Source organism: Glycine max, chromosome 19, assembly GCF_000004515.6.
Source record: "Glycine max cultivar Williams 82 chromosome 19, Glycine_max_v4.0, whole genome shotgun sequence".
In the NCBI taxonomy this organism is placed as follows: domain Eukaryota; kingdom Viridiplantae; phylum Streptophyta; class Magnoliopsida; order Fabales; family Fabaceae; genus Glycine; species Glycine max.
Genome location: NC_038255.2, coordinates 22,066,239 through 22,138,327, shown reverse-complemented (window position 1 = coordinate 22,138,327; position 72,089 = coordinate 22,066,239). Strand labels below are relative to the sequence as shown.

Here is a 72,089-nt window from a genome sequence, read left to right as displayed (position 1 = left end):
GCTTGTATTCTTGAATCATTGTCTTGAATTTAAACTTGAAAAGCCCATTTGCATCATTTGCATCAAATCATCATGATCATCATCAAAACACCAAAGTCATTTGCTTTTACAAAGATATCATTATCCTTCTTTTTTATGAATAAGGTGGTATCTACTTTCCCTCGAGTGAAATTCTTTTCTAATAGGAATTTACTTAATCTTTCATACCAAGCCCTAGGTGCTTATTTTAAGCCATAAAGTGCCTTCTTTAATCTATAGACATGGTCTAATTTTTGTGAGTCTTCAAACCCAGGAGGTTGTTCCACATATACCTCCTCTTGAATCAGACCATTTAAGAAAGCACTCTTGACATCCATTTGATATAGTTTAAAATTCATAATAGATGCATATGCTAATAGCATCCTAATGGCTTCTAATCTAGCTACAGGTGAAAAATTTTCTTCATAGTCTATACCTTCTTCTTGGTTATATCCTTTTGCTACAAGTCTAGCTTTATTTCTAATTACTATACCATTTTCATGCAATTTATTTCTAAATACCCACTTAGTTCCTATGATTGGATAATCTAAAGGTTTTTCAACTAATTCCTATACATCATTTCTTTCAAATTGATTTAATTCTTCTTGCATAGCCACTATCCAATGGTCATCTATAATAGTTTCCTTAAAGTTTTTAGGTTCTATTAATGAAACAAATTCCATATTATTGCATAAATCTTTGAGAGGGTGTCTAGTTGTTACCCCTTTTGAGATATCACCGATGATGTTGTCAAGAGAATGATTTCTTGAAGTTTTCCATTCTTTGGGAAGATTATCATTTTCTTGTGCTGTGTCGACTTGATCATCCTTGTTTTACATCATGTCTCTTTCTTTTTAAATTTCTTTCTTCATGTTGTGTATCTTCCAAAGAATCTGCAATATCATCAAGAAACACCTCTCTCGGGGAGGTAATATTAGTTTCATCAAAAGTAACATCTATTGATTCCTCAATTGTCATGGTTCTTTTGTTGTATATTCTAAATGCTTTACTATGTAAGGAATACCCCCAAGGAAGATACCCTCATCTTCCTTAGCATCAAACTTTCCTAGTCTCTCTTTACCATTGTTTAGAACAAAACATTTACATCCAAAAACATGTAAATGAGAAATGTTTGGTTTTCTATTGTTAAAAAGTTCATATGGGGTTTTCTTAAGAATGGGTCTGATTAAGGCTTTGTTCATAATATAACATGCGGTGTTAACCGCTTCTGCCTAAAAGTATTTTGGAAGTGGTGTGTCATTTAAAAGAGTTCTAGTAATTTCTTCTAGGGCTCTATTTTTCCTTTCTACTACTCCAGTTTGTTGGGGTGTCCTAGGTGCAGAAAAGTTGCGTTCTATGCCATATTCATCACAAAACATTTCAAAATGATTGTTTTCAAATTCACCTCCATGATCACTTCTTATGGAGATAATTTTGAGATTCTTTTTGTTTTGAATGACTTTGGCAAGTCTTCTAAATGCATGAAATGCATCATTTTTATGAGTAAGAAATATAGTCCAAGTATATCTAGAATAGTCATTAACAATTACTAATGCATACTAACTTCCACCAAAACTCATGACTCTAGATGGTCCAAACAAATCCATGTGCAATAATTGTAATGGTTGAGTGGTAGAAACAATATTTTTAGATTTAAAAGACACTTTTGTTTGTTTACCTTTTTGGCAGGCATCACATAACTTATCTTTTTCAAATTTTAATTTTGGTAAACCAATAACTAGATCTTTTGAAATTAATCTATTTAGATGATCCATGTTAATATGAGCAATTCTCTTATGCCATAACCATGGATCACAATCTTTACTTAAAAGGCATCTATCATTTTCAGATTTTTGTTTTAAATCAATCATGTAAACATTATTTTCTCTAAAACCTATATGCTCAATATCTTTGTCATGCTCATGCTTGATAACACCTTTTTCAGAATCAAAAGATACTTTATATCCTCTATCACATAATTGACTAACACTTAATAGACTATGCTTCAAACCTTCAACAAGCAACACATTTTCAATAGGAGTAGAAGAATTCATACCTATTTTACCGATTCCAATAATTTTGCCTTTGTTGTTGTCACCATATGTAACGTGTCCACTTTTCTTAGGAGAAATGGTTGTAAATTTGGATACATCTCCCATCATATGCTTGGAACATCTACTATCGATATACCACTTCTTCCTTACAAAATTTTCTTTGTTGTTTTCATGAGATTTTCTCATGAGAAACAAGTTGGCTTGGTCTTCATCATAATCTTGAAATGATTTCAGATTTGACATGTTCTTGAAAATACTTTTGAAAAACAAAGAATTTAAAGAGGCCATGAATCTTGAAGTTGTTAAACTTTCTCTAAGATACCTGCTCTGATACCACTTGTTGGATCAAGTGGCCTCAGAATAATTAAGAAGGGGGAGTTGAATTAATTATTCCAAAACCTTTACTAATTAAAAATTTACTCTTCTTAGGATTTTACTATGTTGTTAAGAAAATAAAGAATAGAAAAGAAACTTAACCAAAAGTAAAAGGGGAAATTAAAGTGCACAACGGAAACTGAAAGAGTAGGGAAGAAGAAGATAAACACACAAGAGTTTTATACTGGTTCGGCAACAACCCGTGCCTACATCCAGTCCCCAAGCGACCTGCGGTCCTTGAGATTTCTTTTCAACCTTGTAAAAATTCTTTTACAAGCAAATATCCACAAGGGATGTACCCTCCCTTGTTCTCTTTGAACAACCTAGTGGATGTACCCTCCACTAGAACTGATCCACAAGAGATGTACCATCTCTTGTTCTCAGTCAACAACCCAAGTAGATGTACCATCTACTTGTACCACAAAGGATGTACCCTCGAATGTGTTAAGACAAAGTTCTCAGGTGGTTAGTCCTTTGAAACTTTGTGAAGGGGGAAACAAAAGAATTCTCAGGCGGTTAGTCCTTTGAAATCTTTTGTTTATGGGAAAGGGAAGAATCAAAAGAATTCTCAAACTGTGTCGTTTTGAATTCTTTGACAAGGGAGAACGGAGACACAAAAGAATTCAGGCGGTTAGTCCTTCGTTCTTTTGGAAAAGGGAGAAGAGAGATACAAAAAGAATTCAGGCGGTTAGTCCTTGGCGAATTATTTTTGGCAAAGGGAGAAGAGAATGAAAAAGATGAATAGCACAAGTTTTTGATCAAAGAACATTTCTTGAAAGAAAAATTTTTTAACAAAAACTTTTAGAAAGATAAAGAGAAATGAAACCAGAAAGTTTTGTTGAAAGAAATGAAAGAAGATGTTGAAAGATAGAATGATTGAAATAGATTATTGATATGAATGTAATTGTTGTTCTTTTGTTTCATGCCAAGGTCACATATTTATAGTTTCTTGATGAATCAAGTCAAAACTTGTAACTCTTGGCAATTTCTTTAAAAACAAATCACTTAAAAACATATGGCTTTTGAAAGAATCTTCAGAAATAAGTCACTTGAAGAAATGTGACTTTTGGAAATGAATTTTTTGAAATCAGTCACTGGTAATCGATTATCATAAAGGTGTAATCGGTTACACATCAACAGATGTGACTCCTCATTTTGAATTTTGAAAATCTTAACGTTTTAAAACCACTGGTAATCGATTACTATAATCTGGTAATCGATTACCAAAGAGTTTTACTCTTTGGTAATGATTTTGTGAAAACTTCTTGTGCTACTCAATGTTTTGAAAAACTTTTTAATACTTATCTTGATTAAGTCTTCTCTTGATTCTTGAATCTTTGAGTCTTGGATCTTGATCTTGATTATTCTTGAATCTTGAATCTTGATTCTTCATTCTTGAAATCAAATTTTCTTTTGATCCTTGAAGTGTTCTTGACTCAATCTTGAATGTCATCATCTTTGTTATCATGAAGTGATCTTGACTTTTGAGCTTTTTGTCATCATCTTTGTTATCATCAAAACTCCTTGAATCAATCTTGATTCATCATGAAGCTTGCTTCTATAATAGTATGAGTTCTTGTGTTGTCCCAGTGATTTTGGTCCCTAAAAAGGATGGGACATGGCTGTAGAAGCAAGCTTCATGATGATGAATCAAGATTGAGTCATGGAGTTTTGATGATGCCAAAGAATCAAGAGTCAAGCAAATTCCAAAGATTCAAGAATGAAGCTCCAAGAATCAAGATCAAGATTCAAGACTCAAGATTCAATAATCAAGAGAGGACTCAATTAAGATAAGTATTAAAAAGTTTTTTCAAAAACTGAGTAGCACATGAATTTTTCTCAAAACCTTTTACCAAAGAGTTTTTACTCTCTGGTAATCGATTACTAGATTATTGTAATCGATTACCAGTAGCAAAATGGTTTTCAAAAAGCTTAAAAACTGAATTTATAACGTTCCAATTAATTTCAAAATGCTGTAATCGATTACAAGTATTTGGTAATCGATTACCAGTGTGTTTGAATGTTGAAATTCAAATTCAAATGTGAAGAGTCACATCCTTTCACATAAAAGCTTTGTGTAATCGATTACACTTATTTGGTAATCAACTACCAGTGACTGTTTCTGAATAAATCAAAAGATGTAACTCTTCAAAAGGTTTTTGACTTTTTCAAATTGGTTTTAAGTTTTTCTAACAGTTATAACTCTTCTAAATGGTGCTCTTGGCCAAACCTGAAGAGTCTATAAATGCTAGGCTTTGATTTGCTTTCCAATACACTTTTTACACTTATTCATACAATCTTTTACAAGCCTTGAATCTCTTTGAACTTCTTCTTCTTCTTTGTACCAAAAGCTTTCCGAAGTTTTCTGGTTTTCTAAACCTTGAAAACTTGTGCTATTCATTTTTTCATTCTCTTCTCCCTTTGCCAAAAAGAATTCGCCAAGGACTAACCGCCTGAATTCTTTTTGTGTCTCTCTTCTCCCTTTTCCAAAAGAACAAAGGACTAACCGCCTGAATTTTTTTGTGTCTCCCTTCTCCCTTGTCAAAGAATTCAAAATGACACAGTCTGATAATTCTTTTGATTCTTCCCTTTCCCTAATACAAAAGTGTTCAAAGGACTAACCGCCTGAGAATTCTTTTGTTTCCCCATTCACAAAGTATCAAAGGTTTAACAGTCTGAGATCTTTGTCTTAACACATTGGAGGGTACATCCTTTGTGGTACAAGTAGAGGGTACATCTACTTGGGTTTGACTGAGAACAAGAGAGGGTACATCTCTTGTGGATCAGTTCTAGTGTAGGGTACATCCACTAGGGTTTCAAAGAGAACAAGGGAGGGTATATCCCTTGTGGATCTTTGCTTGTAAAACTCTTGGGTGTTTGTCTCCTTCTTCCCTACTCTTTTACTTTCCGCTGTGCATTTTAATTTCCGCTTATACTTTCTGTTAAGTTTCTCTTCTACTCCTTATTCTCTTAACAACTTAGTAAAAGCCTTAGAAGAGTAATTTTTTAATTAGTAAAGGTTTAGGAATAATTAATTCAACCCCCCCCCCCCCGTTCTTAATTATTCTTAGGCCACTCGATCCAACAATGGCGCACGTGTTCCGATTGTAGAGTCCTTAATAACATCACCATTAAATATAGGCATCCTATACCCAGGCTTGATGAATTTCATGGTGCATGTTACTTCTCTAAAATCGATTTAAAAAGTGGATACAATCAAATTAGGATTAGAGAAGGGGATGCATGGAAAACTGCTTTTAGAACAAAATATGGTTTATATGAATGGTTGGGTATGCCTTTTGGCCTAACTAACGCTCCTAGCACTTTCATGAGATTAATGAACCATATCTTGAGAGAGTTCATAGGAAAGTTCATTGTGGTGTACTTTGATGATATTATTATCTATAGCACTTCACTTGATTTGCATATTGATCATTTAAAATTTGTCCTGTGTGTGCCTAGAGAAGAACAATTGTATGCCAATCTTGAAAAATGCATCTTTTGTACTAACCATGTTGTGTTTCTTGGATTTGTTGTAAGTTCAAAAGGAGTGCAATTTGGTGAGGAGAAGGTTAGGGCTATTCAAGAATGGCCTACACCTAAGTCTGTGACTGAGGTGAGGAGTTTTCCTGGCTTAGCAAGTTTTTATAGATGATTTGTGAAGGATTTTAGCACGTTGGCAGCACCACTCAATGAAGTGCTCAAGAAAAATGTTGGTTTCAAATGGGAAGAGAAACAAGAAGAAGCTTTCAATGTTCTTAAGCATAAGCTAACTAATGCCCCCATACTTGCGTTGCCAAACTTTCAAAAAATCTTTTGAAATTGAGTGTGATGCTTCAAATATTGGGATTAGGGCTGTTTTGATGCAAGAAGGTCATCCAATTGCTTATTTTAGTGAAAAGTTAAGTTGTCCTACCCTTAACTATTCAACTTATGATAAGGAGTTGTATGCCTTAGTACGGGCTTTGAAAACATGGCAACACTACCTTTATCCCAAGGAATTTTTCATTCATAGTGACCATGAGTCCCTCAAATATATCAAGGGGCAAGGAAAGCTTAACAAAAGTGATGGAAGCTTGCTTGTGGAGCTTCTATGGAGGCTGGATCTTTGAGCTTCAATGAGGTCCTTTAATGGTGGTTTTCCACCATGGAGATGCAGCAGAAGACAAAGGAGAAGAGGTGAGAGGAGGCGCCATCCACTAGGGAATAAGCCATGGAAGAAGGAGCTTCACCACCAAGATGAGTCTTGGATAAGAAGCTTGGAGAGGATGCTTCAATGGAGGAAAAGAAAGAGGGAGAAAAAGAGAGAGGGGGGAGCACGAAATTGAAGGAAGAAAAAAAAAGGGAGAGAAGTTGAACTTTGAGTTATGTCTCACAAGACTCTCATTCATCAAAGTTAAAACAAGTGTTACACATGCTTCTATTTATAGACTAGGTAGCTTCCTTGAGAAACTTTCTTAAGAAAACTTCCTTGAGAAGCTTCTTTGAGAAAACTTCCTTGAGAAGCTAGAGCTTAGCTACACACACCCTTATAAAAACTAAGCTCACCTCCTTGAGAAGCTTCCTTGAGAAGCTAGAGCTTAGCTACACACACCCATCTAAAAGCTAAGCTCACCTCCTTGACAAAATACATGAAAATACAAAAAAAGTCCCTACTACAAAGACTACTCAAAATGCCCTGAAATACAAGGCTAAAACCCTATACTACTAGAATGGCCAAAATACAAGGCCCAAAAGAAGGAAAAACCTATTCTAATATTTACAAAGAAGAGAGGACCCAACCTTGGTCCATGGGCTCAGAAATCTACCCTAGGATTCATGAGAACCCCAAGGCCTTCTTTAGTAGCTCTAGCCCAAGCCTCTTGGAGTCTTCTATCCAATACCCTTGGGGGTAGGATTGCATCATCCCCTCCACCTTGGAAAGGATTTGACCTCAAATCCCGAGGTTTTTCATACTCTGGGCTCCTTCCCTCGACACCTGTAAAAAGAATAAAAACATATGTATTAGTGGTGTTGGGTATGTTAGAGTTGGGTAAGGTTTGAAAACTCCTTTCATGGACATCTTTCCATGAGGGAACATGGTTCCTCACCAACTCAATGAGTGGTGCTACAAGTATAGAAAAATATGGGACAAACCTTTTGTAAAAGTTTGTTAAGTCATGGCAGCCCCAGATTTCCCTTATATTTGGTGGAGTGGGCCAATCAGGAATGACCTTTATTCTCTTAGGGTCCGTGGGAACCCCTTGATCACTATTTAAAAAATTAAGGAATGTAATGCAATAAAGCGTACCTTTTTCTGTATTTTAATGTTGATTATTCCTACAAAAAAATACGACAAACCTAAGGTGTCCCATATGAGCACCTAAGTTTGTATTAAAACCAAAAATAAGAACAAACCTACCTAATGAGTCCCTATGTACATGAATCATGAAGACGTTGGGTGCATGAATGATTTTACAAAAGAGGGTTGCAACACTCAAAAAATTCATCATATCACTTATTGTAGGGATTTGGTGCCTAATAATACCTATTTTGGGCACCAACAAAGCACAAGGATTTAAGCTCTTACGAACCAAACCCTCATCCAACAACTTCTTTACTTGAGGAATAACCTCAAGCCCAAGAGGTGTGGCAATGCTAACAAGTGTCTTTTTACAAAGGAGAAGATGTGGAGGTTGTCTAAGAGGGGAAGTTTCTTTAATATTTGTCTTTATTTCAAAATGACTTTCCTTCTTAACTAACCTCTTGGAGGAGACACTTACCTCCTTACACTCCTCATTAACCATTACAGGTTGTCCTTCTTCTTGGGGGTAGATTTCTTCACTAGACTCTTCCCCTTTTGCTTCTTCACTTTCACTAGAGGAAGGTGATGTAGTAGCCTCATCTTGGCTACTATAAATGTCTTTGCTCCTCATAATCATGGTTTTTGTGGTGGGGCATTGAGAAGTAATGTGTCCTCTTCCAAGACATTTAAAGCACTTTATAGAGCTAGTATTCTCTTGCATACTAGCCTTAGGGGCTTGCTTTTCTATTGTCTTCCCCTTATCATCTTTGGGCTTAGAAGGTGTCACCCCTAAGATGCCTTGACCTTGGTCTTTCTTTGGATAAGAGTGAGAGCCATAAGATTTTGATGTAGACTTCTTTTTAAGTTGTTGCTCTACCCTTATTTCCCAAACTAAGTTAGCCTCTACATTGTCCTTCCCATGGAAGTATGGGAGGTTAATGTTAGCCTCTTGAGGCTTTCTTTCCTTTTCTCTTCTATGGGAGTGAGGTCTAAGATGTGACCTATGCCTTCCTTCATAATAGTCACGAAGTTCTTCATAGGCTCTTGCAAGAGTTATGACTACTATAGGAGGCATGTTTTTCTCTTTTCATTTCTTTCATTATTTTTCTTCTTTCTTCCTCTCTTATTTTCTTTCTTTCATCTTGACTTATTTCTTCCACTTTTTTTTTCCTTTTTCTTTTCTCTCTTGTTTTTCTTTCCATAACTTGAGGGAACTCAACTCATCTAAGATTCTAGCTAAAGGGTCTTTATGACTAGTACCCTCGCCATTAACACTAGATGAATGATGACTCATGTTGGTTCCTAAGTTGTGGTTCTTTCTTGTTTGAGGTTTGAAAACAAAAGGTAAAAGAAACTATGGTTGAAACTAGCCAAAATAAACACTAAAAAAGGTGTGAAAGATAAGGGAAAAAACTAATTGGTAAAATGCAAGCTATCTAGGTGGTTTGACAATGGAAGGTAAAGGAAATAAGCTATGAAAGTAAGCAAGAAAAGTAAACTAGGTGAATCCTAAGAGTGTTTGGATGACTACATTCAAGGTTCCCAACAAAACACTCACTATCCTAAGGAAAAATTGCCTAAAATTATTACACACAAATGGAAGTTTGGTAACCTATTGGAGGCTCCCAACACACTTCCAATGAAAGGCCTTTTTGTTACAAAACTTGAAAGCAATGAAGGTAAGTAAATTTAAAATTACAAAATTACAAAACGGTCCTCAATTTTGGTGGTTGTTCTCTTTTTGGTGATTCACTCAATTTGGAGTGCTTCTTAGTCCAATAGCTCTTAAGGTGGTTGGCCCCTTTCTTCTTGACTCAAATTCTTCAAGGGATGGCACCAATCCTCCTTCCAATTCCCTATATGGCAACCCACAAACAAGGAAACAAAGAGACAAGCAATAACCAAAGACCAAAAAAAATGAAATGAAAGATAAACCAATGGAATTTTAACAAGACAATTTTTCAAGGATTACTCAACAATTAAAGCAATGAAAAGGACATAGAAGCAAGCTAGGACTCAAAGAGAAACTTAGAATGGCTCTAGAATAGAGTAAAAAAAACTATAAAAAAAAATGACTCAACAAACCTCTAGCTTTGCCACTTGTTTTCACAGTAATTTTCAATTGAAATGTCGGAACTAAGACTGGTATAACATAGGCACCAATTATAGAATAAATTTTGAGCCAAAACAACAAGCACACTTCCCTTTCACTTTTTTTTCCTGGATACTGATTTTTCTGCCAACTTGTGTGATTTTTATTATTTTTTCCTTTTATCCAAATCACTTGGTTCTTTTTTTATAACTTTTTCCAGATGTCTAGCAAATTCATTAAAAATTCAGCTCAAAATTCGAAGTAACCAATTCTCAGTAATTTTTACAAGTTTGTATGTCCAAGCTGCCAGCACCAGCGATTTTTTTTTAAGCATGGTATATTGATTGCCTTGGGCTTACTTTCAACCTTCCTATGTATGTTGAACTCACTAGGATTGTTTACCACAGTTTTAGGAGTTCAATATTCACTTAGGATCAACATTTCAGCCAGCAATTCAATCACCAAAACTCAAATTCACAATAGACACAATCAAAAGGAAACCTAAAAGTTCAAGAAAAGATTCTCAATCAAAGACTCTCTAAGAATTTTGCATGAACATGTTAAGGACTAATTAACATGAAATATTTGACTCAAATCAAATAATAAGCTAAATTAATTTCATACACTCATGAACAAATGAGTTAGACAAAGAAACAAGAAAAAAAAATTCAGCACAACATAAGAAATCTTATGTGACAAGTTTCATGACTTCTATGACAAAACTGCAATAGGTGAACAAGTCACTCTAGATTTTTACGATTTTCTTCTACTTTAATATTTTTGTAAGAATTTTATGGTTTAGGTTTCAGCCACAAAAAATAACAAGACAAAACTCAAAGGAACCTAAACTCAACACAATTCATGGTTCAAGAACAAGAACAAGAAATTTGAACCATAGAAAATCAAATCTAGCTTCTATAGCAAGTTTAATTGGTGGAAACTCTAAAGAATCATGTTAAAAACATTTATCACAAGACATGTGAGGAGATACATGGAGAAAAAAATGAAGAAACAACAATGGAAGAGAAGGAAAAGCAAAAAAATTAATGGAGGTTTAAGGAGCACCTACTTGAAGTTCTTGTGCTCTGATTACCACTTGATGGAATCTTGCTTGTGTAGCTTCTATGGAGGCTGGATCTTTGAGCTTCAATGAGGTCCTTTAATGGTGATTTTCCACCATGGAGATGCAGCGGAAGACAAAGGAGAAGAGGTGAGAGGAGGCGCCATCCACTAGGAAATAAGCCATGGAAGAAGGAGCTTCACCACCAAGATGAGCCTTGGATAAGAAGCTTGGAGAGGATGCTTCAATGGAGGAAAAGAAAGAGGGAGAGAAAGAGAGAGGGGGGAGCACGAAATTGAAGGAAGAAAAAAAAGGGAGAGAAGTTGAACTTTTAGTTGTGTCTCACAAGACTCTCATTCATCAAAGTTACAACAAGTGTTACACATGCTTCTATTTATAGACTAGGTAGCTTCCTTGAGAAGCTTTCTTAAGAAAACTTCATTGAGAAGCTTTCTTAAGAAAACTTCCTTGAGAAGTTTCTTTGAGAAAACTTTCTTGAGAAGCTAGAGCTTATCTACACACACCCTTCTAAAAACTAAGCTCACCTCCTTAAGAAGCTAGAGCTTAGCTACACACACCCATCTAAAAACTAAGCTCACCTCCTTGACAAAATACATGAAAATACAAAAAAAAGTCTCTACAACAAAGACTACTCAAAATGCCTTGAAATAGAAGGCTAAAACCCTATAGTACTAGAATGGCCAAAATACAAGGCCCAAAAGAAGGAAAAACCTATTCTAATATTTACAAAGAAGAGTGGATCCAACCTTGACCCATGGGCTCAAAAATCTACCCTAAGGTTCATGAGAACCCTAGGGCCTTCTTTAGTAGCTCTAGCCCAAGCCTCTTGGAGTCTTCTATCCAATATCCTTGGGGGGTAGGATTGCATCAAAAAGGCATGCGAAGTGGGTGGAATTCCTAGAGCAATTCCCTAATGTTATCAAACATAAAAAGGGAAAAGGTAATATTGTAGCCGATGCTCTTTCTCGGCATCATGCATTACTTTCTATGCTTGAAACAAAATTGATTGGTCTTGAATGTTTGAAAAGAATGTATGAAAATGATGAAACTTTTGGAGAAATTTTTAAAAATTGTGAAAAATTTTCAGAAAATGGTTTCTTTAGACATGAAGGCTTTCTTTTCAAAGAAAACAAATTGTGTGTGCCTAAATGTTCTACAAGAAACTTGCTTGTTTGTGAAGCACATGATGGAGGTTTAATGGGGCATTTTGGGGTCCAAAAGACTCTAGAAACATTGCAAGAACATTTTATTGGCCTCATATGAAAAAGGATGTGAAGAAATTTTGTGAACATTGCATTGTATGTAAAAAGGCAAAGTCAAAGGTAAAGCCTCATGGATTGTATACTCCATTACCAATTCCGGAGTATCCTTGGATTGATTTATCCATGGATTTTGTTTTGGGGCTGCCAAAAACAATCAGTGGTAGAGATTCCATTTTTGTGGTCATTGATAGGTTTCCTAAAATGGCTCATTTTATTCCATGTAAAAAAGTTGATGATGCTTCCCATGTGGCTGATTTGTTTTTCAAGGAGATTGTGAGACTCCATGCTTTGCCAAGGAGCATTGTTAGTGATAGGGACTCTAAGTTCCTAAGCCATTTTTGGAGGACTTTGTGGGGCAAGTTGGGCACTAAATTGTTATTTTCAACCACTTGTCACCCACAAACCGATGGGCAAACGGAAGTTGTTAATAGGACATTGGGAACTTTGCTTAGGATAGTTTTGAGGAAGAACTTAAAAACTTGGGAAGCTTGTTTACCCCATGTTGAGTTTGCTTACAATAGAGTTGTTCATAGCACTACTAATTGTTCTCCTTTTGAAGTTGTTTATGGTTTTAACCCACTAACTCCTCTTGATCTTTTGCCTATGCCTAATGTTTCTGTTTTTAAGCATAAAGAAGGTCAAGCAAAGGCGGACTATGTGAAGAAGCTTCATGAGGGAGTCAAAGATCAAATTAAGAGGAAAAATAAAAGCTATGCTAAACAAGCCAACAAAGGGAGAAAGAAGGTTGTCTTTGAACCCGGAGATTGGGTTTAGGTGCACATGAGAAAAGAAAGGTTTCTGGAACAAAGGAAATCAAAGCTTCAACCAAGGGGAGATGGACCATTTCAAGTGCTTGAAAGAATCAATGACAATGCTTACAAAGTTGAGCTACCCGGTGAGTATAATGTTAGTTCCACCTTCAATGTCTCTGACTTAACTCTTTTTTATGCAGATGGAGAATTCAATTTGAGGACAAATCCTTCTCAAGAGGGAGAGAATAATGAGAACATGACCAAGAGCAAGGGCAAGGATCCACTTGATGGACTTGGAGGACCTATGACATGGGCTAGAGCAAGGAAAGCCAAGGAAGCTCTTCAACAAGTGATGTCCATACTATTTGAATACAAGCCCAAGTTTCAAGGAGAAAAGTCCAAGGTTGTGAGTTGTATCATGGCCCAAATGGCACCACTTTGTCTGAATTTTATAGTGTAGTTTGTCTAAATAATGGCCCAATCCTTGTAAAGTTGCCTGACCAAAAATATGTTTTGGGTTAATCAACTAAAAGGGATTTAGTCAGGTTTAGTTCAAGTTGTAATAAGGGTCCAATTGGTAACCTAGGCATCAGCCTTTTGGGAGATCAAATGGTGGCTGACTTGATGGCTATTGCGGGTGACTTTTGGTTGCCACAATTTCAGTTACACTCAGCCATTAAGTTCTTTTAATTCCTTAGGTTAATGGCATTAAGTTCTTTTAATTCTAGGTTAGTGGATCATTACTAAAATCTGATGTAAAGCTTCTATATAAGCTGAACCATTTTATCAATAAACATAAGTTGAGTTTTATTCAGAAAATTAGAGTTTATCTCTTTTATCTTAGTGAGAGTGATTCTCCTAAGTTCTTGAGTGATTCAAGAACACCCTAGCTATATCAAAGGACATTCACAACCTTTTTGTGTTGCTCTCGCTGGAAAGAGTGATTATTTCCTTCTTTTCATCTTCAACCTTGTTCTATCAAACCACAATTCCAAAAAATCCACTTCTGCCCAGAATTATTCCGTGGCCATAACTCCCATTTTACGCGCTCAAATTAAGTGATTCTTGAGCCTAAATTGAATTTAAAAATGAGATCTTTCACCTCATTTTGGAATCACCTCATTTGGAGCCCTGTAGCTTGAGTTATTGCCATATCTATATTTTTGTCCAGTCACCACTTAACCTACGTTTTTTTTTTCATTTCATTCTTCCATTTTATGCCAAGAACCACCTTATTAAGGCCCACGAAATTAGCCACCGCCCAACCCTTAAATCTTGCCAATTTTCCATCCTTTCCTTAATCAATTTCTGCATTTTCCATCAAGGTTTAATCCTAGACGATCCTAAGTTAGCCTTTGTGCAATGAAGGTTCATATCAGTGATCAAGTCCTCGTACCTATTATTGTTCAAGACACAACTCCAGTAATAGAAGACAATGTTCAAACTATTGACATTGTTCCAAAACAAGACAACAATGAGGTTCTCCCTCAAATACCTTTAGAGCAACGTCAAGAAGTGCATTAAGGAGATCCATTAGAGAGAGGAGAAGTGCAATCTCAAATGATTATATTATACTTCTCGAAGAACATGAGGATGACGTTGGTTTGACAGAGGATGATCCAGTCAACTTTTGTCAAGCTATGCGCAGTTCTAACTCTCAAAAATGGATTGACACCATGAAGGATGAGATGAAGTCTATGAAAGACAATGAAGTTTGGGATCTAGTTGAATTACATGAAGGTGTGAAACCTATTGGTTGTAAATGGATATTTAAAAGCAAGAAGGATTCAAAGGGTAATATCGAGAGATATAAGGCTGCAGTGGAACCTATTAGAACTTTTAGATTACAATTAAAAACTACATCTTATTTGAATTTATTTGAGACTTTTGTTGTACCTTCTTTTAGACGAAATTTGATTTCTATTTCTAGTTTGGACAAATTTGGATTTTCTTGTTCATTTAGAAATAATAAAGTTATTCTCTACCTAAATTCAAATATGGTTGGTTCTGGTTCTTTAATTGATAATCTTTACATGCTTGATGTTGTTAGTTCCTATAATGAAATACTGCAAATAAGTTCATGTGGTACAAAATGAAAGTTGAATGAGAATTCAACCACCTTATGGCATAAGCGTTTAGGCCATATCTCTAAACAGAGAATTCAAAGACTTGTGTTGGATGAAATTCTTGACCCTTTGAATTTATCGGATTTTGAGGTCTATGTTGAATGCATAAAGGAAAAACCAACAAACATAAGGAAATTAGGTGCCGAAAGAGTTAAAGAAATCTTAGAACTAGTGCATACAAACATTTGTGGTCCCTTAATTTTATTAAATTAGTTAATTAAATCTTATTTAAAAGATGAGGAAGTACAAACTAAGATACCAGACTTGTGCTAATTAACATAATTTTGTGCTACTCTATTTTGAAACTGCTAGTGTTTTAACTTTTTACTTTTGTTTTAAAACTTGTGGTTGCTTTAGAATTTTAATATGTAATTGTGTATTTTTTTGGCTTAATTATCAATTTGGTTCCTAATTTTTAAAAAAAGATTCAATTTGATTTCTAAATTTTTAAAAGATTCAATTTGGTAATTTCCATCCAATTAAACTAACATCATTAGGATCATGGTTATCAAACTTTCGAGTTAACTCGCTAACTCTTACGAGTTTACGAGTCCACTTGTCCTTTGTGAGTTGACTCTTGAGTAAACTCTTTTTTTAGTAGACTTTGGGCAAACTCTATAAACTCTAAATAAACTCGGTAGACTCTCGAGTTTATCACCGAGTCAACGAGTTAACAAGTTAAAAAAATTAGACCAAAATGTAAGTCATTTTTTTAGTTTTTTGTCTTTATAATTCATCATACCTTTATTTAGTATATTATTCTCAAATAAAAAATTCTCAACTTTAATAATATCAAACCCTTATTCTCTAATAACATCAAACTCTCGATGAGAATGATCTACCACTACTATAACTTCTGCAAGTTATTATCTAGTAGTTATGTATTATAACTAGACTTGGTTATTTAAATATTCTGAACATTATGATTTACTATTTTACTTTATTATATTGTTAAAATGTTTAATTAGTATGTTATTTATAGATACTTTGTTATTATTTTTATATGAAGTAGACTCTTACGAGTCTACGAGTTGAGTCACGAGTCGAGTCGGAACTCTCACGAGTCTGCGTAAACTCTCGAGTTTGATAACCTTGATTAGGATTGAGAATTACAAACAGTTTTTATCGGTCATTAGATTTATTATTATTTTAAAAAATAAAACATCACTAAATCTGAGAATTTATCTACGAATTTTTTATTTATTGGTCCATGTTCCTCCTCTTCGTCATCTCCATCCCTATCACGTTGCACTTCCTTTGATCTCTCTCTCTTACTCTTTTCTCTTCTCATCTCATAACTAAGCATAATGAATCGTGTTTCTTTCACTTTCACTGCTAAGGAAATTCCTGTCTTGGAGAGCATTGTCGGCAAAATAAATGGTTTTCTATTGTATTATTGTATATGTATATGTCTCTCTCCAAGGTTGATTTGAATGTTGTTGACTGATTTTAATGTTTATTTTTATGCAGGATTATTAGTGATAATCTCTATTTTTATGTATGTTATTGTGATGAAGGAAAGTCAAGACGAAACAATTAAGGGGTGTTCGATTTGGTTATTTTCTATTTTCATTTTCACTGAAAATATAAAATGTTGATAGAAATGTGTTTGGTTGAATTTTTGTTTTCATTTTCAGTGAATATTTTCTAAAACGAACCAAAAACTGGAAACAATAAAATCTCGTTTTCAGTTGAAACCAGGAACCTCATTTTGGGTAAAATGAAAACGCGGTGGCAAGAAATATAATTTTAAGCAAATCTAAAAATATATTTCCTTCTGAAAAACGTATTTTTAGTGTTTTTATTTCTTGAAAGCAGAAAACAAAAAGTCAAACCAAACATATTTTCAAAATTCTAATCTTTAGAAAATGAAAATAGTTTTCAGAAAATGAAAACAGAAAATAAAAATAAAAATGGAATACACCCTTAGAGGCTCAATGAACAAACCTGATAGCGTGCTACGTGTCAGAGGATCTGTTCCTTGACAATTAGGACAATTCTTACGTCACTGGATTCCTTTCCTCCCCCCGCGGCCCTAAACACTACCGTCACTACTGCTGTTTCCAGCGTGGCTACATGTGGTTAAGTAAAAAAGAAAATTCTCGAGAAATACTCAGATCGAGTGAAGTTTTATTTATTTTTAAATAATAATAAATATAATGACAATTAAAAATTACCACTATTCGTAAAAAAAAAAAAACCGCTGAAATTCACAATTCTAACACGATTAGTTTAATTGGACGTAAATAACCAACATGATTTATTTTAAAAAAATAAAAATCAAATTAAATTTTTAAAAAATTTAAGAACCAAATTAAATCTTTTAAAATAATAAGAGAAATGAGGATAATTTAGTCTTCTAAATTTGTATAATTTAAATATATTTTAATTTGTAATCCAAAAATTTAAAACACCCAAAATTTTGAAACGTAGGGAACGATTTTTCTTTTTTCATTTTCTAGCTCCTTTCAACACAAGCACACCTACTCAAATTTTATTTTAATTTTTTATCAGTAAATATTAGTTATTAATTTATTCATTTTTGTTAGCAAAAATGAACTTAAAATCTCTCATCTCCTTTTCTCCCTTCACCAAGTCAATCTTATATTTGGTTGCATACTCAAATTGCCAACACCGAAGGAATTGTTTGAAAAATTTGGAAAGCATACCCGTGTTAGCTTGTTATCTCATGCTCGACTTTCTCGACTAGAAGCACGGCATCCAATATTATAATTAAAATCTATTACATTTAATCTAAAATTCTATGATTAAGTAGAGGAGATCTGGTGCTTTGAAAGTTGCACTTGCCGACGACCCAAAGAGAATGCTGTAACTATCCAAAACAAACAAACCTACAGACAAGGGAAAAGAAACACATCAGTCTTACCCATATAAAATACTACCTCTGGTCTTTACTATGATTTAAATTAAAAATAAGTTGGAGTCGAATCTAAAATCTCCTGTATTATTTTCACAAAAATCTCCTTCATGAAAGTCGGCTTTAAAATAACATGACTGTAAGAGAAACATCTGTATAATGTTTGTTAGTTTAGTTAATTGAACCTTATAACAAGGATAGGAGGTAGTGTAAAAGATAAAAGAGAAAAATATTTATTAACAACGAGTAATGATAAATATTTGAGCCAATGGGTTGACATTTTCATGAATCAGGGTAGTAATATTTGAGAGGAAGATGGATAGTATGATAAGTTTAAACATACAGGGAGGCCATAAAGGGGAACTGTTGATGGGTTCCCGTTGAGAGTACCAAAAAGCATTTTGTACATTCCAGCTGCTGCAGCATCTCCAAGTCTTTGAACCAAGACATCTATGCATACCTGTGTCAGCATGTTGTAAATCAAGTGTTGCCTCCAAAAAAATATAGGCCATTGAGTAACTCAATTTCAATTGTTAGTTCATTTTATGTACCTACTAGGAAATATCCAATAAATATAAAAGAGTTAAATATGTTTTTTTATTTCCAATAAATATCTAATTTTTTTGTTTTTGTTTGTTTCCTAATAATTTTTTTTGCATTAAATCCCTAATAAAACAACAATTTTATTTTTGATCCTTGACACTTTATTTTAGTCCCTAATAAATTAACGAATTTTGTGCTTGTTCTCTTATAATTTTTTTTTCATTTGTAATTAGTCAGGACAAACAAAATTCGCTAATTTACCAGGAAACAAACACAAAATTCACTAATTTATCAGAGACAAACAAAATATCAAGGATCAAAGACAAATGTTTTATTAAGAACTCAACATAAAAAAAAATTATCAGAAAATAAACGTTAAAATTGAGTATTTATTAGGAATAAAAATATATTTAAGCAAATATAAAAGGTCTAATAATGTCACTATCAGAAGAGTAGCACATGATTGCGCTTCTACAAGCCCAAGACACTACCCACGACGATTAAAGGAGGAAAGGAAACAGAAGATGGTCGTACTTTGGCTTTATACTTCTCATCCTCTGAAACAACAGTAAACAAAAGTTCTCTTCCAGGCCTTGTCACAACATATGTAACAACCTGCAATGTTGTCAAACATGATCATGAATACAAAAAAGTGTGACAATAGTTAATTTAATAAACAAGTTTCTGTTTTATATCATGAGTAGCAGATCACAGTCATGAATTTCTCCAAAAGATGAATGCAATATGTAATATATTGTTGAGAGAAAGGAAAGAAATGCATATAATGAATGTAAGAAGTGCAAAAATACAAATTCCTAATTACTTTATTTAAATGGTACAATGAACCTACATATTTATAAAATAATACACGTTTCTAACATTTTCAGGTCACATGCGTCAAGGAACTCTCGTTCAGTTAAAACATCCGTCAGTTAATCATTTGCATTAATAAAAGGATTAAATATGTTTTTCACATTTGTAATATATTCATTTTCACTTTACTATCTAAAAAATATTTTTTTACTTATTTTATTACTTTATATTTTCAAACTTTTATTTTTGATCCCAGTATTAGTCTAACACATCATTTAATGAATCGAGACTAACGACATATTTCAAAAGCAAAAGATTGAAAACGTCAGGTAATAAAAAAAAATAAAAATATATTTTAGATAATAAACTGAAAAAAAATATATATATTACAAGTATGAAAAATATATTTAAAAATTAATAAAACTAATGCGAATGTCTCTGGACAGGATCTTTTTCTGAAGTGACAATATACCTCATCAATATATTTGGTCCTCATGGCAAATGGGATTGGAGGCAATTATATCATACAATGAACCTATACATATTCTAAATCTACTTTCACAATACAGATTTCTAGATATGTTGTTAATTACTGAAATCTATTAAAGGAACCAATATTTGCAAGTCATAATAACCTTTCTCAGCGTCTCACAAATGGCAACCACCACCCATTTTGGCCAAACAGCTAGAGCGACTAAATTTAAGAGGCCAACGAAAGGTGCTGAGCATATAGCTGTAGTCACCCCAGCAACAGTAAGAATGCGTCCCTGTACTAGTAAAGAAAAATATATACATGGTTAACATTAGTAACATGCATCATCATTAATACTAACATCAAAGAATAAAACCTACGACGAATCTTTTTTCATCATTATTGTTAATAATACTATTACCTTTTCAAAATGATTACTTCAACTAATGTAGCAACAGATATACTATAGTCATCGGAAATGATTTTCCTATTATTCATTGTTTATGTAAATAGTTGTTATTCCTTCATTCATATAAAATAGACAAATGCTGAGCGCAATTCCCTCAAGCAAATTTATAGAAATCTCCAAGTCTTTCAACATTTTCATGTTGGTAATTATGAGAAAATAAGAAGCGAACTTTTCCTGAATGGGCTAGAGTGAGTTTCACCACTCAGCTGAATTCTATTTCTAATCGTAAGGATTACAAAGATAATCAATGCCAACTAACAATTTTTACGAGAGAAATTAAGTTATCACTAAATCCTAAGATGCATTGAACCTAGCTATACTTTTAGGCTACTTGGAAAGAGAAACAACATTAATTGCAGTTATTTCCTAAAGGCTTAAATGTGTTTAACCACTCAAATTTGAGTCATTTTGGTTTTAGTCCTCCTAATTTTAAGTTACTTTTTTTAGTCCCTGAAATCTAAAAAAGGCTCTTTTTAGTTGTTTGCGGAATGTGAGGCAAACAAGGAATAAGAGATTTGCAATTTATTAACTATAACAGTCTTTTACTGTATTGTTTTGTCAAAGTAGACACACCTCATGTTATTTATAATATGAAAAAGGAATCACTATTGATTACAAGATCTTGATTAATAGAAAATAGAATATTCTAATAATAACTTTTCTTCGTCCATGTAAAATAACCTAGAGTGATACTTATTTTGGGACAGAGGGAGTACAATTTATTGTTTTACATGTAATAGTCATATAGTACAATGGTTCAAATTTTGAGGTATTCCAAGGTTTTCCCTTAAAGCATTTTGTATATGTAGAGACCATGTAGAGACATTATTGCTTATATGATTATTGAGCTGGATCTCCTGGTGATAAAAGGTCGACCTCTATATAATGTTTGAAAAACAGAAACATAGAGAAAGGCAAAAAACACCTTTTGTCTCAAGACCTCAGAGATGCCAGTTTATATAGTATTATTACATTGATTACAAATAAATATAGGAGATAGCGTTTCCTCTAAATCAGAGATACAATTACCATATAACATTAAATGAAAAGATTATTGCTTGATATTCAACACTCCCCTCAAGCTGGAGCATATAAATCATATGCACCAAGTTTGTTACATATGTAGTTAACCCATGGACCCCTCAAGGCTTTGGTAAAAACATCTGCCAATTAATCACAAGAATGAACAAATCTAGTGATGATGCCACCTGACTCTATTTTTTGTCTAACAAAATGACAGTCCACTTCAATATGCTTGTCCTTTCATGAAAAACAGGATTTGATGCAGTATGTAGAGCTTCCTGATTATCACAAATCAGGGTCAATTGTGCAGCTTCTTCAAACTTGAGCTCTCTAATAAGTTGTTTCAACCAAATCAGCTCACATGTTGCTAGAGCCATTGCTTTATATTCAGCTTCAGCACTAGATCTTACCACCATATTTTAAATTTCAGCTTAAAACCAATTGACACTAAGTAAAGTTGTCCAACAAATATATAAGTTGTATCCCAAGAACTGAGGCAGACGATGTGGGACTTCTTAACACTTTGTCTTCATCGGTAAGTCCTTTTTCGGGAGCACCTTTGATGTATTTCAAGATCCGTATAACTGCATCCCAACGATCTTGGCAGGGAGAATTCAAGAACTGGCTCACCATACTGACTACAAATGCTATGTCAGGATGTGTGACTGAGATAATTTAGTTTCCCAACTAACCTTCGGTATCTTGTGTTAGCAAAGGCTCCCCTTGATCGGGTATTGTTGGAAATCAGAATTAAAAATTCTTATTCTAGTACTAATTATGGTTTATAGGGATATTATCTTTGATTTAGAAGAAACAAAATATCCTCTATTTATGTATAATTAATGTAATTATCCTATATAAACAAGCATCCGTTGTGTACTCTAACACACAGTTTACACTCAAATATCCCTCTATATTTTCTCTCATTTTACATTGTATGAGAGCTAGGTTGAGGGAATAACGAAAACCGTCTCCCTTCTAGTCATCGCACTTATTCCGATGACCTGCATCAGTTTTTCGATGATCCTTTATCTTTTTCCCGCAACATTTCCAATCACCATCGACTGCCATCATTTTCCAGCGACCCACTATCACCGGTGAGACCTTTTGCTCACCACCTTTCTTCCGATGGACCTTAACCTCGCGGTATCTTTTCTAGCGATTTTTTCTTCTTTTCTAGTGAATTTTTCGGCCACCTCCACCGTCAGTCGACCACCGTTCCTACCGACGACCCCACAGTTTGGATCACTGGTCGCCCAACCTGCATGTTTCCAGAAACCGCTTCCCCATCCGGCATTTCACGCGCTCTTTCCTTGATGGGCCAAACAGCATCTGCGTGTCATCGTCCTCCAGCGCATGACGGTGCCTTTGCCGCCGCACTTCCACCTCTGGCGATACCCGTTCCTCACGCACCTACCCCTACAGTTTGGGGGGCCATTCTAACCACATTTGACATTGTCTCTTTTGTAACCCTTTTGTTTTTCCATCTTCTTTCATTTGTTGTAGGTACTGTTTGTTTGTCATTTTCCTGCACTCATGGCTACTTCAGGTTCTTGTGAAAATTTTGGCCAGCGGTTTGCCACTGCCTCCTACTTGTCGTTCATTTTTCAGCAAACAATTTATGTCACCTATCCCACCAACATCTCTTTTTCAACGTGTTTTTCGGCAACCTCCTTCAGAGAGCTCCGCCTGATTGGGTATTGTTGGAATCATAATTAATATACTGATTCTAGTATTAATTCGGTTTATAGGGATATTATTTTTGATTTAGAGGAAACAAAATATCCTCTATTTATGTATAATTAATGTAATTATTCTATATAAACACTCCACTATGTACTCTGACACAGTCTACACTCAAATATCCCTCTATATTTCCTCTCATTTTACAGGTACCAATTTGACACTAGGGTCCGTAGGAGTGTCTACAAGCTTAGCATTCATAAGGCCAATTTCTTTCAGGATGTCAAGCACATACTTACCGTGGGAGATCACTACACCATCCTTGGACCAAGCAACTTCTATGCCTAAGAAATATGAAAGTTTCCCAACATCCTTAGTCTGGAATTGACAAAAAAGGTATTGCTTGAGTTGTGCTATGCCATGCTGGTGTCCTCCAATGATAGCAATGTCATCTACATACACAACGAGGTAGATACATCCTTGTGGGGAACGGCAATAAAAACTAACTGGTCAGCTTCACTACAAACCAACCCAAACTATTGTACAATAGTACAAAATCTGGCAAACCATGCTCTCGAAGATTGTTTAAGTTCGTAGAGGGATCTGCGAAGTCGGCAAACCATGGTAGAGGACTCTCCCTGAGCAACAAAACCATGTGGTTGCTCAATGTAAACTTCCTCCTCAAGATCTCCATGCAGAAAATCATTTTTAGTATCAAGTTGGAAGAAAGGCCAATGACGAATGGCTGCAATAATAACAATATGATAGAGTCCATCTTGGGCGCAGGTGAGAATGTGTCATAGTTGTCCTATCCAAACACCTGAGCGTAGCCCTTTGCCACCAATTGAGCTTTAAAACGATCAATCTTGCCATCGGGTCCAACTTTAAGGTTGTATAACCCACGACATCCAACTGGGGTTTTCCCAAGGGAGGAGAGGACCCAAATGACAGGTAACATTGCTTTGGAGAGCACACATCTTATCACTCATTGCCTGTCTCCATTTTGGGTGGGATAAAGCTTCACTTGTAGCGTGAGGATAAGACACAAAGGACATAAAAGAAAGGCAAATATAAAGTGAAGGAGAAAGACAATGATAACTCAAAGCAACATAATGAGAAGATGGGTTACATGTGGAATGTGTACCTTTGCGAAGAGCAATAGGTAAATCAAGGTTAGATGGAGGGTCAGGATCCAGTAAGGTGATTGGAGCCAGGGAAGATTCGATCATGGTCTTAGTCTCAATTGTAGGAGTAGGCCCAATTGCCACTGGTGATCAAGGACGTTTGCGATATACCTCAAATGGCCAATTCTGAGGAGGATGCTCTAATGAGTGTTCTTGTCACACAAAGGGAAGATGGGAAGAAGAGCAGTAAAAGTATGTCCAAGAGGGACAGATTGCTCAATATCATTGGAAGTAGAAACAGACTCAAAGTATGGCACTCACTCAAAGAAAGACGCATCAGCAGAGATAAAATAGAGATTGAGTGTAGGAGAAAAACACCCATGGGCATTGTCACTGCGAAGATTTCTTATAGGAATCCCAAACTGGGGTTGAATTTCTTTATAAAACTGCTTAAAAATGGAAAATATTTCAGATCTATTTCTCATTAAAAAATAGTCATGTGCAGCGACTGAAATTATCTATGAATGTAACAAAATATTTGAAACCAGAGGGGGTTATTATTTGAGACGAACCCCAAACATCAAAATGAACTAAAGCAAAAGGGGACGTAGCCCGTTTATTGACACGATCAGGAAAAGACTGACAAGTGTGTTTTCCTAACTGACACTACTCACAATTGAAAGAAGACAACTTGGACAAACTAGGTACCAACTTCTGAAGAATAGGAAGACCAGGATGTCCCAACTGAACAAGTATGGTAAGTGGAGATGTTGCGGCAAAACACGCTTGTGGCGAGGCTGATAGGTAATATAGACCATGAGACTCACATTCGGTGCCAATCATCCATCTTGAACTCCGGTCCTACAAGGTAATGGTATCTTCAGTGAATGTTATCAAGCAATCATGGGATTAGGTGAGGCGATGAACAAAAAGAAGATTAAAGGGACAATCAGGTACAAATAAAATAGACTCAACAGTAAGGAAGGGTAGGGGATGGGTGTTGTCGATTCCCTGTGTTTGGGAACCGTTTGTAGAGGTAATAAATAGGTAAATTTCCGGTCATGGAAAGGGAAGAGAAAAGAGAGTGGTTACCAAATATGTGATCAGATGCACTAGAATCAAGCACCCAAGGACCTGGAGTAGGAGACTGAGATACAGGCAAATGAATTACAAAAGCAGTGGCACCAAAGTTTTGACGGCTCTAAAACCACTGGAGAAAATCATCATATATTGCTGGGGTTACTCATGGTTGCTCAGTAGTTGGAGGTTTATTAGTTGTTGAGGAATTGGCCACATTAGTAGGATGAGTAGGCTTGTAATCAGGAGGCTTGCCTTTTAGTTTCCAGCAATGATTAGTATTGTAATTATCCTTATGGCAATGCTCACACCACCTATGTCGATTCTTCGAGTTGGAATTTCCATTGAGACTGTGACAACCCACTGCTCGGAGGGGCAAGGGCATAAGTATCACCTACCGAAGCCAAAGATGAGGCTCTAGTATGTTTGGGTGGAACCCGTAGAAGAGCAGAAGATGCCTAGTCATAGTAGGAACTATCGAAGACCCTAAAATTTGGTCACGGGTAGCAGAGTACTCCGGAGGCAAGCCATAAAGGGCAAATGTCATAAAGAAAGTGAGGTTTTCAAGGAGTAGCAAAAGGAGGAGATTCTGCCATTGAAGGATCTTTTTGGCTTTGGATACCAAATTAGAGAAGGATAATCGAAAAGAGAAAGAGAGAGAGAATTTGTGAGAAGGATATTATTTTCCCAACTGTTTTCAGTTACACTGTAGTTTATATAGAACTGTGTGACTTGCAGAGCAAGCAACACAAACTTGTAGAAGAAGATTCTAAGGCTTGCACAACAAGCTTCTAGTTAGTTAGGTGCCAGCTGTCAAGGAAAATTGGATAACTAACTTACATACTCTGAACCGAGTACAATACTCACATAACTCTTGACCACTAATCCAAAGGAGAATGTCAGAAGCCCATGTAGAGTAATTGGAACCATCAAACTTCTTCATGGATAGTGTGAAGTTTGAAAGTAGGGCCTCAAGTTTAGATGTTTCAGTAGCTTCGGTAGACGCCATAGGACACACAAACAGAACCGGCAACAACAAAGAACGATACAGCGAAAGTTCAGATAACAAAGGGAGTGCAAGCAATGCAACTCTGATGGCCACTAAACTCCGGGGGTTAGGTCCCAAGGAGGGGGCGTCGACGGTGTGGAAAACACTGCTTGAATGAGCCTACACACTCTGGCAGTACACATCTGAGCGTGGCTGTTTGGCGCATGGTCAAAACGTGTGTGAGGGCATGTCCATGTCCAGAAAAGGATGTCATCAATGGTGTTGTGTAGATTGGCGAACTGTGATTCTGACGATGGTGTCGGTGCCGGAAAAAGTCGTGGGACGACGGTGGCAGTTCGTCGGAAATTTCTCAAGGAACAGTGTCGACAAACTGAAATGTGAACCAGAGAGAAAAGGCTCATGGATCGCAAAAAAAAACTCCTCTGGGGACAGTGGGTCCTCCGGGCAAGCACGGTTTTAGAGGCTGCCTTTCGTAGAGGCTCTAGATACCATGCTTGAAGAACAGAAACATAGAGAACGGCAAAAAAACACCGTGTGTCTAGAGACCTCACGAAAGCCAGTTTATATAGTATTTGCATTGATTACAAATAAATAAAGGAGACAATGTTTCCTCTAAATCAAAGATACAGTTTCCATATAACATTAAATGGAAAGATTATGGCTTGATATTCAATAGTGTTCTTACTGGAGGGGGGGGGGGGACCTTATCTCATGGAAAAGAAAAAAGCACATCATAGCAACAAGACACTTGGACTTGGGGAGGGGATTCAAGTGGGAAGTATTCAGTGGGAAATGCTTATATACTTCTCAACAGAGTCTTCTCATCTGTGACTCAGGATGAAGTGTTTAAAGCAATATGGAAATTAAAAATCCCATGTAAAGCCTCAATCTATGCTTGGAGATGAATTCGGGATAGATTGCCTTCAAGGAATAATTTAAGAAGAGGCACGGAAATCAATGATGCTAGCTGGCCTTTTTGCAGAAGTCATGAGGAAGATGCCTCTCATGGATAAATACTATGGGGGCATTTTCAGAAACTCCGAAAAACCATTTCCTTCAATTTTCTAATTGTAATTCTGATGGTTTTAGGGGTCAACGATGGCAGAGTTGGTGGATCGCACTCAGTTGGTGTACTTGGCATCATCGGAATAGGATTGTATTTCAAAATGAAAGCTTTAATGGCCATAAATTGATGGAGGTTATTCTTCTGCTGGACCTAGTTTAAAAACCTGGAAAGAGGATTTGATATCCCATTTCACTCATGGTCTAGCAGTATTAGGGATGGTTTTTGTACTCAGGGGAATAGTATATAAAATGTACAGTTTTGAGGGAGGGTAGTTACCTAGCTAATAGCCAGATCTTTGGTTCTCTAATACCTATTCTGTATATCGTATTAGCTAACCATAGGTCTGCTCTCGTTGATGCTACGCTGTTTGTAAATCAGTACCACTTGTACTGCTTTCATTATATATATATATATATATATATATATATATATATATATATAAAATATCTACTTTTGCCGATCAAAAAAAAAATAGCTGCTATATCAAGTACTAAAGCAGAACATTGAACTATGGCTCTTACAGTTGAACTAATGTGTGAACTCATTACTTCATCATAGCAAATTTGAACCTACCTCTTGTGAACTTCAATGATCAAGTGTATGATCTCCCCTCACCAAGTCTTTCTGAGCTCCAAGAATTACATGTGTATAAAGTTAGGTGCTTGTGATATATATTGAGGGAGAGTGTTGGTGGCATTACTTGTTTAGATGGCTTCTTTAATAGTTTAATTAATGTATCAATGGAATTGTAAATACAAGTTGTAATAATTACTTCATGTATATCTAAGCAGCATGCTGAGTGGAATTTTAGAAAAGCAAACTCAGAAATCTCTACTAAGCCTCTCGGCCTTTTCAATTATTATTATTAGAAAGAGGTTTGAACTCAACTCTGAAAGAAAGATGAATATACCATGTGGAATAACAGTCATTTTGAGAAGAACTTACCGTCAAGGACAGTTGTCCAACAAGAATAAAAACAGCAATGAAGCTATTTATCTGGGCAAACAATTTTCTTCTTCCAAGAGAGCTGGTAACTGTAGTGGCAATCACGCTCACTTTCTGCAATCACAGACTCCAAACTTCAGAGGAAATATGATGTACAGACATGTGGGTGCTCCAAAAAACCAACTTAAATCATGCAGCAACAAAGATAACATTGAAAATTAATTATTCAATACATACATATGTTTGTTTAAGAAGTATTAATGAAACTGATAGAATCGGAACAGAATTGAAGAGAAAATAGGGATCCTTTTGTAAGTGTATATACTCTGTAAGTAAACTCTATCTGTTAGAGTTAACACCTATTAGTTAGTACAGCTGTCAGTTAGTTACAATAGATAATCTGTTAGAATTATAGATAATAGATAATCTGTTACTATTAGAGATAATAGATAATTAGAGTTTGTTAGAGTCTCTGACTATAAGTATCTGTTAGTGCTCAGAGATTCAATTGGCCAATCACATTTTCTGTTATCATGTCAATAATATCAGTTTATCAACATCGTATCTAGAGCTTTCTGATCCATTTCATGGCTTCCGCAACCGGTGGCGATGGTGAGGAGGTTCCGGTGACAGGAACTCCAACTCCAGTCACCTCTGTACCAATGAACCAAGACCTTCCTCCTTCATCTCTGTCTATGATGAATTTCTCGCAACAAATCACTGAAAAGCTCAATGACAAGAATTTTTTGCTGTGGAAACAGCAAATTGACAATTTATATTGGTCCCAATTTGGTTTTGGTGGTCTAGAAGGCAAACAGTGGTCTCTAGATCAAGTATTGAGGCCGAGTAAAGGAGCCTTGCAGCTGCTACAGCTGATATTTTGTGGATTCGGACTTTACTCAGTGAACTTGCAGTTCCTCATCTCACTCTTATGGTGCTGTGATAATTCCAGTGCTGTGCAGATGGCTCATAATCCAGTTCTTCATGCTAAAACTAAGCATATGGAGTTGGATCTCTTCTTTGTCAGAGAAAAAGTCCTGTCCAAGAAGCTGATTGTTCAACATATTCCTGGCTATGATCAGTGGGCTGATTTGCTCACTAAACCTTTGTGGTCTGCTAGATTTTCTTTTTTAAGTTCCAAACTTAATGTTTCTGAGCTCCCTTTGGTTTCTCAGTCTCATTAAGTTTGCAGGGGAGTGAGTGTATACTCTGTAAGTTAACTCTATCTGTTAGAGTTAACCCCTGCTAGTTAGTACAGCTGCCAGTTAGTTACAATAGATAATCAGTTAGAATTAGAGATAATAGATAATTAGAGTTTGTTAGAGTCTATGACTATAAGTATCTGTTAGTGCTCAGAGATTCAATTGACCAATCACATTTTCTGTTATGATATCAATAATATCAGTTTATCAACACTTTTATTAAAATAAGAGAAAAAAGTTATACACTGACAGTGTAAAATTTTTTACACAGACATCCAATCACAACCCACCATGTATGGGAAGTTTGTTGACTTTTAAAATAATTATCTTAAATTAATTCAAGCGGTGATTAGTGATTGGATGACAGTGTAAAACTACTTTACATTGTCAGTACATAGACATTAAACTCTTAAAATCAACAGAACTGACCCGCCCTCTCTAATTGACAGTGTAAAACTACTTTATGTTAGAGCTGTTTAGAATAAAAGGGTTTTAGTATGTGTACGGGCTTGGCCCAAGAGCTTGTATATGCTTAACCTAGTATTATAAATATGAGGGTAGCTACACATTGTAGTACACCTAATTACAGTTTACTCATGCATCTCCCTCCCTTATTTCTTTCTACAAGAACAAAATAGAGTTGCCAAAAAAGACAGTTCTTGACCAGATCGAACCCTAGGAAAATCAATTTGCTTCGGGGACAGAGACCAGACCAGCGCAACTGGGAAAGAGATGAGGCTCGTGCAACTAGGACAAGGATGGGGCCAATGCATCTGGGATAAGAACGGGGTGATATGAATCTATCAAGGTCCAAAAATTTCAAAGAATCTTTGCAACGGATGGAAGGCTCATTTATAAGAGCAAGATCTAAATGAAGCAAAAACGGTTTTCAAAGCTTAATCATGAGGGTGAAAGCTATAGAAGGTTTAATTAAATTATAGTCAATCCAAAAATTGTTTCATTTCCACAATTTGAAGATAAATTCGGGAAACTTTAAGACAAAATTTTGAAGAGCACAATGAGCCCAATAATTTATACTCCAGATGCAAATGTGGGCTAGAGTTTGTTTGGATTGATTACTTAGCTAATTTGGGCTAAATATGGAGCTGTAAAAGGAGTTTTGGGTCAAAAATCATTCAAATTAAGGAGCTTGGGCTATCAACTATACATGGGCTGGTTGTATTTATGCTTAACTATAGAGTGCTTTTATGACCAGCTGATATATTTGGACGAATTTTAGGGTGCCATTTCATTTACTTTGGTTTAATAAGGGTCTTTTATGCTTGGGGATAATAACGTATTCAGCTGTTACATATTAAACAAGCTGATTAGTGTGAGTTTAATTGAGTCTTCTCATTAGCCTAGTTAATGTACTGTTACATAGTATTTAATGTCTAGTAATTAACTAGGCCAGCACTAACACTATATATAGACAAAGCTCATTGTATCCAAACCAAGTTGAATGACATTGAGTATTCTGAAAATTCAGACAAGTGAGAATTTTCTCTTTGGTTCTTTCAGAACTTTTCTAACTTATCAAGGTTTGATCATCCTTTTGGTGTCTCCAACACTTAGGGTCCTCGTTTCTTGTACTCAAGGGTTAAAGTGGATAACCAAACCTAATTGTTAGCTTTCTAGGGGTGGGTATAATTCAAGTGCTTGCGGGTTCAAAGGTTCTAAGCCTTCTTGGGTTCACATCACGGGGCCAGTGCATTTGGGATAAGGGTTGGGACCAGTGCATCTGGGACTATGCCAATCATTCGACCACTTTCAAGAAGTATGATCAAGATATATAATTCTTTCCATTATGCTTTTCTGAGGTTATACTGGGTGTGAGATTATGTTTGATATTATTCTTAATATTGTATTTATTATTAGAATATTATATTTCCTATTAATCAATAAGTGATTGATCTTGTAATTAATATTGATTCCCTTTTCCATATTTATAAATAGCATGAGGTGTGGTCTACATTGACACACATTACATAGTAAATAACACTGTTACACTAGGAGTTTCAGAGATTGAAAAAATAGGAGCAGAACTCAACATTTTGCTGTAACAGGAAAGGTAAAGCCCCAAGTGGTATATGCAGACCCACTACCCAAACAAGGGTGAAACAGTACTACACGATGAACAGTGATGGTGAACAGTATCAACGCCGCAAATAGTGAACAGCACTGGAAATTTGTTCACAAGAGAAGACAGGCAGAGCGAGATGGAACCTGCTTTGATACCATCTTGAAGATAAAGATAGTTGAAGAAAGAGATTTTTGTGAATTGCTGAGTGTAAGAAGCACTCAGCAGTACTCTTATTTATACTCATTTCAGATTAATTTACATTAATGAGCAATAATGGGAAATGTAACTCCCCAGAATACTATTAGACACTATACATGAATCAAGATAAAGATAGTTGAAGAAAGAGATTTTTGTGAATTGCTGAGTGTAAGAAGCACTCAGCAGTACTCTTATTTATAATCATTTCAGATTAATTTTAATTAATGAGCAATAATGGGAAATGTAACTCCCCAGAATACTATTAGACACTATACATGAATCTGGATATTCCACTATCTTCGACATTAATTCCATTCCAATATCCTAGACCTAGACATTAATTCCATAGAATATAAACAGTTTCCAACAATTCCAAAAAATCCTAGATAAATCCTAATTAAACGCAAACCTTAATCGAATATAATTTTCCTCAAAATAGATATCTTATCACAGATAAAATCCATAAAAATAAGGTAAGATATCTTATCAGAGATTAAATCCCTAAGATAAGAGAAGATAAAATCTGAAATAACATAATCATCACCAAATCCATATCAATAAAAAAAATCCTAAGTTTTATTGCAAACCTAAGATAGTTGAGGTAAGAGCTCCCTCTGAAATATGTTTAGAAGTCTTTGATCTTTTTCTTTTACTACCCTTCTTTTTCATCAAATCCGCTATTTTACCAATCTAAGTTCCAATGTTAGTGGGTAGATTTCCTCTCTTGCTTTTTAGAAATATGAGAGAGAGAGAGAGAGGTAGAGAGAGAAACAGAGGGTGGGAAAGGGCTAGGAGTGGTGGTGAGGAGAGAGCGAGTGGCACTGTGAGCTTTCACGAGGACCCACGACGGACATCTGCCGGAAAAAGGAAAGGACAACAGCAAGGCTACATTAGAGAAAATTGGCGGGACAAGAATGATGTATCGACATTCTACTTCACACGGTTCACAGAGGACACTACAGAGAAGGAGTTATGGTACCATTTCAAGAGGTGGGGTGATGTGAGGGAGATATTTATCTCTAAGCAGAAAAACAAGAACGGCAGGAGATTCGGATTCGCAAGGTTCAGAGGTGTGAAGGATGCGCACAAACTAGCAAAAGAAATGGACAGGATGGTCATCGGCGGCCTGAAATTGTACGTCAACATTCCTAGGTCCTGGGGAGAAACATCAATATTCAACAACAAGGTGGAGACAAACCCATGTAGCACCAGCCTCGACCTCATATGCGGCAGTGGTGGCTGGAAATAAGCGACGAGATGGGCAAGTAAGGGGAACACACATCGAAAAAGGCCAAGTACACTCCATGTCTTCCCTCCACCTTGATATTTCACTGACAAAGAAAAAATGGTTCAGTGACGCCTGGGTAGGGTGCCTCCGAAACCTTGCGCGTTTTGACAAACTTGAAGATGATCCTTTGTGGGATTTCGGAGCTGATATCACCCCGAAGTATATGGGGGACGACATGGTGTTGCTTCTCGGGCTCACGGACGATGAGGCAGAAAGAATGAAGAAAGAGGCTTCCGAGGGAGAAGAGACAATGTTCTATTCATTGGAGAAGTGGTCTCCGGGGCTTCGTCCGGGCCATAGACTAACTTGGGTCCAGTGTTGGGGGATCCCGTTGCCAGCCCTGGAGAAGACGCACATTCAGAAGGTCGTTGCTGTGTTTGGGGATTTGGTTGATGTAGACGACGACATCGACACAGCTTGAAGGGTAGACAGAGCACGCGTTCTCATATGCACCCCCTGGAGACCCACAATCCAACACACTGTACGTGTGTATGTAGGAGAGGAGGCTTATGATGTTCAGGTTGTGGAGGAATGCAGCCAAAGCGTTGAATCGTGTCACTGCCGTCGAACGAGTGTTACCTGGTCATCGGAGGAGGTTGACTCCGATGACAGTAGCATCGGAACACCGGTGTCATCAAGCAGACGTGCACCATCCCACCCCCATGTCGAAGTCGCAACCATGCAGTCGCCAGACACGACTGAGCGACGGCGGTTCTGTCCCACCGCTGGGGGTGTCGACAATGTCGCGAGCTTGGAGCCGCTAAACATGGCTGATCAATGGCGGACCTCTTTTGATTCCACGGTCGGGAAAGACGCTGAGGCCCTAAACATGCAGACCCCAAACACCGACGAACGCCGACGGCCATGCTCCGACCTCGCTAACGGGGCTTCGGGTTTACCTACTAGTCCGACAACAGTGAATGGACTGTTGGGTACCAGCCTTGACCCGCGGGTAAAGACCCACGTACCGACAACAGGCCCAACGGCCACAGGAGCAGATTTGGGCAATGACAAGGAGGAGTGTCAGGGGCAGGGATCAGAGGCTGCGAGTGCAGTACAAGATTGGTGCAAAGAGGGTGGGGCGCAGGCCATCAGAAAAGAGGATCAGACCACGGAGGACCAGGGTATACATGAAAAAGGAATTTTGGTAGATGAAGAGAAAGGTTAAAGGCAGAATGTAGAGCCTATCCTTTATCTAACAGGAGGCACGTGCTGTGAAATTCCAGAAGAGGGAGAAAAGTCAACATTTATAAAAAATGATGATGTGGCAGCGGTAAAGTTTTTGAATGTGAGGGACTCACGTGATGTGCACACACATGTGGGAACGGATAGCAGGGGTATGGGCCTTTCTATTCATACACCCCATAAACAAAATGGAGCTAGCAGTAACAGCCCACAAACATCCACTAACGAACCCAGCAACACCTGGAGGGTATATTCCCGAACGAGGAGGTGCCAACAGCAACAGCATCTGGGATCTCTAAATGAGTCTACCATTGAAACATCCCCACAAATAAAAATATTGACCAGACAGCAACAACCCGTGAGGAGCCAAGATACCAGGGGAGCTGACTGCAGTGGGTATATATCCAACAAAGCTTGCTCCCAAATGCCACAGAAAAAGGTGATTGACAAGAGCGGGAAGAGTCAACTAGAGGAGGCAGCAGACATTTGGAACATGGCTCAAGAGTTGGGGGCAACAACAGACATAGAGCAGGGAGTGGTAATCAATAAAATAAAGGAAATGGAGGAAAGAGATAGGAAGGAGGCTGAGAGATTGGGAGATAGAAGTCATACCCCATGAATATTATCTCCTACAACGTTAGGGGCCTAGGAAGGGGGGTCAAGTGGGCTGCAATTCGAAGAATGATTAAGAGAGAACACATTGATATGATTTGTATCCAAGAGACAAAGGAGTCTATAGATAAGTCTTTGTCAAGCATTGTGGGGGGATTCCGATGTGAGATGGGAAGCGCAGCCTGCAAACAACACAGCAGGAGGGATTTTGTGTATGTGGAGCGAAGAAAATTTCAAATTACAAGACAAAGCCATTGGAGGAGGTTTCATTTATCTGAGAGGTCAATGGCTTAAGGAGAACCAGCAAGTTCACATCGTCTGCATTTATTCACCATGTGATATCCAGCATAAAAGATTACTATGGGAAACTATTAAGCAGTTGAGAAATCCACTCAATGGGGGACTATGGTGTATCTTGGGTGACTTCAACAATGTAAGGGATCCAGCAGAAAGGATGGGGAACTGTTACAGAGGGGACGGAGATAGCAGCATTAAGGAGTTTAACAATTGGATTGATGACTTGAAGGTAGAGGATGCGCCATGGGTGGGAAGAAAATTTACCTGGTTCAGACCGAACGGGTCTGCTAAAAGCAAGCTTGACAGATTTCTAGTATCTCACGAATGGATTGTTAAATGGCCTGACACCACCCAATCCACCTTGGATAGGAATTTCTCTGATCACTGCCCTATCTTGCTGAGGTCAAGATTCATTGACTGGGGACCTAAACCTTTTAGGGTTCTGGATTGCTGGTTTCAGGATAGCTCTTTTAAAAGAATTGTTCATGACTGCTGGACGTCTACGCAGATTGGAGGGTGGGGTGGTTATGTGCTTAAAGAGAAGATAAAACGCCTCAAAAGAAGATTAAAGGAGTGGAATAAGGAGCACTTTGGGGACACTTTTAAGAAGGTCAAGCAGATTCAGGAGGAGCTTAGTAGGCTGGAAGAGAATTCTATTGATAGACATCTGTCTCCCTTGGAGGTCTCGTATAGAAAGCAGCTTCAAGAAGCTTTGTGGTCAGCCGCTCAGTCTCACGAGTCCCTTCTTAGACAGAAAGCTAGATCCAAGTGGATTAAGGAAGGTGATTGTAATTCAAGGTTTTTCCATTTGATGATGAATGCGACTCGCAGGAACAACCTATTGAAAGGGGTTATGATTGACGGATTATGGGTGGATGAACCTCAAAAAGTGAAGGAGGAGGTGAGATCGTTCTTCCTACAGAGATTCCAGGAATCTGACCTACATAGACCCACTTTGGATGGGATCAGTTTCCAAACTCTCAATCATCAGCAGAATGATATGTTGCTTGGGAGTTTTCGAGAGGAGGAAGTAAGAAAGGCTGTGTGGGACTGTGGGAGTGACAAAAGCCCAGGTCCTGATGGTCTCAACTTTAAGTTCATTAAGCATTTTTGGCATATCATGAAGCCTGAAGTCCTCCACTTCCTGGACGAGTTCTTTGCTAATGGCCGCTTTCCTAAGGGATGTAATGCTTCTTTCATCGCATTAATTCCTAAGAAGGTTGATCCACAAGTCCTGAATGACTATAGGCCCATTTCACTGATAGGCTGCGTCTATAAGATTGTGAGCAAGTTGTTGGCAAACAGATTGAAGAAGGTGTTGCCATCCATTATAGATGAACGACAATCTGCTTTTATAGGTGGCAGGCACATGTTACACAGTGTCATTATAGCAAATGAAGTGGTGGAGGAAGCTAAGAGAAGTCACAAACCTTGCCTTGTGTTCAAAGTAGACTATGAGAAGGCATATGACTCAGTGTCATGGGAATTTTTGAAATACATGATGAGAAGGTTGGGGTTTTACCCTAAATGGATTCAATGGATTGAGGGGTGCATATCATCTGCGTCTGTATCCATATTGGTGAACGGGAGTCCATCGGCTGAATTTATCCCACAAAGAGGCCTTAGACAAGGTGACCCACTAGCGCCTCTTCTCTTTAATATTGTTGCTGAAGGACTAAATGGTTTGATGAGACAAGCTGTGGAGAAAAGCATTTTTAGAGGGTACCCAGTGGGGAGCCAAGAAGTCAGCATTAGCCTGTTACAATATGCAGATGATACTATATTTTTTGGGGAAGCCTCAATGGAGAATATTAAGGCAATTAAATCAATTTTGAGGACCTTTGAACTTGCCTCAGGTCTCAAAATTAATTTTGCTAAAAGCAGTTTTGGTTCCATTGGTATGTCGGAATCGTGGAAGCGAAATGCAGCTGATTTCTTGAACTATAGCCTGCTGCCCATTCCTTTTGTTTACCTTGGGATCCCCATTGGGGACAACCCGAGAAGATGTCAGTTGTGGGATCCTATCCTTAAAAAGTGTGAGAGGAAGCTATCAAAGTGGAAGCAGAGACACGTATCGTTTGGGGGGAGAGTCACACTTATACAATCAATCCTAACCTCTATTCCTATATATTTTCTTTCTTTTTTCAGGATTCCTAGAAGGGTGGTAGAAAGATTGGAGGGCATTCAGCGTAGATTTCTATGGGGAGGAGGACCTGATCAACACAAAATTTCTTGGGTCAAATGGGAGATTGTATGTCTTCCAAAAGAAAAAGGGGGCTAGGGATCAAGGACATAAACAGTTTCAACCTCGCTTTGCTTGGGAAATGAAAGTAGAGCATGTTCCAAAATCATTCAGACCTTTGGGCTAGAGTGTTGGAGTCGAAGTGTGGAGGCTGGAGGAATTTAGATGAAGCATCACGGGACTCAAATGACTCTATATGGTGGAGGGATCTGAAATTGGCTATTCATCATCCGCATCAAGAGACGGCCCTTCATAGCGGAGTGGTGTGGAAGGTGGGATGTGGCGATCGAATCAAGTTTTGGGAAGATAGGTGGATAGATGGTGAGACAGCATTACTAGCCAAATACCCGAGGCTATATCTCAATTCATGTCAAAAGAATCATCTTATCCAGCAAATGGGAGTCCATTCAGACATAGGATGGGAATGGGATTTCAAATGGAGGAGACATTTGTTTGACAGCGAGGTACCTATGGCTGACAGTTTTCTAAATGACGTGGGATGCATCCGGATCCAACCTAGCAGCAGGGATGACTGGATTTGGCAACTAGACCCAAGTGGCCAGTACACCGTAAAAAGCGCCTATGTTGCATTGAGGGGAAATATAACAGAGGGGGATGATTGTGCAGACTTTGAAGACTTGTGGAAGCTAAGGATACCATTTAAAGTTGCAGTTTTCGTATGGAGATTACTTCGGGACAGATTGCCAACCAAGGTAAATTTGCGTAGGAGGCACGTGGAAATTAATGACTTACAATGTCCATTTTGTAGGAGCACGGAGGAGGATGCAGCACATATATTTTTACATTGCAGCAAAATTACACCTATATGGGGGGAATCTATGTCTTGGGTGAGCATTCTTAGTGTATTCCCGCAGCTCCCAAGGCAACATTTTTCCCAACATGTGATCGATAAGGCGGAAGGAACTCGAAGTAATAGATGGAGGTTATGGTGGGTGGCTTTTACCTGGTCTGTGTGGCAGCTGAGGAACAAGATTATATTCTCGAATGGCACATTCGACGGCAACAAACTGACGGAGGATGCATTATTTTTACTATGGTCATGGCTTAGAAATTTTGAAAGACTTTGTAGTTCATTACAACCAATGGTCATCTAACCTTAGAGATGCTTTTGTAATTAGCTGAGGGCAGAAGTTATAGTTACTGTGTTTATATCAATCTGTCTTCCAGTTTTGGTTCCTCCGAGACTGCTGTGTAGTCTGTCTTGGGAACCATTCCACTGGCTTTTTATTGTAATCACAGTACCTCTGGTACTTGGTTTTCATATATATATATATACTTATCTTTGCTGACCAAAAAAAAAGAAAGCTCCCTCACTATGAAGAGCACATACATGGAAAAGGATCTAGAAACATTATTTAATGCGTGACTCTTTTTTCAACATAAACATTAAGAAGAAAAATGGGAGTATAAGAAAACAAGGATGTAAGGAAAACAAAATTAAAACCAAAATCATAAACAAAAGTGCAACACAGGTCTGCCACCCCTCTAAATATTTTAAACAGAAATACTCAAGCAGACAACAAGACAATGAAAACAAATAATCATAATCATTATTTAATAATTTAGAATCCTAAATATACTACTAGTGTTCTATGTATAAGCATATTATATGTCGACTTGAAATAGTTGTGCACGACAAGATAAAGTAAAAAAGAAAACCAAGGGAAGATGTTAACTAATGATATAAAACAGGCAGGATTGAACCAAAATATTCATCAATTGAATCAACACTTCTTAGATTTGGCTTTTACTTTGCAAAGTCTTTCAAAGAATTTGACGAAGAGCAAATATTACAGTAGATTTTCAGTAAGCAATAGCATTTTATATATCTTCACAAGTGAATGCACTCTTTAACACACTACTATTTGAATAAAATTTATTGAAAACTACAGAATTATGAGTGGAACTCACCATATTTTGTGATTTTCAATAAATTTCAGCCAATAATAGTGTGTTGCTAGCATTACTCATCTACACAATTCCCCACATATTCTAATCATTCAGGTAAACTAGAAATACTGACTAAAGATCGTATCACAGGACAGAAGATTACCTAACCTGAAAATAGAAGAATGAAGAGACAACTGCACTCAGCCAGATGAACAATGACACATGCAAAAGGTAGGTTGATGACAATATAAGCCAGAGTCCTTCAAGTATGGGCCAAAACGGAAGCTTCACTAAAGTAGATGACTTTGGAAATCCTCTTGGAGTATGTTCAGTCTTCTGAATCTCATCAGTCTTGTTTTCATTTTTGGAATCAGATTTTCTAAATTCAAAATAAATAAATAAATATGATTTTATCCCTCATGTTGCCTTGCACTATACATTAAATTACCTATTTAACTAAAACCTAAAACAAATAATTTAATGAAGTACACAAGATTCCCCCATATTTAACAGCACTCTCTCTCGCTGTGTGTGTTTGACATCAGTCCCTATCTATCTATCCATGCTTCTAAGAACAATTTTTGCTTTATAATTTTTTTCTGTTGACAATAAGAAATAAATTACACATTTATTGTATATTGATATTGATTTCATTTAGAGGAAATTCAATCTCCTCTAATTTGTGTAACTATTATTATCAGTCTATATAAACCCGCACCGTAATGTCATCCAAACATGTGGTTTCAGTCTAATATGTCTCTGATTTTGCCGGGTAGACCCACTGCCCCTCTGTCTCGCCGAACTCCTTCCAGCGACTATTTACCCTTTTCTGACTGCCACTCCAACGACCTTTCCAGCCAGTGACCCCACCACCAGCATTGCCATCCACCAAACTACACAACGGTGGGGACGGCAACCCCATTGGAGTTCCCATGCACCTAACCATTGTGCGCCAAACACCAATTGAGCTCCCCATTATTCTGACATGTGCGGTCGCCGTTCAGGCTGAGCCTCCAGTCCTCCACCAGATGTCACCTCTCCATTGCGCCCCTACCCCTGAAGTTTAGGATCATTCCGACTTGATTTGACGGTGCCTCTTTTGTAACCCCTTATTTTCAGATTCTTTTTTTTATATATTATTGTAGGTACTGTTTGTCCATTTTTGCACTCCAATGGCCTCTGCTGGTACCCAGCCGCCTAAGTAGACTCTCCCATCTTCTCTAATTTTCTACCCACTGTTGAGAAATTAGATGGTGACAACTACTGTACCTGGGCCTCCAATGGCACTTTGTGGATTATTGGTCTTGGGTACAAAGACCATCTCACCAGTGATTCCACACCTGCCATTGAGTGTGCACATTGGGAGAAAATTGATGCCCAACTATGCAGCGCCATCAAGTCCACCTTACACCCTGCACTCAAGCCCATTTTTCGACCACATGGCACTTGTGAATCAGTTTGGACCAAGGCATGCTCTGTTTCCACTAATCACACTTGTTTACACTAATCAGCACTAAGTCACAAATTCGCCTGGGCGAGCTACAACTCGCCTAGGCGAATTTCTCAGCAACTCTTGGATTTTTTCTATAAATAGCCATGTTTAGGAAGTTAAAAGGAATCCAACAGAGTCTTTAGTACAGAGAAAAACAAGAGAGAGCCAGGAAGAAGAAGGAGAAAAGGAAATGTGAAGTCGAGGCGCTGCAGAGTTGTGACTGTGGATCACTTCCTTCGTCATTTCTCTTGTTAGTCTTGTGCTCTGCGCAATGATCGGTTAATTTTTCTTAAGGATTGGATGTAATCTTTGTACCCTCATGTATCTCTTTTGATATTGTATATGTATGAATATTTTCTACCCATTATTGGTAATTTCATTAGTGTCATGGAATTGGATTTTAAGTGAGACTGAAAAGTAATCTTAGAATTTGAACTGAATGATTTTACTTTTTACGTCATGTTGTTAGGAATAAAGCATAACGTTTTGATTACAAAAAGCACGAGAATATAATTGTAATACTAGGATATTTATTACATATGCGAGGGATCGATATTTAGTAAATATTCTTAGGTTCCAAGTGCGAGAGATTGACTTGGGATAACTTAATGTGTGCATCAATAATGTTGGAAAATGATTTTTATATGTTAATCTTATTAGGATACTAAGAGTATAAACGATGAAATTCAATCCCATGTTTTCTTGAATTAATTTAAGTCGTTTCCGTAATTTACGTATTTTCGACGAACTGAATTTTGTTATTTTCGTGTTTCTGTTATTTTAGTGTTTTCATTATTCCCGTAATTCCGTTATTTTCACTATTTTTTTACTTTAAAGTTGTCTTTAGTTAATCAAACCAAAACCAATGACATTCGATTAAATTTGTACATAACTATTGAATTGATAACCTTTATCCGAATGAAGTAAGTAAACTCAAGTCCCTGTGGAGACGAACTCTTTTATAAATGTGAAACCTACAACGACAATTGGTATGCTTGCCAAAAGTCTTAACAGGTACCAGATGAGACGGTAGAGGCCTAGCCAAACTCTTCCCCGTTGTTTTCTCCTTTATTGGATCCAGACCTGCCCCAAAACCTTGGCTAGCCCATCTCTTTACATAAAGGTATTCGTTCTACTCGTAATTCTTCTCCTCATTGAGTTATCACTGTCTCTCTCCTTTGCATTATACATGCATTTCTTCTGTCTCTTGTGTTTATTCCTAACTCTCCAAGTGAAGCCTTATCTCACCCTGAGTGGCAGCAAGCAATGATCGATGAGATGTGTGCACTCTAAAGCAGTGGTACTTGGGAGCTGATCCCTCTTCCACCTAGCAAAACTATTGTTGGGTGTCAATGGCTGTACATCGTCAAGTCTTGATGGGAAGAAATAAATCACTTCAAGGCTTGCTTGGTCGCCAAATTGAATAGCATTAAACTGACAGCTCTCCAATGGCTATAATCGCATCCAAAGACTTCTTTTATCCATGGCAATTCTTCACCATTGGCCACTATTTCAGTTGGATATTAAAAACGCATTCTTACATGACGACCTTGAGGAAGAAGTGTATATAGAGCAACCACCTAGATTTGTTGCTTAGGGGGGGGGGGGGGGGGGGGGGCTTTCCACCCGGGTTTAGCAACTTCGCAAGTGTATGGACTTAAATAGTCACCTCATGCCTGGTTTGACCGTTTTCACACTGTTGTACAGTAGTTTGGAATGAGTATGACCTGTAGTGAAGCCGATCACTCTATTTTCTATTGTCGTTCTACTTAGGGGTGCATCTACCTTATTATATATGTAGATGCTATTGTCATTATAGGTAGTGAGCTTGGCATTGTTCACATGAAGCAATATCTATCCAGCAAGTTTCAAACTAAAGACTTTGGCAAACTTCAGTACTTCCTAGGTATCAAGGTTGGTCAATCTAAGTATGGCTTGGTGATCTCCTAGAGAAAATATGCTTTTGGCATATTAGAAGAAACTATCCTTTTGAATGCCAAACTAGTAGACACTCTGATGCATCCTAGCATCAAACTGATACCCAATCAGGGGGAGCCATTGTCAGATCTTAGCAGATATAGAAGGCTGGTTGGTTGGTTTTAGTGTTTGCAATAAGTTTAGTATGCCAATTCTTGAATTCACCTTGCCAAGATCATTGGGTTGCAGTAATCCGCATTCTGAAGTATATTAAGAATGCTCCAGGCAAAGGTCTCATTGATGAGGAAAAAGGGCATGTTCACATTGTTGATTATTCTAATGCTGATTGAGCTAGGCCACCTAGTGATTGATGATCCACCTCAGGGTATTGTGTGCTAATCGAAGGGAATTTGATATCCTAGAAAAGCTTGCAGCAAAATGTTGAGGTAGAATACAGAGCCATAAATTTAGTGACTTTGCAAACTCATGGCTGAAGCAGATACTGTGAATGTATGTATACATGATTTTGATGATGTCAAAAGAAGAATCAAACAAGGCTCATTTTGCTTCAAGATTAATACAAGATTGTTTCAACAAACAAAGCCTTGATTCAAGATTTCTTCAAGATCAAGTCTTGCCTCAAAATGAAAAGATTTCAAGTCATCCAAGGCACATGTAATCGATTACCAATACATGTAATCGATTACCAAGGCACATGAAAGTGTGTAATCGATTACACATCATATGTAATCGATTACCAGAGACTCTGAACATTGGGAATTCAAATTTTAAATGAAGAGTCACAATTGTTCAAGAAAAATAATTGTGTAATCGATTACACTAATTCTGTAATCGATTACCAGAGAGGATTTTCAAGGAATATCGCCAACAGTCACATCTTATCATTTGGATTTTGAATGACCATCAAAGGCCTATATATATGTGTGACTTGGGACGAAATTGCAGAGAGTTTTGCTAGTCCAGAATGTCTTATCCTCTCAAAAGAAAATGAGAGAGATTCCAAGAGAACTTCATTGTCAAATGCTCTCTCAAGAACTCTTGGACAAACACTTGCAAATCCATTAAGAGTTCATCCATGGATCTTCATTGTAATATTCTTCTCTTGAAGAGAAAATTTTTCTTCCATTCTTCTTATTCAATGAGATTGGTTAAGAGACTGTGAGTCTCTTGTTGTAAAGCATCTGAACACAAGGGATGGGTTGTTCCTGTGTGCTTCAGACTTTGTAATGGATTTTACAAAGATAGTGAAAATCTCAAGTGGGTTGCTTGAGTACTGAACGTAGGCATAAGGGTGTGGCCGAACCAGTATAAAACTATGTTTGCATTCTCTCTTCCTTTATCTCATTTATGTTATTACAATCAATTTTGTCTTGCATGTTTAAAGAACATTATTAAATTGATTGTTGTTGCTTCTTCTGCATTCTAAGCCTATCCCTCTTAAGTTATTGAGGCCACAAGGTCCAACAAATACTAAGAGAACTGAAGAGTCCGGACAAATGACAATGACATGTGAGGCAGCATTGCATATTGTTTCTAATCCAGTCTTCTATGTGAAGACAAAACATATTGAGGTGGACTACCACTTCATTAGGAAAACGATTGAGTTAGGAGAAACTACAACAAGTTTTGTTAACTTTAGTGACTAACAGGCCAACATCTTCACTAAGTCTTTGGGGGGGACCTAGGATTGACTATATTTGTAACAAGTTGGGTGCATATACTTGAATTTAAGTGTGAGGAAATTTCACTCACAAGACTTGTGATATTCATGTTTCAGCTTACAATTTATAGAGTACAAAGCATAAGAGAGAGAAAGGGGGAAAGGACAGCCTAGCCTAGTCTATGTGACAGCCTAGTCTAGTCTATGTCTGCTGACTTCTAAAACAAGGAAAAAATATTTAGTAATGATGCATACAAATCTAATTCAAAAACCCCAAAAGATATTCAACACATGATCTATACTCTCCAGCTTGAGGGGAAGTGTTGAGAATCAAAAATAAATTACACATTTATTGTATTGATTTGATAGGATTTGATTTAGAGGAAACTCAACCTCCTTTAATTGTGTTAATTATTACTATCAATCTATATAAAAGATTGAGTTAGGAGAAATTACAATAAGTTTTGTCAACTCTAGTGATCCGTTGACCAACATCTTCACTAAGTCTTTGATGTAACATCCCTGATTGTTAACTTCTCGACGGCTCGCACTCTACGATACTTCACTCGGCAGCACTTCACTTAACATCTTTATTAGTTAGAATCCTCCACCAATCAAAACCTTCCGTAGGTAGCCATTTTCAAAACCTTGACAATCAGCTCTGCCTACTTCTAGGATCAATGACTGACCCTACAAACCAATACAAGATTTTTCAGCATGCTTTATCCTCACTCACATGCTTTCTAGGAAACTTCCTAGAAGGTCACCCATCCCGAAATCACTCCAATCCTAGCACGCTTAACTATGAAGTTCTTAAGTGATGGGCTACCGAAAATTAGATGCTCTTGTTGGTATAGGTAGTATCAATTAAGTTCGCTAGAGAGACGGCGGCCACTTGAATAGTGGCAGTGGATGGCCGGAAAATGAAGCAGATTCGTCGATAAATTGCGGCTTGTAGAAGGGCTCATCGAAAGACAGGCAACGAGTGAAAGGGCTCACCATGGGACAGTGGGTCACCGAAAAAGTGACGGTGGCCAATGGTGACCAAAAAAGTTGTCGAGAAAGGAGAAAAGGGTTGTTGGAAGATGGATGACGAGCAAAAACGTCCACCGGGATTTGGAAAGGGCGACAACTAGAGAGGTCCACCAGAATGCAGAAAAAAGTGGAAGAACAATCGCTAGAAAAGGTGCAGCAAGTATAAAGGCCACCAAAAATTGGAAAAAGAATGATAGAAGAAAGGCAGTGAGCAAAAAGGCTCACCATTGTCCCCGATAAGGGACGGTTTTTCTTTATTCCCTCAACCTAGCTCTAGATACCATGTAAAATGAGAAAATATAGAGGGATAATAGACTGAAACCGTGTATCAAAGTACACAACAGATGCTCTATTATATAGTTGTCATTAAAAACAATACTGATAATGAGAGCATATTCAGTTTCTTCTAAATCAGATATGCTTCCTATAAATCAGATCCTAATAAATCTATACATTAAATATATATATATATATATATATATATATAGATTATATTTATTATATATATATATATATATATATATATATATATATATTTATAAATATATTTTAAATATTATAGACTACTTTACAATATTATAATTTATAAATAGTATAATACATGATTCATAATAAATAAATAAAAAATAAAACGTTCCCCAATTATAAGACTATTTAGGATGGAGCGTGGGTCAATTTTGTGGTTGTTTTAAATTTTGAGAATTTATATACATCTCACATAAATCATTTAGGGATGGCCACCACACCATCCAGGATTGATAACCTATGTCGTCTACAGAACCAAAAAAGGTTTAAGTAATGTGCTACGGCCAGTACCTAAGGATGTAAAAGGATTCAGAGAGCCCACGAAGGTTTGTGAGATTGTGAGTGGATAAACAAACCTCTAGCCCAGCTATTGAAGAAGTATAATTTTAGTGGGGAAAAGAAGATCAAGAGGCTTTTGCCACATTATGGTCTGGAATGACTATGCTTCCATCATACTCAGAGTTGCTGATGTTGAAAACTTCTATTGGGGAAACTGATGCTTCTATGGTAGGGGGATGTTCTGTTTTATGAAGAGAGGCCGGTAGCTTTTCTCTACCATAGTGTTAGGGGTTATCACAGCAAGCTCAAACCAACTAGCTTTATAAGATGGAATTGACGACAACTGGCATGGCTCTTCTGAAATGGAGAGACTGATTGATGGGAGTGGTCATGGTTGTTTCCCCAACAGAGAAAGTGCACAGTTCATAAATTATCATAAATCAGAATGCCCCCAACCTACCCCACAGCAAGCTCAAACCAACTAGCTTTATAAGATGGAATTGACGACAACTGGCATGGCTCTTCTGAAATGGAGAGACTGATTGATGGGAGTGGTCATGGTTGTTTCCCCAACAGAGAAAGTGCACAGTTCATAAATTATCATAAATCAGAATGCCCCCAACCTACCCTCACCTCCTATATAAGCTGATTTCATACTACCAAAAAATAGGCCACAAAGGAAGTCAGGAATATGGTGATTTACAATTACAACCAGACTTTACTGTTCACTTCCCTGTAACCAGATTTAAGGGAATGGTTCATAACAAATATCTAGTTTTAGATGTAGAATATTTCTTAAAGGTTAATTCATTCATTCACCAAGTATTAAAATGAGGTATATGCCATCCGAAACTTATCTGTTGCAATTGATATAACTACAAAGAAAAGAAAACATAGAATGACCTAATGGGAGACAATTGTTCTTCAACATGAGATGTAACATGATTTATCCCTCTTGATGTTTGTGCCGCAAGTTCCATCAACAACGCAGCAAACAAAAGCAAGACTGTGAAAGACATGATTACTTTATGGCAAAGCAAAAATATATCAGAAAGGATTGTTTAGGGCAAATGCAAACTTACATGGGCCAACAAAAGCCATTCCAATGGCAAACAATGACCCAAAAAGTTGTCCAAGGGTGGCACCAGCACCAATAAACCCGAATAATCTTGAACCTGACTGAACTCAAAGTATGTTAGGCCCAGAATAATCCAGACAAACAAAAATGATATAGCTGCAAACAAACCTCACTGTCCATCACATCAGTTACCCTTGCCCAAGTTGAAGAAATTGTAATTAGATTAAGCAAAGCAACCTTCATAAAATAACATAAACTAGTGTCACAAAAATGTCATTTGAAACAAGCAAACAGCAGAATGAAATCAAACTAGTATCTAAACATGGAAAATAAAATTATCAATCATACCCAAAGAAACAATCCTATCCGGACAGAAATATAGAACCATCCATGGTTATCCCAACCAAATGAAGATGTAAGACTACCATGGGCACCAATTTTCCCTTCTTCCTTTGAGGGAAAGGTCAAAGGTGTGGATCCCTAGGAACATAAAACCCAATTTAACACAATCAAAAACAAATAATTCTGAAATTAGCCAACAATATAGACTGCAACAAACAACTTCAAGTTATACTATTATCTTACTGTGATATTGGACTTTGAATATCCAGCTGATGAAGAGTGCCATAGAATAAAGAACAATATGAGGGATACACTAAAGAACCTGTGTATCAAAAACAAAGCCTGGAATTTCAAGAAGCACCATTACAAAAATTTCATCATAAAAATATGACAGATGGCATTGACAATTATGGCACAAGCGCGGTGACTATAATAAAAAAAGAGTATACATACCAAAGAAACAGCTGAATATGATAAATAAGGAAAACTAATGACAAACGACAAAAAATAACTTATGAACATATTATAGAAAACAAAACTCACTAAAAGTATCACAAACATAAGGTTGATGCCATAAGCTTCACAACACAAATTTGCTAGAAAATAGAAATTATCATGCAACAATTTTTTTTTTTTTTGATCAGCCAAAAATATAATATATTCATTAATAAGTACCAGAGGTACTAAATCGCTACAGATTTTTATAAGTACAAATCATAGCTGGTTCTCTAACAGGCCTTGAGATTACACAAGCTGAAAGAACTACATTAGGGTAATAGTGCAGAACTGTATCTAATTCCCTATGTTGGTGTCCGAAGAAAACCATCTTTGATATTTGAAGACAACTGATTGAAATGAGATGTGAAATTCTTTTCTAAGTTTCTGAGCCATGTCCATAGCAAAAACACTGCATCGTCCATTATTTTATGAGCATTGAAAACAGCAGTGGAGAAAATGATGCTATTTCTATGCTTCCAAATTGTATAAGTCAGTGCTAACCACCAGGACTGCCATCATGCAACAATTAATTGGCACAAAACAAGACAAAGAAACAGAGATAGAAGAAAAAAATAGAATCACAAAGATTCATAAAGGAACGAGGTTCACAAAGATTCGTAAAGGAATGAGGTTTAATTGCACTTTTGTCCATCTACAGTCTACAATGGCCTATGTGCAATTTTGGTACCTCAATATTTTTTACCCAAATCAACTATGCCAACTTTTCTATTGAAACAAATCAAGTACTTCTATCAATCTACCATTCAATTGTTAAGGGAAATAACTAACTTGACACCCAATTTTGAAATATGGCATAATATGTTGAGTTGGTACATGGTCATCAGAAAGGAACCACTATGTCAAGCCAGGATTAAAATGGACAAAATAAATTAATAAAATAATCAAAAGGAAATAAATGGATCGTACATTGTAATCCAATGTTGGAAAGTTTCCGTAATTGTGATCACCCCTGGCCCACCTTAATGGCATCCTATCGGAGTTGGCTGCCAATGTCTCAGAAATGGCAACCTAAAAGGCTACCAAGGCTGAGTGAATGTCATATTGTGCAACCATTAGAACATCGAGTCTTAGGATTAGGGTGTTGAGATCCCACATCAACTAAAGATAAGACCTAAGTAGTGCTTATAAGGTTTGGGCAATCCCCCCCGTACAAGCCAATTTTGTAGGGTTGAGTTAGGCCCTAAGCCCAAATTCTAAGATCCAAAAGTTGACAATGAGTCCTTTTAGTTGAGAAATTTGACTTAGTAACATGCTAATAAACATTTGAAAATCGTCTCATGTCAATTATTTCTGTCAAAAATTGGACGATAGTGATGGAAGGACTTATTTGTTTTAAGGACCAAAAGGCAATTAAGCCAAACAAAGAGGAGTAAAAAATGGTAGGAAAGAACAAGAAAAAGAGAAGAAATAATGACCAAAGAGAACAAAGAAAGAGGAGGCACAAATGGCCAAAGAGGTAACCTAAATAAATTGAAGGCTAGAAAAGTAGGGAGGAAAGGACATTTAGATGGGTTGTTCGGTGAATATGGATCTCATTTACCACATATAGTAGACACCATAGTTCAGTTTTGCAGTGCAAAAGTCATGGTGTTAGTTCAGTTTTGCAAAACCGAAGTCATGCAGGACATTCAGGCACCTTATAAAAAGGCTAGACATGACAAACCACCTAAGTAGATCTAGGGAATACAGCTAAATTACATGAAAAGATTGTGAGCAGACTTGAATGGAATTGGTCATCGGGTAGACTCAAGCTAAATTGTGTAAACTCACGAGTCCATGGGCAAATCTAAGTGTGCTGGTTCATGTTAATTTGGCCCAAAATGCAGCACTTTCAGCCTAAAACACTAGGGAAACCTTCAGACTTGAAGCTCACCCAAAATCCAAATCAATCTGATCATCCATTGATTCATTCTAGTCAATTTCAAAGCACAGGTTACTTGCTATTGCCCTCAATGTCAAAGCTCAGGTTGTTTGTCATATGCACTATCAAAGTTGCAGCCTTCACCCTTCTTGCTGATTCTGTTAGGCAAAGCTCCATCCATATTCTGGTTCTACTAATTCACCTCTTGAATCTTGATTGCCTTACAAGTTCTCTTGCTTGACTTTGGTTGAATGGATAACTGTCTGTACTGTGTTCTATGTTTTTTTGAACGGCCAAAAGTATCATATATTAGATAAGGATAGTACCAGAAGTACTACAAAGATACAAAAAGAAAGCCATAGGCTGAGGATATAAGGAAAAACTACACAAGCTTCCCCAACTAGAGACCTTACAAAAAACCACCCATCCTTCCCAGACTAGGAGAAGGCAAAGGACATAGATGATGACCATTGATTAAACGGAATGACAAAGTCCTTTTCCCACCCCCTCAACCAAGACCAGGTAAGATAAATTGCATCACCCACCAACTTAGAAATAGCAAACTGTTGATTTTTAAAAATCATGGTGTTCCTATAGTTCCAAATAGAAACTGTGGCTGCTACCCACCAAACCTTCCACTTTCTATTAATAGCCTGCGAAGCAGCCAAAGAGAGGTGCTGAATGAAGTGATCCACAGGCCTACAATGCATGACTCTAGCTTCCTTGACCCAAGAGGTAAATTCCCACCACAGTGGCATAATCTTATTGCAAGAAAAGAAGAGATGAGAGGCAGATTCCACTTGGCTTTGGCAAAAGGTACAGAGGTCACTATCAAGCGCGACTTGCCGTCTAGATAAGTTATCCTTAGTCGGGAGTCTATCCCACAGGAGTCTCCAAGCAAAGGAAAGGGCTTTCGGAGGAGCTTTGATATCCCATAACTGACTGAAAGCTTGATTCTGGTATACTGTTGATTGAGCTTCTCTAATAAAATGGTAAGCACTGGATGTAGAAAAAGTTCCTTTTGGATCAGCACCCCATACCCACTGGTCCTTGAAAGTTGCATTAGGAGATAAGGCTGAAACCTGGTCGATAAAGTCTGAAGCACTGACCAACTCTTGATCAAAAAGATTCCTCCTCCAAGAGAAATTCCACTGCCATCCTGCTTCTCCAAAGGACCCCAAGTTTCCCACTATCTCAGCTTTATGAGAAGATATTTGATACAAATCAGGATATCTTTCTCTTAGAGTTCTTCCATCACCCATCCAAGAATCTTCCCAAAATAAAATTTGGTCACCACTGCCCAGTTTCCATATAATCTGATTGAGAACCCCATCCATACTGCTGTGAAGCATTACAGTCTTCAAGTCAGACCACCAAGCATTACTGTGTTCTATGTTGATTGGTATATTGTATGGTATTGTGATTTGATTGGGGTAGATGATTGCTGTGTTTTGTACAGTTTTTTGGCATAGCTCATTCTAATAAACTTATGATTTGCTGTGTTGATTGCTGTGTTTTGGCATAGCTAATCCTAATGAACTTATCATTTGGTCACTTTATGTATGATTTTAACGTGTTATTATCATAATACTCTGTAATTCTCATTTGTTTTAGTATGAAGGTGCAGTATGTGCATTGTGTCTGCATGATTGTGTTGCCATCTATGAAGCACGAACTTTGACATGGACACCGGACATAGACACACACTTGGACATGGCTAATGTCTAAAATATAGGACACAAGACACTGCAAACACACAGAGAGAGACTCTAATGAAATAAAATAATGAGTAAACATATAATAAAATATTTAAATTGATGGTATATTTATCTTTCTAAACCAACATTATATGTTTTTTCAAGTGTCTGAATTGTGTAAAAGTATCCACTTAAGTGTTCAAGCCAGCAAAAAGTCATTTTTAAATTGAAAACTTCATAAGAAGTGTCCAAAAGTGTCGGGGTGGTGTCAGAAATGTGTTCGTGCTTTATAGGTTGTCATTTATAAGTCTAATGGCATTTAGCCACTAGTTTAAGATTAAAAAAACGGCTAAATGAATTATCAAAATTGAAAATCGACTGTTATTATGGGCACAAAAATAAAGAATTCTAAAAAATTCAATGTTACCTTGCCTTTGGAAAGGTTAGGTAGAGAGAATATGAGAGAAGAAAAGGGTGCAGCAATGAGGGTGAGCACCAGGGACCCCACAAATAGACCCGGCAGATTTGATAACCCCAATGAGATGGCACCCTCATCGCGCAACGGAAGAACTACGAAATACGCACTCAAAATCTGCAACAAATAGCCAAAAAAAAAAGGGGTATGAAGAAAAAAGAAACGGAAGGGGCAAAACATTCTCAGTCATTGAGCAGAGAAAAGAAAACTCACAAAGAAGAAGCAGAAGAAGGAATGGAGCAAAGTAGAGGTCTCGTGCGGGTGCACCGTAACGAACAAGGAGACGACTGCATCAAACGTAAACCTTCCCATCGCGTTTGCGTTTCGAATCGGAGCAAATGGAGATTGGAGACACACCAAGCATTGTTAGCCAGCCCCCAGGTCAAAATCTTGATTATAACGACAAGGAATATTCTAAAAATATATATTAGACAATACTAATTTCTTACGAATTTTTGTTCTATTTTTTTAAATATATAATTTTAGTTTTTTTATTTTTTTTAACTGATATATTTTATCATTTATTTTTTGAAAAATTATTATTTTAATTTTCATATTTTTTTAATTGAGATATTCCGTCTCTCATTTTAAAAAAAAAATATAATTTTAATCCTATTAGTCAATTTCAGACTTATTGACAATATATTTTTATTTTTTTTTATAAATTAAACTTGTTAGCAATTAAATAATTTAAGAAAATAGTTATTACTATAAAATAAACAAATAATTGTCATTCAACGTTTACAAAATATATAGATCAACATTTGAAATTAGTTACAAGGATTAAAATTGTGAATTTTTTAAAAATATGATATGAAATGTCTCAATTAAAAATGAAGGATTAAAATCGTAAACTTTTTAAAAGTGAATAACAAAATGTCTCAATTAAAAAATAGGAAACTAAAATTATAAATTCGAAAAAAATATGAGAACAAAAATTACATTTTAACCTAATATTAATTATATGAGCAAGATACATGAACGTCCATCTATCTATCTAGTCTCCTGGCCCCTGACTATAAGACTCTTACAATTAATTTATATCTTTCAAGAAGAATAATTAATTTAGTTAATTACATTAAATTATTCAATTATTTGTATTATCTTTCCAAAATTAACATTTTTTATCTCTTTATTCACTTAATTGTTTCTCACTAATATTTGGAGAGAAAGAATAATTGAGTAAGTGTTTGTAGGAAAAAAACAATTAATGCATCTAAAAATTAAAGAATTGTCTTATAAAAAGAAAAAAATAAATTTCTGAGAAAAGTTTTATAATTTGGAACAGATGAAGTATCTATCTATATCTAGTATACCAGATAGATATTTAATTAGGGCACCTCATTTGTAACATCCCTAATTTTTTACTTCTCGTCAACTCTCACACTACGGCACTTCACGCAATGACATTTCATTCAACTTCCTTGTTGGTTAGAACCCTCCACTGGTGATAACCCTTCATAGGTAGCCTTTTTTGAGACCTCGATAATCTGATTTCATGATCAATGACTGTCCCTACAAACCAACATGATATTTTTCAATGTGTTCACATGTTTTCTATGAAACATCTTGAAGGACATTCAAAAGAAGAATGCAGTGTCTTGAAGGATAAGATCAAAGACCTTATCATGCTAGGCCTTTTAAAAGATTTCGTCCATAAACCTCAAACATATCAATCTAATAATGGGTACAAGCAAGGGAAAAGAGCGAGACGGTAACAATCATTCACAAATCAAGAGACAGAGAAGTTGAAGACGCTCTAAGGAAAGAGATGAAAAGTACATCGACAAGTTGAGACGTATCATTGACACCATTGCAAGGGGATTCATGGATGATGAGCAACAACTTCGACATGAAAGAGACCCTTACAACAAGTACGGTCGGTCAACATGGTTTCTCCACACAAAGCGTCGGACATGTTGTCAATTACATTCACCTTGGTTGACTTTAAAAGCAATAAACCCAATTCAAGATGATATCATGGTTATTAGTGTCAAAATCACTAACTGCATAGTCAGAACAACACTCGTCGACCAAGGAAGCTCTGTTGACATCTTATTCTGGAATACCTTCAAAAGGATGGGGATTACTGAGTTCAAGATCCTCCCACACGATGACCCCTATTTGGCTGTGTCGGAGAAAGGGTTGGGACGAAAGGAAGTATTTGGTTGTATACCAAGTTTGACCATCAAGGATCATTATAAAAAGACTTAAAGATACGTTTTCTTATAATACACACCCATACCTCATATAACATCTTACTCAGTCGCCCCTCGTTGAGCGTTTTCGGGGCAATTGTCTCCGCCCCTCACCTCGCCATGAAGTTCCCTTCAGACACCAAAGCCATCATAATCGTGCATGTCGACCAAAGGCTAGCCAAAGAATGTTACATGGCAAGCCTCAAGCTTGGCCTTCTCATAAAGGATGAACGTCATCAAGGCGTGCACTATGTGGAGATTGTGGCAGAAATCGAGGGTTTGGAAGGGTTAGATCTTGATCCAAGGACTAAAGATGATAGTAGAGTTAAACCTATGGAAGAAACATGAACCTTTCAGTTCGACCTTAAGGAAGGACAAGCCACCCAATTAGGAAGTCAACTTTCGAGTGATGATAGAAGCAATATGCAACAAATCATTAGAGAACATATCGATCTGTTTGCATGGTCTGCAACCAATATGCTAGGAGTAGACTCGGCTTCCCACTGTCATAGGTTATCCATATGTAAAAATGCCAAGATTATAACACAAAGAAAAAGAAAGATGGGAAAAGAAAGATGTTGAGCAGTCTGACAGGAAGTTTCCAAACTGATGGTCGCACAATTTATTAGAGAGATAGACTACACTACTCATCTTTTGAATGTGGTTATGGTTAAAAGGTTGAACTAAAAATGAAGAATGTGCATGAATTACACTGGTTTGAATTGGGCATGTCCAAAAGATGTTTATCCCTTCCCCAACATTGATTGATTGGTGGATGGGGCAACAAGGCACAAAATCTTGAGCTTCTTGGATGCCTGCTTAGGCTATATTCAAATAAGGATGGACCCAACTAATGAAGACAAGACACCATTCATCATTGAATTAGCAAAATACTAATACAAGGTGATGCCCTTCAGACTCAAGAAAATTAGGGCAACATATGAGCGCCTAATGGATAAAGTGTTCGGTGCACAACTGGGTTGGAATTTAGATGTATACGTGGACAACATGGTAGTCAAGTTCGATGACTTGTGAACACACGTCTAGGACCAGAAAGAAATGTTTGGTCAACTCTGAAAACATAACATGAGGTTGAATCCCGAAAAGTGTGTCTTTGATGTTGAAGGTGTCAAATTCTTGGGATCCATGCTAACACATAGAGGGATACATGTCAAGCTATCATGGAAATGAGAAGTCCTAAAAACGTAAAAGAAGCTCAAAGACTAGCTAGCAAGATAGTCTCCCTATCCAGATTTTTGCTTAGAATTTCCAAAAGGCTTAGCCAATCATGAATCTCCTCAAGAAGACTAAAAAATTCACCTGGCTGAAGAATGAAAATAGACTTTTCAAAAACTAAAGGAAACTCTTGCCACCCCCCCCCCTATGTTGCCAAAACCTAACACTAGCAAGAGGTTGATATTCTACCTCTCAATATCTGCCAAAGCCATTAGCGTTGTACTCATACAAGAGAAGTGTAGCGAGTTGAAACCGACTTACTTTGTTAGTTGAGTACTACAAGACCCAGAAACAAGGTATCAAGTCATGGAAAAAGTGGCTTTGGTGCTAGTCAATGTTGCCCTTCACCTTTGGCAATATTTTCAAAGTCACAAAATTATTGTTCAAACTAATTGTTCGATAGCTAAAGTGTTATGCAAGCTTGAACTAGCTGGAAGAATGATGGCTTGGTCCATCAAATTGTCCAAATATGAGCTTAATTATGAACTAAGAGGCATTATCTAGGCCCAAGGCTTAGCTGACTTTGTAAATGAGTTCCACCCCCTACAACCACAATTCCAGCATGAATGGTGGACCTTGCATGTGGACAACTCCTCTAATCAGCATGGAAGTGGAGCTAGGATAATTTTGAAGGGACCCAACCACATAACTTTAGGATAATCACTACACTTTGATTTTCAAAGCCAGATGTAATCAGGTCAAATACAAAGCTCACCTAGAAAGCTTAAGATTGGCTAAAGAAGTTGGAGGTCGTAGGGTTAACTACCAAAGTGACTCCAAGATCGCTTCCAAATAGATAAACAAAGTCAACGAGTTGGCAAGGACCCTCAACTACTAAAGTATCATTTGAGAAGCTTAAAGAAAAGGTCAATGAAATCCAAGTAATGCATATCAATCGAGACATCAATGACAAAGTCCATAAGTTGGGAAGGCTAGCAACTTTACCTTGCCCAGGACAGTTGAAGACTTTCATACTTCACATGTTCCTCGTACCCAACGTTTCAAGCAATGAATGTTTACAAATTGAAAAAGAAGACTCCACTGGATGGAAAAAAGACATAACTGGGTACTTGAGGAATGAAACTCTTTTAGCAGACAGAAAGAAGGCAAAAAAGATAAGAACCCAGACTGCATGGTATATCATCATAGCTGGAGAGTTATACCGACGGGGTTTCTCCTCATCTTTGCTCAAGTGTTTAGATAAAGAGCAAGCCAACTAAGTCATCCAAGAACTCTAAAAGGGCATTTGCAATATGCATTTTGGAAATAAATCAATGGCAACATGAGTGCTAAGACCTGGATACTACTTGCCAACTTTGAGAATTGACTACTCAAACTTTGTAAAGAAATGCATCCAATGTTAAAAGCATGACAATATGATCCATCGATTAGTCAAAGAGTTACATTCCATCACCTCCCTATGGTCGTTTGCTATTTGGGCAATGAATATTTTAGGACCCTTTCTTAAAGCCCCAAGACAAAGGAAATTCTTGCTAGTAGTCGTTGATTACTTCACAAAGTGGGTGGAAGCCAAAACCCTTAGCAACCATCATGACCCAAAATGTCCAAAAGTTCCTTTGGAAGAATATCATTACCTATTTTGACATTCCAAACACTATGGTCATAGATAATGGTTTACAATTCACAGAACAGAAGCTTAACGAGTTTATGAATGACCTCAACAACAAACATATGGTGATATTCATAGAACACCCTCAGAAAAATGAGCAAGCTGAAGCAACCAATAAAGTAATCCTAGGAGAATTGAAAAATGGTTGGTTAGGGCAAAAGGAAGATGGGTCGAGGAGTTCATTGTGGTCCTATGGGCATATTTTTGCACCCTTTAGTCCACCACCCAAGAAACGCCTTTTCGGCTAACTTATGGGACAAATGCTATGGTCCCAATGGAGTTAGGGGAAATCTCACTCCGAAGGCATAATTTTATAGAAGCTGAAAATAATGAAGCTTTGTAGGTAAACTTGGACCTCATCGAACAAGTGCGGGAGGACACAATCATCATGATCGAATCTTGTAAACAACATATGGCCTAGTGGTTTAACTTTAAGTTAACCCTTTGACAGTTCAAAGAAGGAGACTTAGTTTAGAGAACACATAGAGAAGCCTGAAAGGATTTGTCGGATGGTAAGCTAGCTGCCAACTGAGAATGACCCGTTAGAATTCAACATAATCTACAAAATGGAGATCACAAGCTAGAAGAGTTATCAGGAAAGGTCATTTTAAGGACTTGGAATTCCACACACTTGAAGTTCTATTTCAGTTAAAGTCCTTGTAACAAGTGGGGTACTTTTTTTCCTACCTCGGCTTTTTATTCCTTTAAAAATATGAAAAGGTTTTTGCCGATAAGGATTTAATGAGGCACACTTCGGCAACACACCATCAATAAAATCTTTTCTCGTCCATACATTATATTTTTATATCAAGAATTACATCAATTAGTTCCCTCCCGAATATCCTTTTCAAATAAGGTTGAACTTAAAGAATTACATTAATCAGTTCCCTCCTGAATACCCTATTCGGCTAAAGTTTAACTTTAAGAATTACATTTATCAGCTCTTTCCTAAATACCCCATTCGGCTAAGGTTGAACTTAAAGAATTACATTATTTAGTTCCCTCCCGAATACCCTATTTGGCTAAGGCTGAACTTAATGAATTACATTATTTGGTTCCCTCCCAAATACCCATTTTGGCTAAGGTTAAGGTAAACCATTACTTTAGTCAGTTTGCTATTAAAGTATCTGATTGATGAAAAGTAAAGTGGTAAAATCAAATCAAACAATTCCTTCGAGACGAATATTGCATTCAATCTGGTTAACATACTTATTGGCTACAACTACTATGCATACTCGACTATTGTGGCGTCCCTAAATAATGACTGGTTTAATAGTAATGATTTAAATAGCAAAAACCATGGGAATTTTTTTTTCTTTTTCTTTTTCATTTCTCTCTCTTTTTCACAGTAATTAAGTTCAGAAGGAAAATTATCACTATAGAGTCCTGAATGGCCAGTTCACAACTTTATTCGGAGTCATTTCTTTCTGATCACTCATAACCTCTAAACTATTTTGCTCTTTCAAAAAGAAAAGTATGCCAGCCATTACTTTAGGTCGTCACATAAAAATAATAAAATAAAATGCGGTCGGTGAACTCTCTTTCAAATAAAGTTTGTTAACACTTTCTTTTCAAATAACAAGATTAAACATAATTACATTCGTCATCTAAAACTGTCCAAAATATGGGAGTTTGCAAAATACATAGTGACATCCAGAGCAAAGGTATCCACTGCGGTGGCTTCAGCCACATATATACAATCATCAAAATTCCTATACAACAGGTCTACCCGTCCAAAAATCAAAAGAGTAAACCTAACAGTCTGTACTAGATACACCCACCCCCCAAAAGTATATAAACCTAGTCTAAGGAGCCGTCTGCTATGATGAAGAGTCTCCACTAGTCACTATCCCTCTAGGGCCGCTCTCCTCCGTAGAGTCTGCCTTAGATGCTGACATGACGTTCTCTAGAGAATCCACATCAGGTAGTGGGTCCTCATCACCCTCTGGAAAGTCAAGAGCATCCACAACAGGCTCGGGAGGTAACTCCTCTGGGTCCTCCTCAGGGTCTTCTTCAGATGACAACACCTCTATCACTTGGACCGGCTCCACTAGTCGATATGGAGTAGGTGTAGGTAGTATCCACTCCACAGTTCGCTGAAGCGTGCGTGCGGGTTCCTTTGGATGTACCAATGAAGTAGTCATGAGTCGAATCGTGCCACGGAATCGGCACCTCGCATTGCCTTCGAGGGTCTCCCAAACTCCCTCTAGGCACTCCATCTCCACTCGGTCATGTTTTAATTGCGCTGCCATCGCGATCTAAGAGAAATAAAAGAAAGGGGGTAGACTCTTTCACGAGAAATCTAACTACGGGTAACAACACAATGCATCCCATAACCGCTACATGTAGTTAAAAGGTATGCCTCAAGGGTTTTTCTTCTCTGGTAATCGATTACACAACATTGGTAATCGATTACCAGAGGCCAAACTCGAGTTACAACGCTTCAGAACATGAAAACCTGCAATATACACTGTGTAATCGATTACACATAACTGGTAATCGATTACCAGTGGTCTGTTACTTTGTGTAATCGATTACATAGCATTGGTAATCGATTACCAGAGGCCACCTCAACATCCTATCTCCATTTCTAAGCCTGGTAATCGATTACACCCCTTGGTAACCGATTACCAAAGGCCATCTCAACTTCCTGTCTCCATTTTTAAGCCTTGTAATCGATTACGCACCCTTGGTAATCGATTACCAGAGGCCATCTTAACTTCCTGTCTTCATTTCTAAGCCTTGTAATTAATTACACACCCTTGGTAATCGATTACCAGAGGCCATATTCCAGATATCACTCAAGATCCATAGCTGACCAGCCACCACACAAGCCTCCTTGCTTTGTGGTCTTTGTTCTTTTAATGGTTGACTGCCAGGAGCTCGCCTGTTTAGGTACGTCACATGTTCTCACTGACTGACTATGCCCGGGTTGGGTCGAGATTGGTCAAGCTTGGTTTTGGGCAATAGCATCCCACCTGACGTCCCCAAGGTCTCCTGACCCCCGCGACATATCTCCAAGTACCACTCTGTGGTCAACGAGTAAAAGTAGGAAGACTGACTCTTCCACACTTTCTCACTTCAAGCTTGCAGGATTATGGGGTACCCATCATATATGGTACTAGGTGGCGATCGGGCGATGGTGCAAATCAACTCTCCCACATTCACAAATCAAACATGAACCCACCATCCCTAGTTGCCCACCTTCAACTGAGCTGACGTACCCCCACATAGCCCTTATCCTCGTTCCTCTCAGCACCGGGTCCCCATCAACCCCTCCAAGCTTCCACAACATCCAAGAAATTCAATATCCAAACATCATGAACTATCCTAATCCAAGAAAACAAGGCAGAGGCAGAAAACTCTGCCCAAAACACATCCCAACACCACAACTTTCCCTACTCAAATACCCCAGTAACATTTTCTTCATTCTGATTTGTTAACCGTTGGATCGACTCGAAAATTTTACTGGAGGTCCCTAATACATAAGTCTACATTTTGACCATTGAGATCTGCTAAAAAACGTCCAGAACCCAATATGTACTACCTTTCCCATAACCAGCAATGCGCATTTTCTACACAAGCACAAAATTCTGCTGCACATTTCAACAACAATTTTCTGCATAATAGTGCAGATTTTCGAAATCACTCTTGCCTTCATCCAATTTTGCTGAAATTGGATCCTACAAGTCCTAAATCATGCATAAATCATATCTAAACCAAAGACAAGCTTCAAACCAAAGCAATTCAAAATCTAGGTGTCTAAAACCCCTCAATTTAGTGGATTTTCAAGGTTTGAAAAGTGAAAATGAAAATGGGGTAATTTTGGAGCAAACTCTCATCTCAAACAAGTCTATAACATTAATCTAAACTTGCTCAAACTAGTTTTACGACGAAAACTTCACCGAATCAAAATTTGACCCCTCAACACCCAATTTACCCTAGAAATGGCTCTTGCTTTCACTTTGGTCACTCATTTTCCTCATTTGCTCAGTCCAAGCTTTCCCACAAGTCCTAAATGACATTTTAAACTAGGATTAACTCACTTTAGACTCCCATTTACACTAACCCCAAATTTAGCTTCTCTAACCCTCAAAATCTCACACTTTTCTACCTACAACATTGTCATTCTCACATTTAACCCTAAGTTAACTTTCCCCTTCATCTCTACCAGTTTTCCATCAGCAATTTCAACACACAAACATTACAAAGCATCATCATAAAACCCTAAAACAGAATGGGTAATTTTGGCTCACATCAACATGACAAGTTTAGCATGCTTTCTACAAATTCCTTCACAAATAACTACCATGATGCATAAACTTAGTAGAACTACCCATCATATCTCCCAAAAACCCAATACCCACGAAAATCATGTGAGAAGAAGTCTACCCAAACCTGAAATTTGAAGTCCCACAACGTAGAGGTGAGCTTCACGACTCTGAAAATGGCTTCCTTTTGCAATTTGGAGTAGAAATGGTGAGCAAAGTTTGGAGCTTTAATGGAGGCTTCAATGGTGGATGAGAAGGGGAGAAGAAAAGCAACGTGAGAATGAGGGAAAAGCTTATGAATTTTTTTTTGGCTGAGTGAGGAGAGAGAACGTGGCTTTTTATAAGAAAGAATGATTTCCTTTTCCTATTATTTTATTTTCTAAAGCACTTGCCACTTGTCCCATTTTGAGTGGAACAAAAAGGACCCACTTTTGCTCTTGATGTGACTCATACTCAGCCACAAGAAGAGAAAAAATCTGACCTTTTGAAATGCTAAAATCATGCCTCGATTTGCGTGTCACTTCTCTGGTTCCAGTCCCTCGCGTTTCTCTGCACCCATCGGGGCCCGTTTTCGAAAGTAAGCAATATATATATCAAAACGCTCAAAATGAAACCCCGAGCATGGTTCAGAGGTTGGTTTTGTTAAATTTTAAGTTGCACGCAAAATGATAATTTTTAGACTAATTAATTGAGAATTTATCTATAACTGTCCAGTTATGGATTTCTCTTCTTTAATTAGTCTAACCCGCGTATCTTTCCCCCAATATACCTACTCCTACCAGGAGTATATATATATATACACTGAATAATACTTATATATATAATTATTCAAAATGCATCGTTTACAAAATTCCGGGTGGAAATTTCCAGGATGTCACATTACTCCCACCCTTTAAGGAATTTCGTCCCCGAAATTAACTACTCTATGAACAAACTTGGGTACAATTCTCTCACCCTATCCTCTAACTCCCAGGTTGAATCACCCTCGTCGGGTCCCCACTGCACTTTCACCAACGCGATCTCCTTTCCTCTCAACGACTTCATTCTTCGATCAGTAATCTTCTGAGGTTGTGCTTTATAGGTGAGGTTATCCTTCACCTGTACCTCGTCCATTGCAAGTACATGTGATGGATCCGGGTTGTACCGTCTCAGTTGAGAGACATGAAACACAGGATGCAAATTCGATAAGCTCGGGGGTAAAGCGATTTGATAGGCTACAGGCCCCACCTTCTTCAAAATCTGATACGGACCTAGATACTTAGGCGTCAACTTCCTAGATTTGAGAGCTCTTCCGACTCCGGTTACAGAAGAAACCTTCAAAAACACATGTTCTCCTTCCTGAAAATCTAATGGCTTCCTCCTTCTGTCATAATAGCTCTTCTGCCTATCCTTAGATGCTTTTATTTTCTCTCGAATCAATTTCACTTGTTCGGTAATTTGTTATAGGATTTCAGGTCCAAGAAGTACTGCTTCTCCATCATCGTACCAACAAAGAGGAGTTTTGCACTTCCGTCCATATAGAGCTTCAAAAGGAGCCATACCAATACTGGCTTGGTAGCTGTTGTTGTAAGTAAATTCAATCAATGGCAAACATTCCATCCAACTGCCTTGTTGCTCTATAATACACACCCGGAGTAGATCTTCTAGAGTCTGAATGGTTCGTTCAGTCTGACCATCTGTTTGAGGATGATAAGTTGAACTGAGCTTCAGCTTTGTCCCCAATGCTTCATGTAGACTTGTCCAAAATCGCGAGGTAAACCTCGGATCCCTATCTGATACAATACTGGAAGGTATTCCATGCAACCTTACTACTTCTTTGATATACAACTCTACTAACTTCTCCATTTTATACTTCATATTCACCGGAATAAAATGAGCAGACTTGGTGAGTCGATCTACTATGACCCACACAACATCATGTCCATGACTAGTCTTGGGTAAACTAGATACAAAGTCCATGGATATGCTCTCCCATTTCCATTCCGGAATTTCTAGTGGCTTTAATTCTCCTGATGGTCGCTGGTGCTCAGCCTTAGCCTTTTGACATGTCAAACATCTTGCTACATATTCAGCTACATCTTTCTTCGTGCCATGCCACCAAAAACTTCTCTTCAAATCTTAGTACATCTTAGTCATTCCTAGATGGAAACTAAGACGACTTTTATGTGCTTCTTCCAAGATCTTAACTTTCAAATCATCTAAAGATGGTACGCATATCCTCCCCTTGAATCTAATTAACCCGGTTGTGTCCTTCTTAAACTCCACATCCTTATCTCCCATTGCATCTAACACTTTGCCTTGCAGAAACGTGTCATCCTCTTGAGCCTCACGTATATGATCTATGAATTCATTGGTGATCTGCAATGCTCCTACAAATAAGCTCTTAGGTCGCATCTCGATTGCTAGATTCAAATCTCGAAATTTCTCTATCAATCTCTGCTCCAAACTCATCATAGTCGCAACATGTAAGGACTTCCAGCTTAGTGCGTCGGCTACTACATTAGCCTTTCCTGGATGGTAGGAAAGACCAAAATCATAATCCTTGAGGAACTCCATCCATCTTCGTTGCCTCATATTGAGTTCCTTCTGATCGAACAAGTATTTGAGGCTCTTGTGATCACTGAAAACTTCAAAACGAGTACCGTATAAATAGTGCCTCCAAATCTTTAAGGCAAAGACCACAACTGCTAGTTCCAAATCATGGGTCGGATAGTTAACTTCATGAGGACTCAATTGGCGTGAAGCATAAGCCACTACTCTTCCCTCCTGCATTAACACACACCCCAAGCCTTGCCCGCTTGCATCGCAATACACTTCAAATGGTCTCTTAGGGTCGGGCAAAATTAACACTGGAGCTGTTGTCAAACGCCTCTTCAACTCTTGGAAGCTTTGATCACATTTCTCATTCCAGACAAACTTCTCATTCTTATGAGTCAATTTAGTTATGGGCAGTGCCAATTTAGAAAATCCCTCAATGAATTTTCTATAATAGCCAGCCAACCCCAAGAAACTTCGAACTTCTGTTGGAGTTGTCGGTTGTTGCCACTCCATAACCGACTCCACTTTAATCGGATCCACTGCAACCCCGTCTTTAGAAATCACGTGCCCTAAGAACTGCACTTTTTCTAACCAAAATTCACATTTCGACAATTTGGCGAAAAATTTCCTATCCCTCAGGATATGCAACACAATTCTCAAGTGCTTCTCATGCTCCTCCTTATTCCTTGAATACACAAGGATATCATCAATGAACACAACCATGAACTGATCTAAGTAATCATGGAATATACGGTTCATATAGTCCATGAAGATAGCCGGAGCATTAGTCACTCCAAATGGCATGACTAAATACTCATAATGCCCATACCGAGTCCGAAACGCAGTCTTTGGGATATCTTCCTCCTTAACTCGGATTTGATGATACCCCGATCGCAAATCTATCTTCGAAAATACCGTCGCTCCCCTCAATTGATCAATCAAATCATCTATCCTTGGTAAAGGATATTTGTTCTTGATAGTGACCTTGTTTAGCTGCCGGTAGTCTACGCACATCCTCATACTTCCATCCTTCTTTTTAACCAATAAGACCGGCGCTCCCCATGGTGATGCGCTTGGGCGAACAAATTGTTTGCTTAAAAGATCCTGCACTTGTGCCTTCACCTCTGCTAGTTCTACTGGAGACATCCTATAGGGTGTAATCGACACTGGATTCGCCCCAGGCACCAAGTCAATAATGAATTCCACTTCTCTCTCAGGTGGTAATTCACAAATGTCATCAGAAAAAACTTCTGGAAATTCTGACACCACCGGTATACTGCTAACTTCAGCGACCTCTTCCACATTCATGGAGAAAAACACCATGTAAGTTCGAACATCCTTTGCTCCATCGCTGACCGCATTCTCTTTCAATGGTTCATTTGTAACTACATTTCCACCAAATACTAGCATCTTCTCTTTGCAGTCTAGAAAGATATGGTTAGTAGATAACCAATCCATCCCCAAGATCACATCTAGATGAGATAAAGGTAGGCAAATCAAATCCGCTATAAAAGATCGACCCTCAACAATTATAGGACACTTCAAACACACTGGTTACATGCTCGTTAGTCGGAGTAGACACCACCATATCATATGGTAACTCCGTCGCACATAACCCCAACCTCTCCACACATGCATGAGATATGAATGAATGCATGGCACCCGAATCATAGAGTACATCTAGTAGTTTATCAGCAATCAAACACTTACCCTGTATCAAATCGTCAGAGGCAGCAACTTCTGATCCATTCATAGCAAATACCCGGGAGGGTACCTTTGGTCTTCCACCACTAGGGTTGTTGTTGTTGCTAACATTACCGCTCCTTGTGGAATTAGTGGGTCCACGATTGACGGTGTTGGAATTGGCAGTTACCGTCGGTCTCCTAGTCACCCTACATTCTCGTGCATAATGGCCTACCTTGCCACAAACATAACAACGGTTCTCCTGTGTCTGCTGGAGTTGTGGGCAATTCCTCCTAAGATGCGGTCCTCCACACTGAAAACACTGTACCCCGGTCCCCCTTGACTGGCTCATGTTGGACGTAGCCATAGGTTGTTTCCCCTTGTTGCCAGAATATGGCTTCATCCTCTTACTACTGTTTCCTCTAAAAGGATGGCTTCTCTGTGGTCCTCCAAAGCCTCTAGCTTGCCTCTCCTTCATCTTGTCCTCAAATATTCTGCACTTTGTCACTAGTTGATTGAAATCCGTGATCTGCATATAGCTAACTTCCTGTTGAATCTCCAATCGAAGCCCATTCTCAAACTGAGCACATAAGTCTTCTTCGTTCCGAGCCACTTGGTATTGAGGCCAATACTGTAGAAGTTCATTAAATTTGGCCGTGTATTCCCCAACGGACATGTTTCCCTTCTTCAAATCCAGAAATTCCCTCGCCTTTCGCTTCCTGAGATCTCGTGGAAAATAATTTTCTAGGAATTTGTCCTTGAAGGCATTCCAAGGAATCACGCCTCCAGGTGCAGCAAATGTAGGCTTCATGAACTTCCACCAATTCTCAGCTTCTCCTTGGAGCATGAATGTCGCATAAGGGACCTTATGCTCCTCGAGGCAACCCATCGCCTCGAAAATCTTCTCAGTCTCAGCTAACCACAACCTAGCACCTTCTGGATCATAGTCCCCATTGAACTTCGGAGGGTGGTTCTTACGGAAAGCCATGAGTCCTCGATACTCTGCCGGTTCCACATCACGTTCCTGCACTAGAGTTTCCAGCACAACTGTGATGCGGTCTAGGACATCACGGTTCTGATCCCTACCACGTCTTGCCATACCTAACCTGTAGGGAAGCTATTAGTATCCAAGAAATTCTACTGAGAGAGTGTACCGCACAGGCTATGACAGTTACAACAATATCCTTCTCTCTATACATATATATATATATACACACAACAATTCTACTGAATCAATAACACATTCCTGCTCAAGACAAGAAAGTAGAAATACACACAATTTGTGACTTAAGGTCACTCCTCGAAACCTACTTCCAAGTTTCGGAGATACACAGTAAGACCATGAACAGGTTTACTAGAATCCAACTTTTGCTCTGATACCACCAATTGTGGCGTCCCTAAATAATGACTGGTTTAATAGTAATGATTTAAATAGCAAAAACCATGGGAATTTTTTTTTTCTTTTTCTTTTTCATTTCTCTCTCTTTTTCACAGTAATTAAGTTCAGAAGGAAAATTATCACTATAGAGTCCTGAATGGCCTGTTCACAACTCTATTCAGAGTCATTTCTTTCTGATCACTCATAACCTCTAAACTATTTTGCTCTTTCAAAAAGAAAAGTATGCCAGCCATTACTTTAGGTCGTCACGTAAAAATAATAAAATAAAATGCTGTTGGTGAACTCTCTTTCAAATAAAGTTTGTTAACACTTTCTTTTCAAATAACAAGATTAAACATAATTACATTCGTCATCTAAAACTGTCCAAAATATGGGAGTTTGCAAAATACATAGTGACATCCAGAGCAAAGGTATCCACTGTGGTGGCTTCAGCCACATATATACAATCATCAAAATTCCTATACAATAGGTCTACCCGTCCAAAAATCAAAAGAGTAAACCTAACAGTCTGTACTAAATACACCCACCCCCCAAAAGTATATAAACCTAGTCTAAGGAGCCGTCTGCTATGATGAAGAGTCTCCACTAGTCACTATCCCTCTAGGGCCGCTCTCCTCCGTAGAGTCTGCCTTAGATGCTGACATGACGTCCTCTAGAGAATCCACATCAGGTAGTGGGTCCTCATCACCCTCTGGAAAGTCAAGAGCATCCACAACAGGCTCGGGAGGTAACTCCTCTAGGTCCTCCTCAGGGTCTTCTTCAGATGACAACACCTCTATCACTTGGACTGGCTCCACTAGTCGATATGGATTAGGTGTAGGTAGTATCCACTCCACAGTTCGCTGAAGCGTGCGTGCGGGTTCCTCTGGATGTACCAATGAAGTAGTTGTGAGTCGAATCGTGCCACAGAATCGGCACCTCGCATTGCCTTCGAGGGTCTCCCAAACTCCCTCTAGGCACTCCATCTCCACTCGGTCATGGATTAATTGCGCTGCCATCGCGATCTACAAGAAATAAAAGAAAGGGGGTAGACTCTTTCACGAGAAATCTAACTACGGGTAACAACATAATGCGTCCCATAACCGCTACATGTAGTTAAAAGGTATGCCTCAAGGGTTTCTCTGGTAATCGATTACACAGCATTGGTAATCGATTACCAGAGGCCAAACTCGAGTTACAACGCTTCAGAACATGGAAACCTGCAATATACACAGTGTAATCAATTACACATAACTGGTAATTGATTACCAGTGGCCTGTTACTCTGTGTAATCGATTACACAGCATTGGTAATCGATTACCAGAGGCCACCTCAACATCCTATCTCCATTTCTAAGCCTGGTAATCGATTACACCCCTTGGTAACCAATTACCAGAGGCCATCTCAACTTCCTGTCTCCATTTTTAAGCCTTGTAATCGATTACACACCCCTAGTAATCGATTACTAGAGGCCATCTTAACTTCCTGTCTTCATTTCTAAGCCTTGTAATCGATTACACACCCTTGGTAATCGATTACCAGAGGCCATATTCGAGATATCATTCAAGATCCATAGCTGGCCAGCCACCACACAAGCCTCCTTGCTTTGTGGTCTTTGTTCTTTTATTGGTTGACTACCAGGAGCTCGCCTGTTTAGGTACGTCACAGGTTCTCACTGACTGACTATGTCCGGGTTGGGTCGGGATTGTTCAAGCTTGGTTTTGGGCAATAGCACCCCACCTGACATCCCCAAGGTCTCCTGACCCCCGTGACATATCTCCAGGTACCACTCTGTGGTCAACGAATAAAAGTAGGAAGACTGACTCTTCCACACTTTCTCACTTCAAGCTTGTAGGATTATAGGGTACCCGTCATATGTGGTACTAGGTGATGATCGGGCGATGGTGCAAATCAACTCTCCCACATTCACAAATCAAACATGAACCCACCATCCCCAGTTGCCCACCTTCAACTGAGCTCACGTACCCCCACGTAGCCCTTATCCTCGTTCCTCTCAGCACCGGGTCCCCATCAACCCCTCCAAGCTTCCACAACATCCAAGCAATTCAATATCCAAACATCATGAACTATCCTAAACCAAGAAAACAAGGCAGAGGCAAAAAACTCTTCCCAAAACACATCCCAACACCACAGCTTTCCCTACTTAAATACCCCAGTAACATTCTCTTTGTTCCAATTCGTTAACCGTTGGATCGACTCAAAAATTTTACTGGAGGTCTCTAGTACATAAGTCTACATGTTGACCGTTGGGATCTGCTAAAAACGTCCAGAACCCAATATGTACTACCTTTCCCATAACCAGCAATGCATAAGCATTTTCTACACAAGCACAAAATTCTGCTGCACATTTCAACATCAATTTTCTGCATAATAGTGCAGATTTTCGAAATCCGTCTTGCCTTCATCCAATTTTGCTCTAATTGGATCCTACAAGTCCTAAATCATGTATAAATCATATCTAAACCAATGACAAGCTTCAAAACAAAGCAATTCAAAATCTAGGTGTCTAAAACCCCTTAATTTAGTGGATTTTCAAGGTTTGGAAAAGTGAAAATGAGAATGGGGTAATTTTGGAGCAAACTCTCATCTCAAACAAGTCTATAACATTAATCTAAACTTGCTCAAACTTGTTTTACGACGAAAACTCCACCGAATCAAAATTTGACCCCTCAACACCCAATTTACCCTAGAAATGGCTCTTGCTTTCACTTTGGTCACTCATTTTCCTCATTTGCTCAGCCCAAGCTTTCCCACAAGTCCTAAATGACATTTTAAACTAGGATTAACTCACTTTAGACTCCCATTTACACTAACCCCAAATTTAGCTTCTCTAACCCTCAAAATCTCACACTTTTCTACCTACAACATTGTCATTCTCACATTTAACCCTAAGTTAACTGTCCCCTTCATCTCTACCAGTTTTCCATCAGCAATTTCAGCACACAAACATTACAAAGCATCATCATAAAACCCTAAAATAGAATGGGTAATTTTGGCTCACATCAACATGACAAGTTTAGCATGCTTTCAACAAATTCCTTCACAAATAACTACCATAATGCATAAACTTAGTAGAACTACCCATCATATCTCCCAAAAACCCAATACCCACGAAAATCATGTGAGAAGAAGTCTACCCAAACCTGAAATTTGAAGTCCCACAACGTAGAGGTGCGCTTCACGACTCTAAATATGGCTTCCTTTTGCAATTTGGAGTAGAAATGGTGAGCAAAGTTTGGAGCTTTAATGGAGGCTTCAATGGTGGATGAGAAGGGGAGAAGAAAATCAACGTGAGAATGAGGGAAAAACTTCTGAATTTTTTTTGGCTGAGTGAGGAGAGAGAACATGGCTTTTTGTAAGAAAGAATGATTTCCTTTTCCTATTATTTTATTTTCTAAAGCACTTGCCACTTGTCCCATTTTGAGTGGAACAAAAAGGGCCCACTTTTGCTCTTGATATGACTCATACTCAGCCACAAGAAGAGAAAAAATCTGACCTTTTGAAATGCTAAAATCCTGCCTCGGTTTGCGTGTCATTTCTCTGGTTCCAGTCCCTCGCCTTTCTCTGCACCTGTGGGGCCCGTTTTCGAAAGTAAGCAATATATATCAAAACGCTCAGAATGAAACCCCGAGCGTGGTTCAGAAGGTTGGTTTTGTTAAATTTTAAGTTGCACGCAAAACGATAATTTTTAGACTAATTAATTGAGAATTTATCTATAACATTCCATTTATGGATTTCTCTTCGTTAATTAGTCTAACCCGCAAAAAGGCCTACATAACTTGGGAAGACAATGTGTTAGCATCCTCTGACTATTATAGTGAAGAAGAAGTTGTAAATCTATGCTTAATGACGGATTCAAAGGATGACTCATCAACCATTGAAGAAACTGAGGTAAATTATAAATTTGAGGAAGTTTTGGAAGCCTTTAATGAAATGCATGAGGAAGCGCAAAAGCTTGTTGTTTCAAACAATAAGTTGAGAAGCGATCTAAAATGGCATATCACTAAACTGGCTTCAACACAAAGTGAGCTTGATAAATTGAGGCAAGAAAATGAGAAACTTGTTTCAAGTTATAAAGCCACTGGTTGTGTTTATGCTTCTACTTCTCTTAACATGGATGATTACAAATCTATGCAAAATGAGTTTGAAAAGTTTAAAAAGGATCACTATGAAGAACATATGAAGTTGCAAATTGAGCTTTCTTATCTTAAAGATCTTTTGAGAAAAATGAATAAAGGAAAAAAGTAATCATAGTCACTTACTCAGTATGCAAAAGCATATTACCGATAATACATGTTTGGGGTATAACAAACGAACTGACTTTTCCAAGAAAACCAAGTTTGCATCCTCCAAAAAGGTGAAACCAAACAAAGTCTCCAAAAAGTAAAACACAGTGCATCCTAAACCTAATGCAATGACTTGTCATTATTGCATGAAAATAAGGCACACATCCTATAAATTCTATGTTAGGAGATTTGATGTTCCTAGAGGTAAATGTGTTTGGATTCCTAATGAATTATCTGTGGAAATGAACCCCATTGGACCCAACCTCAATTGAGTACCACCTCTCTCTAATTGATTTTGTCTTGTAGGTGCGCCTAAAAGCAAGAAATTGACTATGGTACTTGGATAGTGGCTAGTCTAGGACCATGACCGGTGACAAGTCCAGGCTTACTAACCTTGTGTTAAAGGAATATGGATATGTCACTTTTGGAGACAACAATAAGGGAAGAATTATGTGATAAAAAAATATTGGAAATCAGCACAAGACTCAAATAAAAAATGTATTGCATGTTGATGAACTTAACCACAACCTTTTGAGCATAAGTCAACTATGTGACAAAGGCTTCAAAATTGAATTCAACAAGAATTGTTGTCTCATTTGTGAAACAAAAACTAGTGAGGTTTTTCACATAGGTAAAAGAATAGGTAATATTTATATGCTTAATATTCAACATGCATCATTTCATGAGCTTAGTTGTTTGGTAAGTAAGATTGATGATTCTTGGCTATGGCACCGTAGGGTTAAACATGTAAACATGCATAATCTCAATCATCTAGTTAAAAAG

At 37.8% G+C, this 72,089-nt stretch overlaps 1 protein-coding gene across 3 annotated transcripts; it reads right to left on the bottom strand.

The window, feature by feature from the left end:
- Window positions 1-17,631: 17,631 nt before the first annotated feature.
- On the bottom strand, window positions 17,632-52,474 carry LOC100802404 (uncharacterized). 3 transcript variants are annotated; one of them, XM_006604013.3, is made up of 13 exons: window positions 52,279-52,474; window positions 52,018-52,182; window positions 47,757-47,855; window positions 47,520-47,651; window positions 47,340-47,408; window positions 47,176-47,272; window positions 46,997-47,099; window positions 39,333-39,543; window positions 28,147-28,260; window positions 19,914-20,045; window positions 19,000-19,080; window positions 18,266-18,382; window positions 17,632-17,896 (listed from the first exon to the last, which is right to left on the bottom strand). In XM_006604013.3, exons 1-13 carry the CDS (start codon window positions 52,375-52,377, stop codon window positions 17,813-17,815), a joined length of 1,503 nt encoding a protein of 500 aa, XP_006604076.1. In that variant the 5' UTR covers window positions 52,378-52,474; the 3' UTR covers window positions 17,632-17,812. The 3 variants fall into 3 exon arrangements, with proteins under 3 accessions (XP_006604076.1, XP_014627274.1, XP_006604077.1); XM_014771788.3 differs by having other exon boundaries at window positions 47,757-47,835; window positions 52,279-52,422; XM_006604014.4 differs by having other exon boundaries at window positions 52,023-52,182; window positions 52,279-52,422.
- Between the last annotated feature and the right edge of the window lie 19,615 nt (window positions 52,475-72,089).

Bases quoted from the DNA above. Each gene is read 5' to 3' on its own strand.
- LOC100802404 (XM_006604013.3), bottom strand. From the start codon at position 52,377: ATGGGAAGGTTTACGTTTGATGCAGTCGTCTCCTTGTTCGTTACGGTG. The intron at 47,856-52,017 runs GTAACATTGAAT...TTGAAATTCCAG, and splicing joins CTAACCTTTCCAAAGGCAAG to GCTTTGTTTTTGATACACAG. The intron at 47,652-47,756 runs GTAAGATAATAG...TTATGTTCCTAG, and splicing joins ATTCAAAGTCCAATATCACA to GGATCCACACCTTTGACCTT.